General features: G+C 32.3%; 3 protein-coding genes across 8 annotated transcripts; all 3 read right to left on the minus strand.

The window, feature by feature from the left end:
- Positions 1 to 4,770: 4,770 nt before the first annotated feature.
- On the minus strand, positions 4,771 to 13,182 carry LOC126736463 (uncharacterized). Of its 5 annotated transcripts, none has more exons than XM_050440836.1 (8): positions 12,941 to 13,179; positions 7,360 to 7,539; positions 7,042 to 7,306; positions 6,729 to 6,985; positions 6,582 to 6,673; positions 6,275 to 6,523; positions 6,050 to 6,216; positions 4,771 to 5,136 (listed from the first exon to the last, which is right to left on the minus strand). In XM_050440836.1, the coding sequence occupies exons 2-8, from the start codon at positions 7,531 to 7,533 to the stop codon at positions 4,880 to 4,882; spliced, it is 1,461 nt and encodes a 486-aa protein (XP_050296793.1). In that variant the 5' UTR covers positions 7,534 to 7,539; positions 12,941 to 13,179; the 3' UTR covers positions 4,771 to 4,879. The 5 variants fall into 5 exon arrangements, with proteins under 5 accessions (XP_050296793.1, XP_050296792.1, XP_050296795.1 ...); XM_050440835.1 differs by having other exon boundaries at positions 6,723 to 6,985; XM_050440837.1 differs by lacking the exon at positions 4,771 to 5,136 and having other exon boundaries at positions 6,094 to 6,233; positions 6,723 to 6,985; positions 12,941 to 13,181.
- A 9,197-nt stretch (positions 13,183 to 22,379) lies between these two features.
- LOC126736470 (neuroplastin) lies at positions 22,380 to 55,846 on the minus strand. 2 transcript variants are annotated; one of them, XM_050440849.1, is made up of 8 exons: positions 55,560 to 55,846; positions 49,222 to 49,278; positions 46,256 to 46,382; positions 46,000 to 46,181; positions 45,666 to 45,886; positions 41,061 to 41,157; positions 40,863 to 40,998; positions 22,380 to 23,330 (listed from the first exon to the last, which is right to left on the minus strand). In XM_050440849.1, the coding sequence occupies exons 1-8, from the start codon at positions 55,618 to 55,620 to the stop codon at positions 23,279 to 23,281; spliced, it is 933 nt and encodes a 310-aa protein (XP_050296806.1). In that variant the 5' UTR covers positions 55,621 to 55,846; the 3' UTR covers positions 22,380 to 23,278. The 2 variants fall into 2 exon arrangements, with proteins under 2 accessions (XP_050296806.1, XP_050296807.1); XM_050440850.1 differs by lacking the exon at positions 49,222 to 49,278 and having other exon boundaries at positions 55,560 to 55,845.
- Positions 55,847 to 61,323: 5,477 nt separating this feature from the next.
- Positions 61,324 to 71,634, minus strand: LOC126736478 (60S ribosomal protein L12). The gene is made up of 5 exons (XM_050440861.1): positions 71,467 to 71,634; positions 71,306 to 71,379; positions 71,025 to 71,205; positions 70,861 to 70,968; positions 61,324 to 61,459 (listed from the first exon to the last, which is right to left on the minus strand). Exons 1-5 carry the CDS (start codon positions 71,501 to 71,503, stop codon positions 61,362 to 61,364), a joined length of 498 nt encoding a protein of 165 aa, XP_050296818.1. The 5' UTR covers positions 71,504 to 71,634; the 3' UTR covers positions 61,324 to 61,361.
- Between the last annotated feature and the right edge of the window lie 455 nt (positions 71,635 to 72,089).

Raw genomic sequence — 72,089 nt, forward strand, 5'->3', positions numbered from 1 at the left:
ATGAAATTATTAAAAATTCTTATATCTTTTTATGGTTTATATAAACTCCTGGACAAAATTATCGCACCACTTGATTTTTAGAGATTTTTAAAATAATAAAAATTATTAAAATTATTAAAATGATAAAAAAAAATGAAGAGTAAGCATTATTAACCCTATGCATTATTTATTAACAAAAAAAAAATTTATTTCTCAAAACGAGATTTAAGTAACTAAATTCAATACACTGAAAAAACATAGATTTTCACTAACTTCAATTTTGATACAAAAATAAAACAATAGACTCAAGAAAAACAATAATGAATTCTTAATGTCGAGAAAATAGAAAGAAGATAATAAAAAAAGCGAGAATACCCAGAGATATGAAAATATAAGACCTACCTTGATCTCCTTCCCGTCGCTTCTGGAAGTACCTCCTTGCTACCTATTTGCTGCCAACCACCACAGTAGCACTCCTCAATTCCACAATTTTGTTAGATTTATAGATTTTAGGTTGTAAATCGATCGTGTGATTTTAATGGCTCTATGTATTATGCTCAATACTCGACCGGCGACTGTCTTGCCCAAAAATAGCGGGGTCGCGCTGCTTAGTACTTCACTTGCGCGCTGGGCATATACCAGGCGGCCAATGGTAATAAATCTGGGTACCTTTTAACGCTTTATAATAATTAATAAATTAATTATTATAGTTCAATTTGAATTAGTAGTGCCGGAACATACGATTTAATTGAATTTATATATTGATTTAATAATGAACCAAAGGGCTTTCGTTTAACCAAACAAAATAAAGAAATTATTCATATTGTAACTACCAAAATAAAATTTAAAAAAAGAAAAAAAAGATTTCCTTGCCGAACAAACACTTAATATCGTGTATTGCCACTTCCAGCTGCAATGACCGTCTTCGCGGCATTCCTCGTATCAAATTTTTCCTGCGAAATGTTTTCCCACTCCTCATGAGCAGCATGTTTCATGATAGAGCATAAACATAGTTTTTGTCCAGTTCTGCTTTTTGTATGAGAAAAGATATATAACTGTTTTAACTGATATTTATTTTTATTTAAATTCTTGACAAAATAATCAGTGGTGCGATAATTTCGTCCAGGAGCTGATATATTTTATGTTAATTACTATTTAATTAATTATTTGATTATTTAAAAATGCTGACAACTAATTATTGGAATAAGTGGTTTTCAACAAATAAAAATTAATAACGCGTAACGTCACCCTTATCTTGAATATCAGCCTGATATATTGTACTAACTAGGCTTTCACAAAATTCAGGGATAAAACTATCCCATATTCCTTTTTCCCCCGCAATTTCGTACGTAGTTGTGGCAAAGTACGCGTGTAAAGTTTCCAATCCTTTGATCGACATGCAAGCCTACACCATGATGCCCAATGGAAACTTTACAACTCTTTTAAGACAATCCTTACGGAATGCTTGTTTTTTCCCGAATCACACGCTTTTGGTAATCTCTCACACAGACATCAAATTTGCTTTCGTCGCTATAGATAACTTTTTTGAAGATATGTTTGTTTCACGAAAGGTTTGATTTGGCCCAAAATGTAACGATTCCTTTTTTGAATTTCCTTCAACAATGATTTTTCTATGGCCTACTCGAATAAATAAAAAAAATTGAAATTTAGATCGCAAAGAGGAAGCTATCAAACTCACCTTATAAAAACTAAGACCGTTCTTGTAGATATATTTGCGACAGCATTTTCTAGAAACATTCGTCCGTTTCTCTATTTTACCTTAGAACATTGAAAGGCTTTTCAATGTTCTAAGTATTTTACCTTGCAGTTACTTCTCGTAGTGTCTTCTTCCCGACTTACATATTCGAATTAAATGCCTTATAATTCTTTGAAAAACAGCCTGAGTTTATGGCGTAACATCAAAACTGGTATTAAAAAAAATAGTCCCACAATATTTCTTAATTCTATTAAACATAGTAGTTATTGCCACAGTTAATTCAATGAAAATTTTACCCATGGTTTTCGCACTATACCTCGCACTTTTGGATGAGTAGGTTTCTTGCGTGCCATTATTGTATTCTACTCGTAACTGACGGTTGTTAATCATTAATATTTAATTGACGTGTGACAATTATTATTAATAATTGTCACACGTCAATGTTCATTGTAAATGAACTTATTCGTATATTTCATTTCAAAACCTTCTTCGCGCCAGTCTACTAAAACCTAAGAAACCTGAGAAAAAGCAAAACATGTTCCAATATTTAGTTGTCAGCATTTTTCAATTATCAAACTATTAATAAAATAGTAATAATTAAACCGTAAAAATAATTCCATACATTAACCATGATATAAAATGTTGTTAATTTCACATTTACAAAATATAAAAAATTAGAATAAAAGAATTTCGATAAACTGGAATTTTATTTGTGAAATAACTGCTTATTCCAACATATAGTTGTTTGGGCTCGTAATATCATTAAAACATGTCACTTATTTTGACAGGCACAAAATAATACTATTGTTCCTCTTTAATAAAATATGATAGATACTCTATAAAGAAGTCAATATTCAAAATGAATGTAGATAACATATATGAGTGAAACGGACAACATCGCAACGCTACTTGAACTCATTGTTGATTCCATCTTTACCAGTGACGTCGTCAAAAAATATTGACATGATAAATATTTATTAATAATAGGTTATGCTTTAAATTATAAATATTACTGTTTATGAACTGTTTATACGTTTTTTTAACGTACTTCATTTGAGTAAAGGTACGTAATCTAATAAAAAGCATTTTTATGGATTTTTTTTTTTTATAATTATAATAAAATTCCAGAAAGTTCAAGGTATGACTGCAGCCGATTACCTAGAGTTCAATTTTATCGATGGCTTCTGGATCACATCATTGCACAACCAAATTTTTTACGATATGTTTTGTGGACCGATGAAGCATCTTTCACAAGAGACGGTATTTTTAATAGTAGGAATAGCCATGTTTGGGACGAAGAAAATCCTTATGCAATTTTTCCAAGAAAACATCAGAATCGTTGGTCTGTCAACGTATGGGCAGGCATTGTTGATGATTATTTAATTGGCCCATACCTTCTACCGGAACGGTTAACGGGACCTATTTATCTGCGTTTCTTGGAGGAAGTTCTCCCGGAACTCCATGAAAATGTTCCACTAAACGTTAGACAGCAAATGTGGTTTCAGCATGATGGAGCGCCGGCACACTTTGCTGTACAAGTACGCAAGTATTTGGCTCAGCGGTTTGGGAACCGTTGGATTGCCAGAGGTGGAGCAGTTTTAACGTCGCTCGATTTTTTCTTGTGGGGACATGTAAAGTCTTTAGTCTACGAAACTCCAATAGAATCAGAGATAGACTTAATTGGACGAATAACAGCAGCATTTGAAATCATTCAAAACAAGGATCAAATTTTTAGTGTAGTCCGCCGAAATCATGTGCGGCGTTTAAATCGGTGTATTGAGGTTGGAGGAAGACATTTTGAACAATTGTTGTGATGGTATCATATACAAAAGGTAAAAATAAATCCATCAGATCCTATTTACGTAATTAATATTTTTTTTAAATTTAAACGCGTCTTAGGGCCGTAGTGATACATTTCCGGACATGGGTTCCTATACTCTACTAAATGGATTCTACTGTTGCAGTGAACAACCCCTAGAAGTTTGATCTCATAGTCCTGAAACACCCTGTATCTATTTCTACTTTTATATTTAATCCAAAATCTAACATCTAAGTTAAATTAGCATAAAAAAAACAATATTACACGTGTTGATATATCGCTAAAAATTTTCTTCTTTTGAAAATGTGTGTAAACTTGACAACAGAGAATCGATGCTTACGTTAGTGTTTCAATGTTCTAAGACGTATACTCTCCTCCTTATTATTTTCGACTTTTTGTTAAACTGATTTTTCATTAATTGAACTATTGAATTTTCTAATGAATTTATTTATTTCATTTTTACGTGACATTAAGATAAATATTTAGTAAAGCGTTAAAGCATCTATGAGGCTAAGTTAATCTTTTTATTTAGTAAAACTAACAGGAACATGTCTCATCCCTGGTATGAACTAGGTTCAAAATTCTTGTTGTGCAATCATATGACTTTTACGATAATATGACCTTAAACAATATCGACAAATATCCCTTATTTTACAGTCATTCTTCTTCATTAATTTTGCCAAATCCTTTTTAACAACTTTGTTTATGCATCTATCAAGTACCAAACATAATATAACTCATAAATCTTCCGTGATAACCTAGCTGTTGCCTGTTGAATTTTGAATATTTAGAAATGTCACATGTGTCTATTTAAATAAACTTTGTAACTAGTACTTATGAGCTTCTTAACAGATATTAAATTACAGTCGCTCTTTTTAATAATAAAATAATTTTTTTTTTAATTTAGCTCCAATAATCAATCATCTCTACTGAATTCAATTAATCCTTTTAAAATTTACCAAAAAGACAAATTAAAAAAAAAATGTTTTTTCACTTTTCCGCACTAGCGACGGCCAAGTTGACCTAAAGCGCTGTTAATTAGAAAAAGTCTCTTTATTAAAAGTTTTAAAATAATTATTAAAATTTTAATAGTCTTATGTTACGCCGTTACACTTAGCCATTCTCAATTATATCTTAATATTTTTTTATTTAATATGAAAATAAACGTAAATTACTTCTTTCTGCCTGGAAGTATTGATTTCATCAATAATATTTCCTATAAATTAAAATACTCAAATAAATTAAAACTATAATGTATGTTTTATATAATTGTTATAATATGTATAAAAATAAAACACATTTAGGAAACATAAATAATAACATAACATATAATGGCTAACTTCAAGATGACTTCAATTTCTTATTTAATTCCCCGGAGCTTCTGATTCTTTGCGAGTCATTTGTTCAATAAATGACTTGAATGTTTCTATGTGTCCCTCTGAAGTCACTATCCTTAGATTGTCAGCGCAAACAAGAGGGTTAATGTGTGGGTTATGCAGCTCTGTTATTTGGGTGGATGAAGCTGCAGCCGAGTCTCCACTTTTATCCAATTTGTTGTCCCACCATTCATTACCGGGTAAAGCGTTACCGTCCCATGCATAGGACACTACTAGAAGTTTATCTAAAGCATTAATAAAAAACCCAATGTATATGTCTTAGCGTCTTTTTAACAAAAAGTTTTGGTGCAAAGCAACAATGAGTTATATTACGGAAGAACAGCAGTAACTTACGAAAGGCGCTTCCAGAGGGAAGCACGGAGAAGAGTATTTCTAACATGTACGTCTTTATGTTCGAATTAAAGTTAAATTAAAGTCACACTGAGAAATTACCTAAAGGATTTTTTTTATATTTTATAGTTATTTACTGATGAAGTACATCGTTTGTTACGTAGTTGACATAATAATTCCCTGATAGTCGAATCTCTTGTTTTGCAATTTTTAATTTCTTTTTTCTTGTGTTTCCTCCGCCCGTCTGCTCCTTATAGTAAGTAATTCTTATAGTAAGAATAATATATTTATTTATTTACGAAAAAAAAACTTTTTTTGTCTCTGTATGAATGTATGGTAAAAATGCAAAAACTATAAAGAAATTAAAAATTTTGAACAGAGGCCTAATTTGTGGTCCAGTCTATTTGTGTATTTTCGTTTCATTAGATACATTATTATTAAAATATATTATAATTAGTGCCATAAATTATAACTTTTATGTTGTGTTTAATAATTGGATTATGTATTTGTAAAAATTTCAGGAAGAGACCTCTTAAGAGCCTTCATACACTTGAAAAAATAAAGGAAAAAGAGGTCCAGCAGGTCAGGTCAAAGTCGGACAGGACGAATGAGAATAAAAAATTACTTATAATTAACTTAACTTATTACTTAAAAATTAACTGAATGTGTTCACCTCCACTTTCTTCTTCGGATGTATTTGAACATTTCTTTATCCATGTGCTAAAAACCTAACTACTAAATACCCGGTAAGTAATACTTAGCATTTTTAAATGGTTCTGTGTATAAAGACAATTCATTCATTCATACCAGGATCATCCAATTTTTCGTGAGGCTGCCTCCTATAAATATGAATATAAATTCCTCCTAGCGGGTGTCTATCAATTTTTATCAAACTGCCATTTTCTAACCCAGCACAGTCTCCAAAGTATGAGAAACATACATCACTGATGTTTTGAAGCTTCGAAGACAAATTTCTAAAATTAATTACAAACTATTATACAATAGCATAATATACAGATAGATTAGCTATACTGAAGTCTTTGGTAAAACCAATTAACGTATATTTTCTCCTGATGGCTTGATATCTTCCACACTCCTAATCCCAAACCAACCACGTGAAGATAGGCCATTTTGCCACACTGTTGTGCTCTATAATTGGCTTCTACTAGCATCGTATCGAAAACAATTGTAAGGCGTTTTTTATATATTTCGTTATCGAAAATTGCTCCTTTTGGAAACGGTAATTTTACGTAGCGGCCTGGGAAGGTATTTTTGGACATCCTTAAGGACAATAAGATTTTATTGTAAGTAAATGTTTTCTAATAACGCAATAAATTACCTTTCTTGAGCAGTTTCATAATTGTAAGAGTATTCTTGATAAAATTCACAAAATAATTTTTGAATTGATGGTTCGTTGGTACCACAACCGTCCTACAATCCATATATAAAATTTTAAAATCAATTTAAAGAATAAATATACATTTGCGATGTTCTGCTTAGGGGTTAGAACAATCTCCTGAAAATCCATTACAAAAAATTTTTTTAGACGGGGTCCAATCATACCCATTATAATTCCATCATCCTGAATTAAACTCCTATCATCTGCATACACTGCCCTATTTTTCCTTTCACCTTTATTAATAAAGTGAGTGTATGAGCTCACATAGAGGAGCGCGGATAACTTTATCTCATCATAGCTTAAGCAATTTTCTAGGATTAGTGGTGGAAATTCCCTTGCTGTACCTTGTGTATAATATTAAAATTGATTTTATAAAACTCTGCTGTACTTTAGCACATACCACAAAACTCCCATTTTCTAGCGCCCCTTTCTCCAGAAAGCAAAATGTAGTAATCAGCTTTGCCCATGAACATAACTGCCCTATTTTTTAACAGCCTATTAATAAATGATTTTAACTGCATATTTTTATAAAACTTCTGCTCTACAGAGCTCCCATAATTCTGTTTCAGTTCAATAAACTGTATACATAGTTGTAACGCAGATTCGTGCATAAAAGGATATACTGAATTTATACTTTTCGTTAGAAAATCTTTGGTGACATTTTTCTGAGGTAATAAAGAGTTATTAATGTTAAACTTATATTTTATAACTGACTTACCTTATTTTTTAGACTCTTAAGTCTAACGGCATCAACAGGAAAATTAATAGGAAATTTTTCACTATTATCTAGAATATCTTGCAAAGTATAAGTTTTTAACTCATCAAGCTTTGTATTTTTCAACAGTTTAAACTCGCTATAGCCCAAATCTTTAAGCTTAGGTGACCATTCCATTTTAACCTGAAATTAATATGATCATTAAGATACATCATATAACAATGATTTCGGTAACTAAGTGATGAAAAGGCTTAAATGGAAAACAATCCATACTCGACTCGTCAATTTCTCTCTTAGGACGAAAATACAAGAGAAAATGATAGCCAATGCCTTAAGCTAAAAAGCGAACAACAATAGTTCACAAATTGTTACAGATGAAAAACGTTTAATGGAGCATAGTGGTACCTATTTGCGGTTTCTTCGGCGTCTTAGAATATTATAACAAAAAAAAACGTGGCGTGAAAATAGGTTAAAAATTGATTGATGTATTTTTTGATTCTGCTCACATCTCCTATTTTTTTTTGGCAATCCATTACAACTTTTTGTGGCTAAATAGTCCCTACTATCGACAGCTGTTTAAACTGACTTTCTTCTTGGTCAGGACAGTCAAATGGTTGCCGGATTTACGGCTAACAACTATTTACAGTTTATTAAATTTAAAGATAACCTGATCGAATATCAAAAAACAAAATAGGAGGTGTGAGCGGAATATATGCGAGAATGTGTGTGGTAAATTTCAAACAACTCTAATAAAGGTTTTTTTAATCCTGTATTTTTTATGCTTTTATTGTTTTACAGTCTTTGCGCTCTTCGACTCTGACGTAGATTCCTGCATTTCGTACGTTCAAGCAGTTTTTGAAGAATGGCGTCCAATATAAATCCTAATAGATTAGATATTTTTGGTTGATTTTGTTTATTCAATTAATTACTTTGCAATTTGTAAAATTTCAATTTACTAACTGAAACTATCATATAATCGTTTAAGACTTTCTAATCAAAAAATATATTTAAACAGCCATGATGGTGAATTTTTATGGAAAATATGGATTAAAACTTGTTTATTTTTTAAAAGCCAATATTTGCTACTTGTGAAAAAACTGGTAAAACAAAGGATCTGGGTAAAGAGAAGAAAGATACAAACTTAAATGTGTCAACTTTATTGCTGTTATTTATACTTCAGGATTCCAAACCAATTTTTGATACAAGTCCACATTACAGTTAAAGGTAAGTATCCTATAGTATCGTTACCGCCCCAGGAATGATAAAACTAAGCAGCAAACGATGAAACACAATCTACTTAATATTGGATATTAATTTAAATAATCAAATTAGAAAATACTAATCTCATATGCTAGGTAATTGAAGTATGTACTAATTAGAATGAAATATAAAAGAACAATAATATATATATATAATAATAATAAACGTCTTTTATTTAACAAATAAATAATTTACAGTTGTGGGTATCATACATACATTTCTATAGGGATATAAGAGAGGCGAAGTCTAGCTGTGTGGCTACTCATCAATCATGCAACTTATTAGCGAATAGCTCTTTAAATGTACGCACACATTGTAGAAAAAGAAAGTTACTTAAAGAATTATTATACACAACGACAAACTGTGCGATACAAAAGACCGTAATATAACAGCTTTATCCAGTAGCAGGTAGAGAATATTAAAAAAAAATCTTCACTATATTTGCTCATTTATTCTTCCCTGTTATTTAAATTTTAAAATGGCCATGAAAAATGCTTTATTAACTCATTTTGGTTTAATTGGGCGTCTTTTTTAAATTTAATGACCTTCAATACTTAAGTATCTAAATCTTAGGTTAACCTAAGATTTAGAAAGACATTACAGAAAAATATGCTGCATACTTTTTCGTCATCTTTCACCCAGTCAACACGTGATCGTTCTTGGTGCTTTCCTCTCTTCCAAGATCTCTTTCCAAGACCTTGCCAGTGATGTCGGATGCATCGTGGGAAAAACGTCACCGTGCATTTCAGAATTAAGAATTGTGAAGGATTTCTGCGAGTAATGACCCCAAACCACTTATTATGCTAAATCTGTAGACTTAGCAATTAAGTCAAGCAATTAAACTAAGCAATTATTTATTATATTATAACCACTTATTATGCTAAATCTGTAGACTTAGCAATTAAACTAAGCAATTATTTATTATATAGAGTCAAAGGTGCTACTGTTATTTGTTCACCCTAATTTTGACCGTTTTTTTAAACGTTAAGTTGTGTTCTAAGAATATAACTGGCGCTGCAAACAGTTTAACGCAATTCGACACTTTATCGATTTTTCATTGTCCGGAAGTGACTCTTAAGTAACTGCGTTATCCCGACCTCAAGAGCTCGAAACATCATTGCATCTTCAAGAGTTATTCACCATCTTCTACGAACAAGATAAAATAAGGAGAGAATCAGAGAAGCTGTAAAGTGGCACTTCATCTACCGTATTATCAGAGAGACTGCTTTCAACCCAGTTCCTGCTCCATACCAGCATGCGAACCATAAAGGCTTTAGTTTGACCACGCTTTTATAGAAACCTCTTTGGTCGTGATTCTTACCAAAACCCGAACCAACAAATTTTTAAAAAACGTTCTACTTAAAAATAGTAATTCTTTAAGTTTAAATACTGAATCTTTAAACGTTGAAAGTGATTTGATAGGTTTATTAAGTAACTTAAATTTAGATAGTAGTAATTTAGATACAAACGAAAAATGGAAAATATTAGATTTCATACTAGCCTTTAACCAACTTTCTCTGGTAGTATAGTTCTTAAAAGTTTTATAAATTCTATAGATGAATTTTTACAACTTTATTGCAATACCTCAGAAAATTGTTTTAGATGCAAATGTCAAAAAAAAAATACTTATTTTAACTGAAAATAGCCCACAAACCTTAAAGTGATTCTCGTGTTACAGTGTCCAAACTCTTTAGATGAAGCTTTAGAATATACACTTAATTTCTTATTACAGAGTAATAACAACAATGCTAATATTTTTAATAAAAATGTTTTATCAAAATGCTTCCTTTAAACCTCCCCAACAATATACACCTCCACAAATGTTTCCTTTATAACAAGAAAAGAGATTCCGTAATCAACTTATTCGAATTAAACCTTACCCTGTTCAAAAGCCCTACCCTACAAATTACCAAGTATTCGGCAAACCCAAAAATATTGTCGCCCCTCAAAATAAGCCTATCCTCCTGTCTCCGTGTCAATTTCTACAGCTGGAACATACAGAAACTTATCCCCAAAACTCTGACTACAATTTACAATCGCCAAATTATACTGTCAAAAGCAAATAACTATACTTATAGATTCAGGTGCCTCCGATTCAATAATTTTTGAACCTTTTGAAGTTACGGTATGTAAAAAGACTTATAAAAGAAATAAAAATTGAAGAATCTTACTTTTAGATGAATTAGGAATAAATTATGAATTTAAAATGAGAATTCTAAACTGGCATAATGAAAATTCGACGAATTAATTGGTAAAAGGAACTTTAAAAACTTAAATGCTGTTATCAACTATGAAAACAAGACAATAAGGTTACAAAATATTAAAATAACTTTTTCTCTACTATACAATAAACCACTTACAGCACCTATTCAAAATTATAATATTAATTCACTGACGATACCTGTTAATCATGAAAATAGCTTAGCTATTTTACCTTTTTTACGATTAACGAACAGACGGTCTAATCGAAGTAAATAATCGGTTTTGTATGAGTCCTAATGCTACCCCTCACGTAAATATCAATTTCCGCTAAAGAATAAAAGTCATCCCAGAGGACCAACTTGAAATGTTAAATCCATCTCCCTCTATTCCAATAAATTTTGACTCAGATTTAGAGTTGAGGTTAACACACATAACCCCACTAGAAAAATTAAAAATTCTTTCATATATTCGTATAGCAAATAACCATCCCATTTCTGTAAAATCCTACAGGCATCCTCCCGCAATAAATCAAGAAATCTAAACTGAAAGCCAAAAATTGTTAGACAAAAAAACATTCGATCTTTTATTTCTCTCTATTTTGCCCCTGTATGGATAGTTCCCAAAAAAGCCTATGCTTCCGGCAAAAAGAAATTTCGTATGGTTATAGATTACGGTCGCTTAAAGAAGCAGACAATTAGAAGAAAAAGCTCCTGAACTCGAACCCGACCAAACTGTATATACAAAAAATACATTAAGAAATAAAATGAACTCCCAGTATATATACCAACAAAAAATACCACAGTAAAAAAAATTAAGTAGTAGGGGTGTCTAAGAAATAATAATAATAATAATTATTATTATTATAATAAGCTTTATTTCCAACAGGTCACAAATACCCAGTTACAGGAAAATCAATTAAATATATAAATGTACGAATGCATGAACATTATTAGATCCATGCAACTAAACTATAAAAGAATTGCTATATAATAAAAAAAAAGTAGTAAATTTGAGACGATAAATAATAAAAAATCAACACATAAAATAGGATAAGAATCAAGAATTAATTTAAATCAAAAGAGCAGAAAAAAAATTTAAATAAATGTATTCAAACTAAAAACTAAATAACCTAGCCTCCCTCACCGACCATACGCAGGTGACTCAAAATAAGTGCCAGATTGTTATGGCAAATATCACAAGAATCAGCAATAGTGTTAAAGATTTGACACATAAAGTGAATAGGACTTTGGTACCGAATGTTGGACCTGGCTGTGTCCAAGTTAAAAGCTGGACACTGTCTAGATCCTGGGCGTGATATATGAAAGCAAATCCTTTGCAAAAGGGATGGACAGTCAATTTTATGGTTAAGTAAATTAAATAAGAATTTCACCGAATGCATTTCTCTCCTCTTCGCAAGTGACCGTTCAGTATATCTAGAGAGCAGCAGGTTAGACTGCTCTATTATCCAACCCCTCAAATGCTTTTTAATATAGAGAGAGACTACACCTTTTTTACCATTGCTCCATGAATAAAATACAATCATTTAGTTTATATAAATATGCATCATCTAAAACCATGTTGCAATTAAACGCATTCATTCCTAATTCTACAGCCTCAATGGTCTTTGTCTAGTAGGAACTTTTGTCTTATACTCTGTATATCTGTAGTATGCAGCTAGTTGCTGCATAAGATTGAACAGTTAATTCAATCTTACACTGCAATTTTATAACCAATAGTTTGGTATTCTTATTTTCAAAATATATTTTTAGTGGGTAAGTTATCAATTTCTTTTTTCATAATTTTTGTGAATAGAATAATTAATAGTGTTATAATGATCTGCAATTCACAAATGCAACAGCAACAAATATAAGACTAGATACTTACTAGATAATTGAAAATTAAAATAAAACTGTTTAGGACTAGTTTAATCAATTGCCTAGTATCGAACCTATTTAAAAATTATTATCTGGATTTATGTGAACTCTTTAATCTCAGATTAATTAAGAGTATTGGGTTAGTGAAACTAAACAAGCTAGAATTCACCTTTTAATATTTAATAATATTATTATTCTTAATAAAAACATTATTTATTTTATTTATGTTAATAAAAAATTAAACTCACCTTAAAATTGTTACTTTGAAAATTTGTACTTTAATGTTGTGTAAAGCTGATGAACATTCGAATCAAACTGATTTGCAGCATGTTGCACAACATGACAATGAAATATTAAACCGGAAAATCCATATCCCTTATAATAAAATACAATTAATAAAAAAAGTGAGCAGTAAATACTATGTATCACAGAACACAAATATAGTTAACACCGTTAACACTGTTAACAGTGTTAACAGTTTTTAAAAGTTTAAGTCAACCAAAACATATTTATATAGGAATGGGCAATAATTATTTTAGATACGCATTCGATATCGATATTTGTTTTTTCTATATTCGTTCATAGAACAATAGGTTGAAACTAATCACCAAGAACATTTGCGTCTATTGCACCGACTCAGAAAAGAATATTAAAAAAGTTCTGCTAAAGGAATTATCGGTCTTTCCTTTCAATATCTTATTTAAAAAAATAATTTTGAAAATTTTAATAACCTCTTAGGGAGGATTTACACTAGGCGCAGGCGGGGCAAGTGCCCAGGGCGGATATTTGAACCGCGACAAATTTCACGAAATATAATGGAAATGTTTCCCAACGCTACAGTAAATCATTGTGCAGTGGATCAAATGGTCATATTTTCAATATTTTTCGTCAGGATCGAAGTTACTGTGTCAAGGAGAAGTTACCTTGGCACTTACCTTGGATTGTTCGTAAATATTTAAGAGTCATGTTATCAACAGACCAGTGACTTTTTTTTTTTATGGTAAACACAAGCACAAGAGGAAAGTCCTATGTCACTCTTGGAGTGGTACTTGCGCGAAGATATTTGTGGGCATTTATCTTGAATCGCTTGGGGTAGGCAGGTGGACTCGATGTTGATGAGCCGCAACTGCTAGACGCGTCCTTCTTGTCGGAACAGCCCTGCGTGGAATCAGGCCTGCCAGCTCAGAGGAGCACTTACCGTGATAATAACGGTAGAATAAACAGAGATCAGCCACCTTTCTCCTGTGCTCCAGACTATCCAGACTCCTTGTCAGTTCTGGTTCGATGGTCGATAAGACGAATAGCTCTCTTCTGTATAGAATCCAGCAGGTTTAAACTATGCTTGGGTGCAGAGCTCCAGACATGCGAGCAATACTCGAGGGAAGGGCGTATTTGAGCCTTATAAAGAGTCAGCAGCTGTTCTGGTGTATACAGTTTTTTCGTTTTGAAAAGCACTCCGAGTTTTTTGGAAGCCGCCCTGGCGACCTCGGCAACGTGGTCATGCCAGGACACAAAGTTGGTGACCTCGACTCCTAGAAGATGTAAAGATGATTTCATTGTCAATGTTTTCCCTGCCATAACCAGTTCCGAGCCACCAAGGTTAGTCTTCATCGTAAATACTGCAGCCTATTTTTTTAGCGTTAAAACTGACCAGATTGTTACCGCCCCACTCCAAGATTGCTCTAATATCGTTGTTGGTTGAAGCTACTTGTTGCTGCCTAAGATTCTGAGAACTTGCGGCTGTCGTTGGTTTGGCGGACTTAAATGTGGAAATAAGTGTGCTATCGTCCGCAAAGCTGTAGATTGGATTGATAGTGGTTCCTAGCAAATCGTTGATATATATCAAGAAAAGGGTAGGGGATAGAATGCATCCTTGAGGGACTCCAGCGTTAATGTTAAATTTGTCGCAAAGGTATCCATCGACGGCTACTTGTTCGTTGTTCAAGAAAACTTTTGATCCAATTCAATAATGAGTTTTGTATGCAGATTGAGGAGAGCTTGGTTAGTAGTCCCTCATGCCACACTCTGTCAAATGCCTTGGAAATGTCAAGAGCGCCTGAGCGGGACTCGCTGTGCTTCTCCATGGCCTCTGTCCACAAGTGTGTGACGTAAGCCAGAAGATCGCCGGTGGATCTAAGCTTCCGGAAGCCGTATTGATGCTCGCTGATTAGTCCAGATGATTCCAGATATCTTAACAGTTGTTGGTTGACTGCTTTCTCCATAATCTTCGATATTACTGGAACTAGTGCAATCGGGCGGTAATTGGAGGGCATCGTCTTCTTACCCTTTTTGGGTACAGCTTGCACTCGAGCAGTTTTCCAGCTTGTTGGAAATTGGCCCTGCTTATACGATGCCGTGAACAGTCTACATAAGGGAAGAGTCAATTCGTCTGCATAACGTTTTAGTATTAGGGCTGGAATTCCATCGGGTCCAGAAGCGTTGTTGGTGTCTACGCTTTTAAGAATTTTATTTATAATTCGTTGGGGAAACGAAATTTTTCCCATCGATGAATTCACCCTTGGCAAATATGGCGATGTTTTGCCTTGCGAGTGCAGAGTAGAATTGGACGCGAAGAGTTTACGTTAGCGAAGTTGGCTTTTTCCCTTGCTGTTACCGCGATAGAACCATCATCTGCTGTTAGGGGTGGCAAGGTCGACTTAGCAAATCCTTGACTAACGGCTTTCGATACCGACCAGAAAGATCTTGTTCCATTTGGGCAGTTTAGCAGTTTGTTTTTGATCCTGTTGTTGTGACTCTCTTTGCATTCATCAATAATTCGCTTGCAGCTATTTCTGGAGGCTAAAAAGTTCCTCCGATTTTCGATGGAAGGATGTTGACGCCATTTGCGGTATGCTGCGTTTTTGATTCAACCCTGTCTTTGTGTTTGGATCATGCGCTGAGAAGAATATCATTTTTGGCGCTGTCTACATCCCTCTTGCTTCTCCTTGGTCAGCTTACAATGAATTTTTCCCTTCATCGATGAATCTTGCGAGTGTTCATACTAGTTGTGTGGTGATTTTAACCTGCCACATGCAATATGGATGGTTGAGTCTATATCGTCTGCAAATGTTGTATGTAGTTGTTGTAACTACCTTTATCTTAAGCAGGTGAATAACTTGCGAAATTTGTTTGGTACAATTCTTGATTTGTTTTCTCAAGTTGGTCTGATATTGAAATCATATATGCCCTTTAAAAAACACAACATTTAAATCATAAGTATAATGTTTATTATTATAATTATGTAAAGTGTAATTTTGTTGTTATTAATAATTACCTTGCTAGCAGGAATAGGAATATTACTTTTGATCAGCAAGATAATAATAAATGCATTGATGATTTTTACAATACTTTCTATTTTGCTATTGAAATGTTTGTTCCAATTAAATATTTTAAATCAGATAATTTTCCCGCTTGATTTAGTAGAAAATTATAGAATCTTGTTGTTCAAAAAAACATTGTTCACACAAAATTTAAAAATTGTAAGGACATGAATTATGTTAATTTTTGGACTTTGAGAAATTAACGTAAAACTTTGCATCACCTTTTCCGAAAATTTTCTGATTATTCGAAAGTACAGCGATAGAACTGATGTTTTCTGTTTGACAAGAATTTTCGTGGCACTGTTTGCGCAATTTCTTAGTGATCAACATGGTTTTTCTCAGGGTAGAAACTTGTTGAATTACCAGTATCCTTTAAACGGTAGTTTTGAATAGTCTGCATATGTTGATACTGTGTATACAGACTTCTTAACGGGCCTTTAATAGGGTTGATCATGATCACCTGGTTAGGAAGTTTGGGGGTAAGTATGAGACTTTTGTTGAATTTTTTCATAGTTTTTTGACTGATCGCACACACGGTTAGGATAAATAATTATATTTCTAATAGTAAAAGTGAAGTATAGGAGAATTGTAGAATTTAAGTGTGCTTCTGGTTCGCATATTTCTCCTGTCTTTTGTAACTTGTTCATAAGAGACTTGAATGATAAAATTGTTCATACAAAGCAGCAAAAAAGCAAAACTCTTTGTTGATGATTTTAGACTATATAAATCCATTAAATCATATGTTGAAGTTGAGCTACTTCAATTGGATTTAAATGATATTGCTGAGTGGTGTAATGGTAATACTCTGAAACGGAATGTAAAGAAGTGTAATTATTTCATTAGGTCATTCTAATAAAATTATTAATTATCAATACACAATCAACGAAAATGACCGTCAAAAGAACAAAGAAACACCACCGGAAAGGATAAACAAGCGGCTGGTAAGACAGCCGAAGGCTGTGGCAAGTCTCGCCTGGAAAGGGGAAACGGCCCAGGTCGGCTATCCACGAAAAATCCCGCAACGCGAATATCCGGCAGCCACAATTCCGCTGCATCAAGGGCGGACCTGAAGGTTGCGATCAGGTTAGACAGGGGGAGGGTACTGTTACTGTGGAGGAGGCGGAGGAGATAAGAATGCACCTCATCTCAGAAATGAGAACGGTTATTTATTGGCCAGGCGGGGATACGGAGATGTCTCTTCGCTGTAGGAACTCCGATAGAACAGAGGCGGGGTTTTTCCTGGTAAAAAACGAGGACGAACAGTCAAGGAATTGGCTGCTAAATGGTTGCCGCCCGCTAGTGAGAGGAGGTCAGAAGTTTGGGGCGACCCGGGCAGCAGACCTTCCCTGGCCGGTGGAGATAGCCTTCGTCCTCAGGAGCCAGGAAAAGCCTTTAAGAGACCGTAGAATTTCTCTACGGTCAAAACATTATACAAGTTAAAGTCAAAAAATGCTTTATTATCATAGAACATTATAATTATTTTGACAAAGCTATACTAAAGATTAAGTCAAATAAATAAATAAAAATATTTTAAGTAACAAGGTATTTAAATATAAGCTAAAATCCATAATCCGCTTTTAAAACAAATTAAAAGATAATTACAAAACAAAAAATAAATAATCGGACATTAAAAGGACACTAAAAGGCACACAAGTGTAAAAAAAAATAAGATCTTTAATCTAGTATTAGTTAATATATTTAGGCAAGCAGGAAAGAAAAACCAATGTGTCGAGGGATTAAATTATGTCTTGCAAAAATTCGCTCACGGTATAGTAGGATTTGCTTAAGAGAACATTTTTAAGTTTACTCTTAAAAATTTTAAAACAGTTGGATTCCTTCAACTTTTTTCGGCAGATAATTATAGATCTTCCTGACATTACGTATAAAATGTAATTTTTGATAAGCATTATGTGAGGAATGGGTGTTAGTAAACAGCCTCTCTGCCTTGTATTGTTTAGAGTATTAGATGAATGGACTTTTTGTATAATAAACTGAATGTTTCGAGAACAAAAAGAGAAGGTAAATTCAGCAACTTGTGTTTTAGAAGATTGCCTTGGATCTACACCACATATTCTTCTGATAGCTCTCTTTTGCAACACAAACACGGAGTGAAATAAGCCCTGATAGGCACATCCCCAAAAAACTATACCATACCGCAAGTGAGACTCGATTAAAGCAAAGTAAGCCATGCGAGCGGTCTATTATTCAAGTCAATTATTTAAGGCGTCAGTCTATTAACGTCAGAGGGTGGCAACACCTTCAGAGAATTGGGCGGCTGAACTATCAGCTTTCGGATCAGCCGGGCCGAGATGGATAAGCTGCAGCAGGCTGGGTGGCAAGTCTTTTACGAGCTGATTACCCTAAAAGTATTCAGGGTGTGAGGTAGAAGGGAGCCGTCCCGGCCAGTTGCAGTACAGTCAAGTTCCGGTGAGTCTGGCCGGCCCAAACAATAATAGGCGCTAAGGCTCCCCCACTCCAGTAAGACCTTGAGATGGAGCAGATACGGGTAAGTCAAGTGAACTTACAACACAGCCACGCCGCTACCGCTGAACTGGTTAGTGTCGTGGTTGGCCAGAAACGAGAACTTATACTAATCCTACCTTACTGCTTTAGGGAACAAATCAGAGAAATAGGCTCTCTAAAGGTAGGAGACAACAAGTACTAAAGAGGGACTTTAAAACACTCCTTAAGGCTCATTTTCCAGGAGAGGGCGATACGGTTACGGCTCCGGTCGAGAACCATCAGGAGTCTGATTGGGGATTGGCTGGAGAAATAGTGATCGATAGCCCTATCAAATGGGCAGTGAGTGAATTCTGTCCATACAAGGCAGCTGGGCCAGATAGAATAATCCCAAAGATGGTCTAGCTTTAATCCTTCCTCAATTGAAGGATATTTTTCGGGCTAGCGTAGTAATGGAATATGTACCGAAGGCATGGAGGGCAGCAAATGTGGTCTTTATCCCCAAAGCGGGCAAAAAGGACTACAGCATCGCCAAGACTTTTAGGCCCATCAATTTAACGTCCTTGAAATAACGAACATTTTTGAAAGCATGGTCGATAAACATTTAACTGAGGTAATTCTGAAGGCAAATAAACTGCATAAAAAACAACACGCGTACACAAAAAGGCGGTCTACTGAAACTGCTCTACACGCCGTAGTTGAAAAAGCAGAGAGAGCCATCAATAATAAGAAGGTTGCATTAGACGTTGAAGGAGTCTTCGATAAGGTAAAGACCAATCAGATTTGTCAGACTCTACAGACCACGAGCATACCGGCTTCATTGGTCCATTGGGTCAGATCAGCGCTGCGACAGAGGACTGCTAGCTCAGCTCTGGTAAATCACCGATCGAGGTGAATGGTGGGTGCCCGCAATTGTCTATCGTCAAATCTTTGGTGGTCTCCTGAGGCAGCTTGAGCAGGAAGGGTTCTATGCGAGAGCCTATGCTGATAACAGACTGGTTATAGTTACAGGCAAATTCATTGAGGTAGTGTGATCGCATGCAGGATCATCCAAAGGTGGTGCGTGAAAGCGAGCATCTCTGTCAATCCTGACAAAACAGAACTCATACTTTTCACAAAAAGGAGAAATCTTGCAGGACTAAGGCTGCCATTAATGTATCAGATACCTCTGCACATCAGGCAAGAGGTCAAGTACTTAGGCGTGTATCTGGACAGCAAGCTAATATGGAGTAAGAAAGTGTCACCGAGGCAGTCAACAAAGGAATCGCCATCTTGTGGTCAACTTCAAGTGTAGTTGGCATTAAATAGGGTATGAGGCCCAACATCCTGCACTGGATCTACTACTGTAATCAGAACTAGAATAGTGTACGGCTCGGTGGTCTGGTGGACGGCAACAAATAGGTCTTCAAATGCTCAAAAACTAGCTAGACTGCAAAAGCTGGCCGGTCTCAGCATTACAGGAGCGATGAGAACCATAACAGGTGTAGCGCTTAACATCCTTCTGGACTTGCCGGAACTCCCGCTGTAGATTCAGATGGACCCGCTAGCAACATATGTAAGGATGAAGGGTTGCGCCACATAGCAGTATCGACCCGGCATCGGATCGCACCCGGATACATCTATCACCAAACTGGTAGTGGTAGAGAAGGAAATACCAATTCTACCGCCCCTTAACGCAAACTCAGAGGCCACTGCGTGGTTAGGAGATTCGTTTGAGGTCGACATAGCAAGCAGGGAAGAGTAGCCTAATATAGAGGTTTGAACTCAATCGATTTGCAAATATGGTACACAGACGGTTTAGGAATGGCCCACACAGGGCTATCAGGAGCTGGAATGTATCGTAGCAATACCGATCAAGGACAAGCTTTCTCGCTTGGAAGACATTCGTCAGTCTTTCAAGCCGAAGTGTTCGCCACTCACAAAGTGGCCACCAGGAAAAAAGTCAAAGAGACTGAAATAACACAGACATAATATAATAACATCAAATGACCTAGCGGAGTGGAGAGCAATGCGCGGGCGCACGAGTTCGCGAGGCTCGGATCAGCTCTCCCACCAATTCGCTCCGAACTCTACCTTGGACTAAGTAAAAGATATTTCCATGTCCTAGACAACTGGGCATGGGAAAAGACCAGGAAAAGGAATAGCGGTTGTTGACCGGCCAAAGAACTGCTATCAAATTCAACTAAAGCTAGAATAGCGTGGCTGCTGCCCCGGCACAGGGGGATTATAGCAGACCGAACCGGAGTCCTAACAGGTCACTGCACTCAACCGACATCTGCATATCTTAGGCGTGGTGCCGAGCCCGCTGTGCCATAGTTGTGGCCTAGCGGTGGAAACGGCATATCATTTTATAGGATGGGCTAAGTTTAGGAGAGAATCATGGGTGCAGCATTTCTGCCACGAGAAAAACCAAAGGACCTTAACTGGGAAGGCCTGCTCTCCTTTATTAGGATGGGTCGCCTGCTTAGATGACAGCGGTGATGACGAGATTCCAGGGGTTGGCGGAAAAGGACGCTGGATACTGTGGCCCCACCATTACTACTACTACTACTATTCCGACACTCAACAAAACACAAAAAACAGCGTGTCAGGGTATAGCAGGAACGATATCAACGAGACCGACTAGAAAAATATCAGGAGCAAAAAGGCTACTTACTAATTACTACCAAATGTCGCACCAATCATAACGAAGGTTTGACATAATGCCCTAATTCGACAAGACAGGGGACCTTGAGCGTACGGCACTAAAAACGAACAAAACCAAGGTCACACAGCTAGACAAGCCCTTTGTAATTGAGGAAAGGGACCGCTGGGAACAAAGGTTACCCCTAAAACAGAAGTTACACTGCGGCCATACCCTCGAAGATCAGGGTAGCAGTGATCGTAACTAGAGGATAGACAACAGGGCAGGCAACTCACGCTGAACCTAGACGCAATAGACAGACATACAGGCAAACATAATAGGAATCGAGACTTTTGTCCACTTGATGACGGAAGAGGCGCCAAGGAGCCGAACCTTCCCAATCAGTAGATGAGGCCAGGCTGCAACAAACGTGTTAGGACAGCTCGAGACTAGTTCAAAGACAAAACTGCTGGGAAGATCTCGCCGACCTAGCCAAAGACCAAAATATGGTGCTGCAGGAAGGGCAATCTAACTTGCAATGAAAGTGGCCAGCAACAGACTCATAGCCCCGGCCATAAACCACATTCTGCGTCAGCGATGAAACCTGGAAAAGGGATATCAGACGTTGGTTGGAACTTGAAAATAAAAACTACTAGAAGCAACTGCTGCAGGCTGCTCACAGGTCATGTACTCTGCAGGATTTGGAAAAGTAGATGCACGCTATCTAGAGGTTGTGAAGGACGATAGTCCTGAGCGAAGCTAAACCCTCACCAGAGAGGATAAGAGCTACACTACTGGTTTTTCTAAAAGTTGTTAAAGAATTACGGGTGTTCATGATGAATTTGTTCGCCGAAAAAAAAAATTTGAGAAATATTTCTGCACAAGGTGTCCATCTTTTAACCATTTGTACTACTTTGTGTATTTATTTATATTAACTCTACACTGGTCCCCAAAAACTCTCCGTTTATTTATTATTTGGATAGTATGTGCACAACTATTTCAGAGATTAAATACAAAATTTAGAACAAAATAGAAATTCGTTGATTAATCTTTCAATCATTTTTTTGCAATAACAAAATGAAGACTTTTCAGAATAGGAGAATTTCCAAGACATCTATACCCCAAAGTTGTCGGGTTGTAGATTGCATATACTCTTGGCATAAACCTCATATGTTTAAAAACAATAACTCATTTTTTCGAACCTAATAAATAATTAATAATAATATAATCTAATAGGTATTCTTTTAACACCGGATGGGAAATATATGAAAATAACAAGAAAAATTAATAGGATTCCGAATTTATTTATTTAAGACAAAAAAGGACTAACAATACGAATAAACATCCTAACATTAATATTTGTTTAATTTTAACATACCAACAATGGAAATAAGCACCAAACTCTGTTAAGTTTAAAATTAAATTAACTTTTAAAAATGAAAGCCTCAAGTGTTCTCTTTGGTTAAATACCATTTTCGTGTTAACAAAACAAAAATGAATATTTCTGACCAATATGGGTGTTTTGAAAAAACTTCCCCTATTGAATAACTGTCCTACCGCCTAGCAGTAATATAATTTTTAATCTAGTATCTATGTACATCAAAAATGGAAACCACTTTTCACCTACGGTCATGGCAGTTTTAATTTAAAGTTTAAGTACGCAGAAACATCGCAGCCTGTCTAAAAAATATTTGGATAATTTCTTTGGTGAAAGTGGCTTCTAACAACAAAAGAATAACGTATATGACTATAAGGGTTAGGAAGGCGATGTATTTGTATTAATTTTTCATTTCGAACAATCTCTTAAGGAGAATGCTGTTAGATAAAGGCATACATGTCTAAATCTATTATAATGAATTTTATTTTAATTTAAAATCTTAGTTTTAAAAGTAAATCGATTACAGTTTTAATCGTAAAACACGACGCATATAAGGCTACTTTAGGACTCCTAAACAATCGAATTCTGCATAAGTGAACAATGTTTGAACATAGATTGATAATATTTCTAAAATTATAAATATTTCTAAAAATATGAAAAAAGACTCCAAGAAATTGTTATCGTTTGAATAGTAACAATGCGTGAAAATGAAACTGGCAACTATAATTTCAATAAGGTCAGGTACGTTCGGAATAAAACTGATGGCTTTTCTCTGAAGGTACCACTTTTAAGTTTTTTTATTAGTTTATTGCCTGTGTCTTAAGTTTGCTTCTTTTCCATGGTCTGGGGTGTTTTTCCTGAAAAAAAAAATGGTTAGAATAAAAATTGGTGCAAAAAGATAATCAAAACACTAAAGAAAAACACAAGGCCTCAGCTTAAGACATTTTAAAAATAGCGGCAAATTTGAATTTTAAGACTATTAGTATTTATTACGATGTTGAAAAATATATTTTAGGAGCATTTTGATCTAATACTAATTGCATAAACTTAACTTTTCGCTATGCGTATTAATAGCACAGAATCTAAATTCAATTCGACTAAAAAATAATTATTTCAGCTTGCAGAACTTTAGAACAACGCATTTACTTTAACAAGTTTTATTTAAATTGTTTATTGGAAATATAAGAATTTTAATCAATAATAAGTTATTGAATGATATAAGTTATTATTACTTGAAAATAAAGCCAGACCTTTGTTTACATACAGTGTTTTAAATCATTCATTTGGCCAGAATATTACTAAACTATAACACCCTGTACCTATGTATGAATGTGAAATTGCCAACTAGTTCGAAAAAAAAGTTAACTTAACGATAAAGGGCGATATGTTAAAGGGTTGATTAAAAGGAAGCTGGAAGAAGAATTAGGACCATTAAATAATAATCAATCATTCTCAATTCCAGCTGCAACATCAATAAAATATTTAGCCATTCATACTGACCAACATATAATAAAGAGAGATTTGCAACTAAAAGCGCTGACAAATGAAATAAGGGGTTCCGTCTCCACATTTAAATATTTAAAAACATATTTAAACATCAAACATCTTAAAAACTTTTATTACCATTTAGTTCAATCCCATTTAAATTATGGCTTGGTGGGCTAGGGTGGAATCTGTGACTGCCATTTGCAACAGTTAAATGTGGTACAACAGCAGATACTAGCGTTCTCAATAAAAAAATACTTTATAGTAAAACTGAAGTTATGGATGTAAGAAAACTGTATTCGTTTAATTTAAGACAGTTATTCGTCAGTTTGGAAACTGGAACTCTAATTGTTATGAGCTTACTATTTTCCATAAGCACTCGCAATTTTTTACAAAAAGATGAAAGTTTTCTTTACAAAAGCCAACTTAAATATGTTTTTTCTAACGCAAGAAAAAAAGAAAATATTCTTGAATTATGCTGAATTATGATTTCAAGATTAACGTCTTTAGGAATGATCGTAAATCGACCATAACAGGGAAGGCCAGGTGGTGGTACAATGATGGCGTTGAGAAAGTGTATTAAGGCTCGTATTTGTGCAAACAAAGAAACCACAGATAATTATCTGGGCTTACTCTGCAACTATGCTAACATGTCACAAATAAATAGTATTCCTAACTGATACAGGAACTTTTAGATCCTGTTTTTACAAACATTGTGTGTAGAAGTTTCAATTGTGTTCAAAGCACTTACGAATGATAAACAGCATCACCTTATGAATGAATAGCAGCTTATAAATTATTACTTCCTTTACATAACATGAGTAATCTCAAATATGATTATTTTTATTTAGATTTTCAAACCTGTGATTACTATTCTATGAATGACTTTTTTGCCTCTATTTCTTGGAAACAGGAATTTGATACAATTGTTTCAGTTAAGCATTATAAATCATCTAAATTTCCTCCCTGGTTCAGTCAAAAATTAATCATAGAGAAAAAAAAAAGAGCACATAAAAAATATAAAACTTCCAAACTTGAAGTGGATTACATAGTATTTTCATTTTAAAAACTAGGTGCAAGGTTATAGGTGATAATTGCGATGTAACCCAAAATTGAAGTAACTTTTGGAAACATGTAAATAACGTACGAAGACCAAACTCTTATCCCAATAGTATGCAGCTAAATGGCAGATTTGCTGAAGGACGTCAGGATATAATTAATTTTTTTGTCCGTCATTTTTCAGCAACTTACAAAAAGCTTGAAGGTACAGTTCTCAATTATAATAGTATCATACCATCAGTCTTATTAAACAATTGTGTGTTCCCTAACCAAACCCCTACATTATCTGTTTTGGCATTCGATATACAGTGCGGCTCTCAGATGCCCCCTTCCTCCTATCTTTTAAATACGATTATATAAAAATTTTAAATTTGGCACACATCATTAGCAACGTAAATACTACTTTTTGGTCCGTAGCTCATTTTGCGAAACTTCAAAATGGCAGTGGGACGCCATTTTGAAAAATAAAATTAAATAGAAAGGGGGTCATGCGATACATCGTTTGATAGCTAATTAAGTCATTACTTCTACCCATAGCAAAATGGCAGTCTCTCAAAACCTTATTTTTCGCATTTTTATTTTCTTTCCTACACCTGTTCAGGTGTAATTTATTTGTAGGTTTGTTCCTGTCAAATAAACTGATCGAGGGAGTTTTTAGTCTGAGTGAGAAAAACAGCTGAACGTCGGCCCTGGGTGTGCCGATTCTTACTATATTAAATAGTAAGAATCATCATATTCATATTTCATAAAAATACTTATGAAAATATTACTATTAGCTTTTGCTAAAATCCGATAGGGGGCGTTGACTTGGAATGTACTCTATTCATATATTTTTATGCTGTTAAAAGCAGGGAACAAAGCTAAACAGGTTGATAAAAACCGCATTCAGATATTACTACTCAAACTAAAGTTATTAACAAATATGTAACCATTACAAAATAAAAATTACAAAAATCGTCGTAAATTTTCAATACCTTAGTCGAATTAAGAAAACTTACTTTTACATCAATATTTATTTAAAGCAAGAAACTAAAAATACTAGTTTTTCGAAAATCCGCGAGGCGGCGCAAAAAGTTGTAATACGTTGTAGTCCGGTAATGCCGGAGGTAGATATCAACTTATATACTATTTAATTTTTAGATTCCGTATGAAATACCAAAATAATTTAGAATAAAAGATGATACTTTATTCGCACGGTTAAAGCCATTTTGTCTACTTGTAGTGGTTTTGTCCAGTCAATTTTTTTTTGTATGTTAAACATGTTTATAGTTTAGATGTAACTAAAAATATATGCAGCAAATAGATTTAAAAAAGTCAATATAGGAATGAAAAAATAATAGCATTCTATATCTGATAAATAGTGTTGACTTTAACATAGTAAATCTTAATTGTTTTTGGATCAGTTTTGAAGTATTAATCGGAAATCATTGATCACATCATTCACCGTAACGATTTTTAAATTTTACGAATTCTTTTAAAAGAAATTCTTTCAAAAACAATTCTTAATACTTCTATAGTGTCTTAAAACATTCCTGCTATTTGAATGACCTTATATTAGGTTGCGTATAAAGCAGGCTTTGAAAACATGCTGGGTGCAAGAAGTTCAGCATCAAGGACGCTGGAGTATAAATGTATGGTGTGGTATAATCGGTGGCACAATTATAAAACCATATTTCTTTGACGAGGCACTAATTGGTAACGTGTTCTTACAGTTCATCAGAAACACATTGTCGATCTTATTGGGAGATGTAAACTTAGGCGCAATATGTTGCTGCAACTTGATGGTTGTCCAGCGCATTTTGCAATGTAAAACACCTAAATGCAGCATACTCAGATTAATTAATAAGAAGAGGAAGCCTGTTTCCATGGCCAGCCAGGTCACCCAACTTTACCGTTTTAGATTTTTACCTCTGTGGAAGAGTAAAAGATCTGGTTTTTCGATCTAGGCCTACAACCAGGGAAAATATGATCCTCAGAATTCAAAATGCGATTCAGGACTTGCCTAGAGAGGAAATTGAATATGCAACATGAATTGATTATGCACATCAGTTCAAACGTGCCTCAATGTTTATTTTCATATTAGCCATCAAACATATTGCTAATGTTTACTCTATATATAGTAATTTCTTGTTAAAATGTCTGAGATTTTTAAGTTAGTAGGCAATTTGCTATAAAATGAAATTGCCCATACTTCTGAATTAAATTGAAAAATAAAAGTCAAAACATCGCTAGAAAAAATTGACAGATATAATGTTTCTCTAGATTCCAAACTGCTTAATCTTACGCATGCCTGTGAATGAAAATTTGCATTTGATACCAGAATCCTAATTCAAATTAAAGTTAGGGAGAGGAGAAAGCATCTTTAAACATTTGTATAAGAGTCCGGGAACCCTTCGTTACCCCACTGGTAATACTGGAAGTAAAAACCACTCATAATAATAAACCTCCTGCTCGTGTAACATACGGAAGTTTGATCAATAACATGTCCAATTTTCAGCATGCTAATTGGATGTTTGTCCTTAACTCTCTGTAGTAGGTACCAATGTAAGTACCTTTTATTCAAATTCGGTTATTATTTCTATTCCAGTATCGTGTATGTTGTTTTTAACCTTTAGGAAATTAACTTTTTATACCAAGGATACTTTGCCACGTAGCGTTCTGTACTTCATGAGTTGCCGTACAGTGACTTGTATTGCAATTAGTTCTTCCATATCTGCCGTACAAAGAATACAAGTGGCTTACTGCGTTTAACTTAAATCCGAGAAAATCGAGTTTTAATATTTCTATTTGTATTGATTCTCTCATGCATAGTAAACTCTGCATCGATATTATTAACAAATAATACTTGTTTCTGTAAAATGAAATAAATAGTGACATATAGAAAAAACTAAATTTTGACAAAAATGTCAGGTAACCGCTTTTATGCTTTGGACTGCAGATATGCCAGATGTATAATCCGCTTCCTTCATTGCGGTGCGTTTGTTCTTCATCTTTTTCATAAGAACTGATTACTTTCGCAAACATGTGAAGAGAAATCAACGCGCATATGCATTAAACAATTTGGGAACCTGTGGCCAAAGAAGTGTTTTCTGTTTTGGCTAAAGAGATATGATTAATAGTAAAAAGTACGTAATTGCTATCGTTTCAAAGCAGTCGCATATAGCAACAAATGTGCAGTTTTTAAGCGTCTCATTGCAATAACACATTATAACTTTTATATGAACTTAATTAGGGTAGTGCAAAATAGGCTTTTTACGAAACTGTGTCCGTAAAAAATCTGAATCTAGATAGATACTCTATCGATTATTCCGCTATTAGATGCTTACCGTAACTTGTTCAATGGCCATAAATACACGTGCATTCACGCCCAACAAGAAGTACTATGTTTTCTAGATAACATATATCTTAGATTTTCATAAATCAAAAAAAAAAAAGTTAGATACTTAGGAGACACTTTCGGACATGGGTTCCTATACTAATGTCTACACTTAAGGTCACAAGTAACCACCAGATGTTTTATTCCATAGTTTTAAAAACAGATTTTCATCCAAAATATATATACCGGGTGTTCCCTTTCAAATGGTCAAAAATGCAATAGTATATACAGGAACCATAAAAAATTAGTTTTTGAGATAAGATCATCCATCGATGGTCGGCGGTGCCTCGTTTCCAAAATACAGGGTGGTAAAATTAAAAAAAAAAAAAAACGTTCTTTTTCCTCTGAATTAAAAACGCTTTAAGCGATTTAAATGAATTTTTTTGGGTTTTAAATAATAGGTGGTGATGATAGCTACTTTTTGAGGAATTTCAGTTGTCCAGAGCCGGACTTGCAGCACATGTATAGGTCCCGTCAGTAGAAAGTTTCAAGCCATTCTGTGAGAACGAATTCGCGCGGCGCGTCGAGATGCACGCCTTGCTTTTCCGGCTGACTTCTCCCCATTAAACGGCCCTAACGCTTTTAGAATAAATTAATTTTTGTGGTAGGCGAATTTTAACGTCCAAAATATCGCTCTATGTTTTTAAACAGAGTTATCACGATTTAATAGTGCAACATATAAAATAATGCTATTATGTCTTATGTCAATAATAATGGAACATTTTATATCTTTGTGAAACACAACACATAAATCGAATCAGTTGAACACCTCAAAATGATATACTATACTGGGTGACAATAAAACTACTGTCTTCCAAGTAATTCCAAATGCTATGTAATAGAAAAATTAAACTTGTGAGAAATAAAGAGTGGGGTTTAACCGAAAGCGTTATTTTCCTAATTTTAAATTTAATATATTCGTTTTATGTTAATAACACCTATATTTTTACGACATGAAATTACTTTAGAATCCGATACCCACTACCTAGAATTATATACTGAAAGTTTTTGCATTTAATTTATTGTCTTTATCTAGATTAACAAAATAAGCCAACTTATACCTTACTTTATAAAGTAAAGACATTTTTAGAAAAAAAAAATTATGTAAGAACTGAATATTTAATAAATGTTTTGATATTTTAAAAGCAGACTGGCAAAAGCTATATCTTTTAAAAAAATTTTTGAATTTTTTAGGTTTAATTCAAATTCAAAAAATACTAACGGATATGAAAAATATTAAAAAAACAGAATGGACATGTTTAGGGCGAGATTTTATCACAAAATACCAATGTCTACTGGACTATAGTAATTGGACCATGATGGTAAAAAGCAGAAGAGGCGATATTTTCATACCAATTTTAAATAGTCCGGAGGAAGATGTTTTAATAATACCACCTAGGTGCGAAGTGGTAAGAAAACTAAACTCGCTAAAAAATCTTAAAACCGACGCAGTCATTGTAAATAAAGAGATCGCTTCAGGAGTTTTTGTCGCCGGATCTATAGTGTCCAGTCAGAGCCCATTTATAAGGATTTTAAATACAAATTTTGATAGTGTAACCTTAAAAAACCCCAAAATAAGTCATTCAGATTTAACCAACTACAACATTCTTTGTGTTCAAAACAAAAATATTACAACTCAGCAAAACAGAAACGATCTATTATTAAGAGAATTAAATACACAAGGTATAGCGGAATATTTACAAAATGATGTGATTAATTTATGCCAAGAGTACTGTGATATTTTTGCACTAGAATCAGATTTACTGACAACTAATAATTTTTACGAACAAAAACTAAGACTTACTGATGACTCCCCAGTTTACATAAAAAATTACAGGACACCGTACTCACAGACAGACGAAGTTAATGCGCAGGTAAATAAAATGCTTAAAGACAATATTATTGAGCCATCGTATGCCGAATATAATAGCCCAATATTATTGGTTCCTAAAAAATCCAAAGACGGTGAGAAAAAATGGCGTCTAATAGTCGATTTTCGCCAGATTAACAGAAAACTTTGTGCTGATAAATTTCCGATTAAGTCAATTTCTGAAATTTTAGATCAATTGGGAAGAGCCAAATATTTTTCTACATTAGATCTTAAATCGGGATTTCATCAAATACCCTTGGAAGAAAATTCCAGAGATATAACAACTTTTAGCACAAATCAAGGTTCTTATAGATTTACTAGGCTGCCATTCGGTTTGAAAGTTAGTCCAAATAGTTTTCAGCGAATGATGAGTATCGCTTTTGCGGGAATAACCCCCGAAAAGGCATTTTTATATATGGATCACCTAATTGTTATTGGATGCTCAGTAGGTCACCACCTTGAAAATCTAAAAAGTGTGTTTAGTACCTGTCGTAAATTTAATCTAAAATTAAACCCAAACAAATGTGCATTTTTCCAAAACAATTGTTGTTACGTTGGTCATCAAATACGCGCGGATGGTATTTTACCTGACGAATCGAAATATGAGGCAATTCGTAAATATCCAATTCCAACAAACGGCGATGACGTTAGGCGGTTTACTAGTTTCTGTAATTATTATAGAAGGTTTATACGAAATTTCGCAGAAATTGCTAAACCACTAACTAAGCTAACAAAAAAAAATGCACCATTTGTATGGACCAAAGAATGCCAAGATTCGTTTAACAGGCTGAAGCATATGCTTATTGATCCGCAAATATTACAACACCCAGATTTTTCAAAGCCTTTTATCTTGACAACCGACGCGTCAAAAGAGGCTTGCGGTGCAGTTCTATCTCAAAAATCAAATGGTCAAGATCTGCCTATAGCATATGCGTCAAGAAGTTTCACAAAAGGAGAAACTAATAAATCTGTCATAGAAAAGGAATTAGCAGCCATACATTGGGGCATTAATCACTTTAGACCTTATTTATATGGCACACATTTTTTAGTTAAATCAGATCATAGACCCCTAGTTTATCTCTTTGCAATGAAAAATCCTTCTTCAAAGCTAATGCGCATGAGATTAGATTTAGAGGAATATGATTTTGAAATCGAATACATAAAAGGTAAGGATAACGTCGTAGCTGACGCGTTATCTAGAATTAATATGCAAGATCTTAAGAATATGACGTCAGAGTCTAAGCAAATTTTGGCAATAACTAGGTCTATGTCTAGAAAACAACAGGGAACATTCGTGTCCCAAAATAATTCAAAAACGCGTTCTCTCGAATCAGGTAAAGACTTAAAAATAATACAAACAAATGATAACTACGATTTAATTAAAATTCCTAGTATAAAATTTATTATTAAGCCAGATTATTTACGAATAATTTTGGAAAATCACGGTAAAAATAAAATCAGCGCTGAAAGCAAAATGAATTTCACTAATGGCAATTTTTCTTTAGGGAAAATATTGTCTCAGCTTCGAATAATGGCTAGTGAAAACAATTTGCAAAAATTAAAATTAAGATTAAATGATGAAATATTTAGTACGTGCACGTTTGAAGATTTTAAATTACTAAGACAAGACTATTTACACAATTTAAAAATATTTTTATACCACGACCCAAAACTTATAATAGACAAGGATGAAAAACAAAAACTTATTCAGAAGTATCATGATGACCCAATTTGCGGCGGTCACTGCGGTCAAAAGAGACTTTTGAAAAAACTAAGAACCAAATTTCGTTGGAAAAAGATGTCACGTGATGTTGCAAACTATGTAAAAACTTGTAAAAAATGCCAGGTAAACAAAAGCAAAATTAATCATCAGGAACCCATGGTCATTACGCCAACACCGCAACGAGCTTTCGATATTGTATGCATAGACACTATTGGCCCGTTTACAAAAAGCGATAACAATAATGTTTATGCCGTAACCATGCAATGCGAATTAACGAAATATCTTATCATCGCGCCTATACAAAATAAAGAAGCATTAACAGTAGCCAAGGCAATAGTAGATAACTTTATTTTGGTATATGGACCGATGAAAGAGATTCGTACTGACCTAGGGACTGAATTTAAGAATGAGGTTTTAGAAAAAGTGACCAATCTACTACAAATAAATCACAAATTTTCGACAGCCTACCACCACCAAAGCATCGGAGGTTGTGAGCGAAATCATAGAATTTTAAATGACTATTTAAGGTCGTACATTAATGATTCTTGGACAGATTGGGACAAGTATATTAAATATTTTTCATTTTGCTTTAATACAACCCCAGGAGTTTTGCATGATTATACGCCTTTTGAGCTAGTTTTTGGAAGAAATCCTGAGTTTACTTCTGACTTGACAAACAATATTGACCCAATTTACAATATTGATGCCTTTTATCAAGAAGTTCGTCATAAACTTCAAATTTCTTTACAGCGAGCGAGAGATTTTGTAATCAGAGCGAAAGATAAGCGCAAGTTAGAGTACGATAGAACTTCTCAAAGCCTTAGTCTGCACCCAGGTGACTTTGTAGTCATTAAAAAAGAAAATCGGACGAAGTTTGATCCTTGGTTTAACGGCCCTTTTGTAGTTATAAGTACAAGTGGGGTAAATTGTACAGTGAAAAGTGAAAAAGGGAAAGTAATTACTGTGCATAAAAACAGAGTACACAAATACTGTGCTAGTGAAAATTGACGTATTATGTATGTATATAAATCTAATGTCGCGACAAATTAAACAGAATTAGTATAGTAATATTATATGTTGACATATACTCACACATTGTAAATAACTTATTCGCAAACATTATTTTATAAAAGTATTTATCGTAGTAGTGTGACGTATAAGTGTAAGGATAATTATGGTAATAGTGATAATAATTTGTAAATATTTTAAGAGTAAGTCTTTATAGTAAAAAAAAAAAAAAAAAGGGGTAGGATAGACTAATAATTACGGTATTTCACAAAGCAACACAGCTTTCTCAAAATACGGGCAAATATTTTATTTAAAACGAATGTCTTTTATCTTTGCCCAAAATAAAAGCCATTCTTTTAAAAGGGGAAAGATGTGGTGCTACCTTTATGTAAACTATTTAGTATCAACAACCCAACGTCAAATCTAGGTCGCAACACTGATGTAGGTTAATAGATCAAGACCAATTAATATTATTGTTAACGAAATGTATATGTATTTTCTATCTGATCAATATAGTCGATTCTAAACCTGAGACGAGTCTACTTTCTTACACATGGACAGTGGCATAAAATGTCTAGTGGTTTGTTCAGTTACATCTGCATATTTTCTTGTCGCCCAATCGATTCCCTGATAACACGTGAGATATGAATTGGTGACTTGTCGTGAATTATTTTAAAGCCATTGGGATAGATGACGTCAACGGACGGCAGCAACATATTTTCGAGAATGGTCGATAATGATCTCCTGTCAGATTGCCCTCTATTTGCCAAAATACTCCAGGACCATTCAAAGACATCCAACCACAAGCACCTGAGAATCTTCCACTTCAGGGTCTCTTACAAACATATTTAGGATCGTATCGGGTATTATAGGGATGATAAACTTTTACTTAGCCCGAAATTGTCGATTGCCAAGTCTTTTCGTCCATAAAAATAACATCGTTCTAGAATTCTCAGATATAAAAAAATGTCAGAAATATCGAATAATCTATTAAAAACTCGCGTGTCGAATATACGGGTTTGCGCATCGAAAACTTCCCTCAAGGCATTACAGGAAGGAAAAGAACTTTTCTTCCAAACATACGTCAAGTTTGTGTGGGCGGGTGATGCTTCTGACATCAATTTTTGATGTCAGAAGCATAACAAAATCTTAAATTCATTAAAAGGAAGCGTCATCCCCAAATTTTTTCCCTGGAAATGGGCTCAATAACTCATTAGAAAGGGCTTTTAATTTCATATGCATCGTTGCTTAATTTTTGAAACCCGAAGTTTTAAGGAAAATGACGTCTTAAAACTAACGTTTTTAACATTTTAAAGCGTGTAACGTCAAAACGGTTCAAGTTAAAGCAAAACGGCATTTACATTCCTTGAAATAATTATTATGTTTGTCCAATACTATGTATAATTCGTAGCTGAAGGACCACACTGTTAGCTAAGTTAACCATCAGTTAAGGTGTGCGACTTAACGCACACAGAAGCGAGGATAGGTCTTGATATACTAAGGTAGAAATGTAAAGTCGTTTTGCTTTAACTTAAACCATTTTGACGTTACAGGACTTCACGTTAGAAATTTTATACCTCGTTTTCTCGACACTTAAAATTTAATTTTCCTACTTCAGGCTAAAATATCTGTTAAGTAGGCGGTGCCTGACAAGATAAAGTATTATAAATGTCATTTTCACTGTATGTTTTTGTCAGTTACATGAGTGGTTATGAAAAATCAAAAACAAACGATTAGTAACATGATTTATTACCTTTTATTGCATTCTTATTGTTATAGTTCTGTCGGTCATTGTTATTTATTATTACTTATTGCGTATCACGTGAAAGTCGAAGATCTTGGCCCGCATGAACTCCAGACTTTAACCCATTGGATTTTCGCATATGGGGATAGATGAAATTAATGGTAAAAATATTAACTTCCGCTGAGCCATTTCGAAATGAGCAATTTTTTCCTAAAATTCCACGATCTTTCAGTAGAAGAATTTTAAAATGTATGGAGATCATATCGATCATTTACTGGCAAATATTTGTATTATTCAGTCGAAGTGTAATAAAGCAATTTTAATAGTTTATGAATGTCGTTTTTGTTGAGTGAATTAAAAACTTTAAATGTGAATATGTCGAAAAGAGTTAATCGTAGTGAGATTTTTGAAGTATACCTTTTTAAAGCAAAACTGTTTACACAATATATATTTTAAATAATAAATTAAATTATTCCAAGCCTAAAAAAGTTACGCAATTAAAAAAAAAATATATATATCAAAATGTTGCTGGTGGCACCCTCTATGACGTAATTTAAAAAAAGATTTATTTTAAGATTTGCCATATAAAAACAAAACCCTATTCCAAATTTTGTTATAAAAACCAACAATACATGCTAAATCTATGGCCGTATCTTGCTTGTGTTTGACTTTTGGACTAGGAAAATTTAATTTAACCACTTTTTTTTTCAAAAGGAATCTGCTATTAAAATATTTACCATTATTTTTGTGACATCCTGTATAGAGTTACTAGATGATATGCTAATGTGTGATTTGTCAAGTCATTTTATAAGTTTGCAGTAGCTTCATTCTTTTGCTACAGGGTGTTTAAGTTTAAATTAAAAAACTTTAGTCATTATTAGCATATGAAGATAATCCTAATTTCTACTTAATATTAGATTCAATTTAAGTTGCGTCTCAGAGGGAAACTTGATATTTGTAATAAAAATCATTGGACGCTGCTCATTTTTGCAAGTAACTTATTAAGTAAAAAGTTTATCAAATCAAATACGAGTAGTTATGATTTTTTAAATAGGATTGAAGGATAATATTTTTCCTCCAACCTCATTAAAAAAAAACTTTAACAAATAATAGGTTTTAAAATAAAAATAGAAAAACCTACTTGTAAATGTCGCCTTATAGCCGGTTTTTTCATTACTAAAAAAACATTATTCAAAATAGTTACGATTTTTGTCGATAGAACTAAAGGAGAATATTTTTCTTACAAACTCATAAAAAACTTCAAGCAAATAAGAGATTTTAAAATCAAAATAGAAAAATCTAATTGCAATTCTGGCATTTCAGTTTTTTTATTTATTAAAAAAATATTCAAATAGTTTCAATTAATTTTTTAATAATTAATTAGAATTACCTATAAGAATCTTTACTTCTTAAAATAATATAATATCTACACCACAAAATACAAACTGTTGTCTGGTGGGGTGGGAATGTGCTTTTCAAAGATAAGAATTTCAATCACATGGATGAAACTTGTATGGTGAAAATCGGAATCGTATATCGGCCATCTTGCTTGGCAAAATTGACAGGGAGCTGACAGACAGTTGTTGACATTGACTGATAGAACATCATTTGTCATTGTCATACCATTTGAGTTTGTTTTTCATTTCAATCAATGCCAGCGTGGGTTGAGTTTGTTATTTGTTTTAAGGATGTTATTTTAAATTTATGACTTTTTTTCTAAAAAGTTCTGTTTTAATATTGGGAGCAGTGTTTTAATTAGTTTGCGGCAAGCAATTCCAGGTTTCTGGTAAGAAAATCTGATTTTATTTATTAGTATTATGTTTTTGTATTGTCAATCTTTAGTCTTTAATAAAATCAAATTGAGTTGATTTCAATGAAGAAGTTTCACTTTTCAAGTATTTAATTTTTAACTTGATTATTATAAATACATATTACAAAATGTCTGGCCTCTCATTTTCTATTCAACAATTAAAAATTGATTGAAATTTTCCTGACCTTGATGTAAGAGTATGTATATTTTAAATGTTTCTGAGAAACAGTAATAAAAGATTTTTTAAATTTCCTTCAGTTCATATTTAAACATTTATTTTGTCTTTTTTTTTACATGAATCATTTAGTAAATTGATTTATAAGGTTTGCACTGTCTATTTTTTTATTTTATTTCCTGCTCGTATCATACCACTTCCTGTGTTCACTGAGACAAGACATAGGTATAGCGGCTAAGAGACCTGAGCACCCGGAATGGATCAGAATTAATGTTTTTCTTACAACATGTTTTTTTAAGAGTTTCTTTTTATTTTATGTAAACATCTATCCTTGAATTAAGTTTTTAGTAATATTATAGTTCCAAGATATGTTGTTAGTATTATAAGAGACCAACAAATATATTCTATGTAAGTGATATATGTTTATACTAAAAAGTTGTTTTCATTTTGAAGGAGTTTATTTTGTTTTGTCGATGGATATATTGTTTCTTTCGATAATACTCTGTTATAGAATTTTTAATTAATTTTAAAAATTAATATTTAGATTATAATTTAAATAATTTTAAAATCTGTTTAATTTTTCTTTAGGAAACAGATACAAGTACATATTAAATAAGAATAATTCATCCTCTATTGTTTCTATGTGTTAATCAAATGAGGATATTATTAACCTAATGGGAATGCCTTTAGATGTATTATGAGAAAATAGCACAAAAATGTTGACAACCTTTTCTAATCTGTATAAAATTAGGGTAGTTCAGTGCTAACAAAATAATTTTAAACATTTTTAGATTAATTCTAATTTATATAATGTCTGTTATAATGAATTATTGAATATGATGTATATCATTTTAAGTAATTTTTTTTTCCAGGAAAATTAAATAATAAATGTATTAAAGCAAAAAAAAACATTGTTTTATTTCCATTTGTCCAATTGATATGTCGTATAGGTAGAAAAGTTTATAAAGAACCGGCTGCTCAATATGCGCACAAACTCATTTTTCAACACAAAATCGATAGAAAACCGGTGGCAGACAGAAAAGACGACCGCAATATATTTTCTCTCGCTTCTTATTAAAGAAACCGCCAGAAGAAAGCAGCCGCCGTACTTCGTTTCTGTCTACCTGCCGGGGATTTAAAGCCTATGACGTAGCCTGAAGGCCTACTCAGTGTTGTCTCGTACGGGAAGTGAGTTAATGGTGTTATAAGGCATTTAAAATCTGTTGTGTGTTTTTTTTTAAAGTATAATAGTAAATTAGACTATAGTTTTTTTAGTTAGACTATCCGATTTTTATTGTAAAAGGTAAGTAAAATTAGTTTGAATTATTCAATTGTCTAATAATTTAAAAAAAGAAATGAAAATTAATTACTGTTAAAAATTATATTATTTAAAATATACTTTGATTTTAAGTGACAAAATAATAGGTATTTGACTTGAGGTATATATGTCAGCCTAGAGTGTGCATGTGTATATTAATTTTTTTACTTTCTAATTTTTTTTTAGATGTCACCTAAGAAAGTAGGCAAACAAGGACAAATAATTCACAGCCAAGGGGGAGAGATTATTTCAGTTAATTCCAAACTTACTACCTAATTCCGTCCTAGTATTAGACAATGCAGCTTATCGCAATGTGCCTGTAGTCAAGAATGTTACATCTGGAAGTAAAAAGCAGGAAATAGTTGACTGGCTCAAGGAACTTAATTTTACATTTGATGCAAAACTCACCAAAACAGAGTTATATGAAACAGTGTCTGAAAATAAAAAAAAAGTATCCCGTAAAAACCAAGTTGGACGACCTAATGGAAAAGCATGGACACATTGTGTTACGTTTGCCTCCATACCACCCAGAACTTAATCCGATAGAAAAAATTTGGGCAACAATTCTTAACAATTGGGTGGCAAGCAGAAATTCCACTTTTAAATTGGCGGATGTCGAAACTTTGACAAGGCAGAAATTTGCGGAAATTTCGAATGATGAGTGGATAAATATTTGCAACCATATAGACAACATAGAAAAACAATATTTCGAAAGTCATAACTTTTTCGATGAAGCATTGGATTCTTTAAAATTTACAGTAAATACAGGCTCATTTGATGAAGAGATCGAATGGTCTTCATCGGATGAATCTGATTTAGGTTGTAATACACTATCTGATAGTGAATAAAAATATATAATATGTAAAATAATGAAATAAAACTTTAAGCTTATACCAATTTGTTTCTTTACACAAGTCGTTTAAAATACCTAATCCTTAAAAAAATGCGAATAAAGAATAATTTTCAGAAGAACCTATTTGAAGTCCTATTTTAAAAATAATTAGCGAACTGCATCCTCCTGTAAGTAAAACTATTTTTTATTAGATTTTTTATGGGCACATCACAATGCTAAAAAATATAATTTTAATTTATCTACATTTTTTTAAACGAATCTCGGAGCAATTAAATTCAAATATATGCATTCTTAGTTGGTATTTCATACTAAATCAAACACACTTATAATATCGCTAGCTACACCTACTAAAAATTTAGGGCTATTTAAACTCTAGTACAAATAAATATTAATAATTTCAAAGTGTGCCGCCTCCACTGTCTTCAGACCTCGACATACTATATACAACTATATACTATTGTTAGTACACTTTCGTAGATTATTGCAGTAAATTAACCTATTTAGATATGTAAAATAAAGCTGAAAAGTTTTTCTTCAGATCAATATCTGATGCTAACACCTAAAACAAAAAGGCTCTTTTCTCTATGAGTAACCTTTTTGATTAGGCGTTTGCTTTAGATATTACGATTAAATGATAAGATTGTCAGATTAAATAAAATGTGATTTCCCGCCTTAATTTGGCCACGCCTTTCTACCATTTCGATTGGTCCAATTAGACACGTCAAACTGTTAGTTACAACAGTTTCCGCTGCCAAGCGAGAGGCCGCTAGCTGATTAGTCAGAATAATTTCTTTCAGTTTGTATGCAACCACCACTTCTCTATATATTTGTGTTCTGTGGTTTTAATAGACAAACGGGTCGCGTTGTTGCCCTCTTGTACGCGAGGTCCTTGTCTCTCAGATCTTCGTGACATTTTCCACTGTCGGGAGCTGTACATACAATTTTTGTAAAAAAACAGGTACGGCACTGTTTTTTGAAGAATTTTTTTTTCTGAATGTTTTGCTTATTTCGTCCAAAACACACCACACAATTTTTGCTCTCCGTCGAACCGTTTCGGAGAAAAAAAAATCCATATAAGGATTCTTCAAAACTTTTTTGTCACAACAAAAAGTTTAATTAGAATAAAAAAATAAATAATTTAACTAAACAATAAAAAAAAATGTAAACAACCTATCATTTAAAATCTAAAAATTTCATTCAAATCGCTATAAGCATTTTTAATACAGAGGAAAAAATCGAATTGAAAAAAAATTTCCAAAATTTCAACCCCCTGTATTTTTGAAACGGGCACTTCCGACCATCGGTGTTCTATCTTAAACTACTTCTTTATGGCTCCTGTATATATATATTTTATCATTTTTGACCATTTGAAAGGGGACATCCTGTAACGATCCTACGATAACGATGTTTTACGACAAAAGTGAAAAACGCATATTGTTTATAATTGGTTGATAATTCATACAAAATCATAATTTTTTCTTAAGTCACAGGCGTAGTTCTTTTTTATATAATTATATTGGCAATTAATCATAGTGTAGCTACGCCACTACAGTTGCTAGGAAAAAACTAAATGAAAATCTAAAAGTGTTTCTTTATCCATAATATCCTGTGTGGGCTCAATACATCAAACCTTCACCATTCTTCAAATAATATCTTAAAATCCAAAAATAAAATGAGAAACGTAATGCTCCTAAAAACCGCGCATTTTAGAGCCCAATGTTATATGAACCTTTCAACTTAAAAAGTACCACCCTTTATAATATACCAAACATTACTTATAAGGAAAAAATACATTAAATTTAATCTTAGTCGTCACTAAGATTGAAAAGTTACTAAAACTTAATATAAATAGTTTAATTACGTAAACACAACAATCAAATTACTCAGTTTTGAAGAATATGATTCTTTTAGATTAATTTACGTTACTATAACTCTCGGTTACCAAGATCCCAATAATGATGTACTTACTGGTCAGGACTCTGGTCAGTGTCACTTTCTTCCAATTCAGACTTATTACGTTTCTTTTCATAAATGATAATAATTGCGCAAAGCACAATCACTTCAATGCAGATACCGATAAATGGCCACAAAGCGGCGTATTGGTCTAAAAACAATAATAGTAAAGTATTATTAATATTGAAAGCTAAAAATTAATAAATGACTCACCCTTTACTCTGATGATACTTTCCGTTTCATCCCTTTGAGTATCGAGATAGACATTAGTCCCTATGCAGAAGTAGTGACCCCTATCAGTTTTATTTACCTAAAACAGTTTTATATAGATAGAGATTTTATGGTCAAATAATGTATAATAAACTTAATTTATTTTACTCTTACACTAGTAAAAAAAACTTTATCCTAAAAAAGAAAAATTACAACAAAACTTATTATTAACACAATAGAGATAAAATATTCACATATAAAATGACGCAATATTAACAGAGCAAAACCAATGGCACAACAGAACACACAAGGCAAAGACCAATCAGCCTACATATCAGTAAAATTGGACCAGAGGTATTCCTCAGGAGAGTAAAAGGCATGTTTGATTAGGTAGTCCCTAATCTTGACCCTGAATGCAGCAAGGGACAGTTCCGAAACAGAAACAGGCAGCACATTAAGAAAACTGTATACCATAATAATATGTACCGATTCGGGATCTTCGATACAGCTGCACCAAGGATCTGTGGTTTCTAGTTGGGTGAGAACAAATATCAGCATGTGTCATAGGCCCACGAAGGCACATGGTAAGGTAAGAATACCCAGTTTCTTGAGTTCCAACCTACTTCATTGCCTCTAGCCCAGACCAGAAATTACCCTTACGCATTTTCGTTGTAATGCATATATTTTTAAAGTATGAGCAGAATAGCCCCAGTTAAACAAGCAGTAGGTCATTAGAGAGTGGAAATATCTAAAACAAGCGCTTCTCAGTACACAAGTTGAAACTGAGGTGGCTGAGTTTCTTAACAGAAATAAATATATATGTATATATATATATATATTGATATATATATATATAGCAGAATAGCCCCAGTTAAACAAGCAGTAGGCCATTAGAGAGTGGAAATATCTAAAATAAGCGCTTCAGAGTGCACAAGTTGAAACTGAGGTGGCTAAGTTTCTTAACAGAAATAAATATATATGTATATTTAGAAGATTATATATATATTATATATAAGATTATAATATATATATATATAATCTTATATAATCTATCTAATCTTATATATAATATATATATAATCTTCTAAATATACATATATATTTATTTCTGTTAAGAAACTTAGCCACCTCAGTTTCAAATTTATATATATATATTTACATATAAAATAACGCAATATTAACAGAGCAAAACCAATGGCACAACAATATATATATATATATATATATCTATTACTTGATAAGTTGGAGTTGAGTTTCTCAATATCTGACTTGTTAAAGTTAAACCTGTATCCAATGTCATACCAAGGAAAGGCACTGTTTCATCTACAGTTTGAAGACAGAGACCAGTCTTGAGGAAAAAAAATATATTCTAGGTCTTGGTTTCATTTGATTTTTGGAAATATGTAAAAAAAAATATTTAAAAAAAACTTAAAAATCATAGGACAGTATGACCTTTTAATTCAAATTCAAAAAGTGCTTTATTGTCATAAAATATAAATTTTGTTGACAAAGCATAATATGATAAAAACCTAAGCACCACATAGATAAATACTCAGACCACATACATAAATACATTGTAAAATAAATTAAAATTTAATATACAAAACATATCTAAATTAAATCATACACTTAATGATACAAGCATTCAATGTTTAGATATTAGAGCTTATCCTGATAGAATTCATCCACAGTCGTTTTGACAACTTTTAAAAAGAAAAAGTTGTTCATAAATTGATTGGTAAATGACTAAAAATTTTTCAACCCTCATAAATCAGAAAGTTTTTTACCAGAGAAGTTTTGCAAATTGGTAAAGGAAGAAAGTGAATTTGACGTATTTCGTGTTGAGGAATAGGCGGATTCTCTTGGTATTATATTGATAATAAAGCGGACTGCTTTTTTTTGAAGAACAAAAACTAAGTTTAGTAAGCCCTAATTAGCAACACCCCAGAATGGTATACCATACCTAAGGTGAGACTCAAATAATGAGAAGTAACCGTGTCGACCCAATTCTTCCCTTACCATTCGCACAGCAAAACATCCTGATGAGAGCTTTCTTTCTAATGATAATATATGATTTTTAAAGCGTAATTCCTGGTCAATTAGTACACCCAAAAACTTGGATACTGTAGTTTCTGCCAATGCATGACCATCTAAGAGAAGACCATTTACGACACATTTAAACCTAATAATGTGAGTGTAACTCAGGTTCAGACAAAAACGGTTGGATGTGAACCAGTCCTTAATAATCTTAAGATCATTAGCTATAAGTTCAATCATTAGTTACAATTTCTTTCACTTTCCACAGGATAGATGTGGATGGTTGAGGACAAAGAAATAAATGGTAATTCTAACATAGCCCAAACATTTGCAGGTTATTTTTAAAATGTATACTGTAACCAGCCGGCTTAATATAGCATTTCCGAAAATAATAAATTTTCAAACACAATCTTAAATTTAAATGAGATTAGTTAAAACGATATTTTGGAAGCAATTTTTAAATTAAAACCTAAAAGATCATGCGGACCTGATAACATTCCGCCGTATGTATATAAAGCATGTAAGGAGTTTTTGGCGAGGCCTCTAGAAATCATTTTTAACGTAATATTAAATACTCAAACTTATTGAGATTCTTGGAAAATATCAAAGACATGGCCAATACTAAAGAGTAGAAAACATAATGATATAAAAGAATACCGACTTGTGGCATTGATATGTACTGCCAGTAAAATATTTGAATCAATACTTCACAACTAGAACTTAGAATCATGTCAGGGCGGCTATTGCAGAGGAGCAGCATGGTTTCACAAAAAAACGATCGATGGTTACAAATTTGGCTTATTTTACACAGCATGTTAATTCTGCCTTAGATATAACATTCAGATTGACGTGTATACAGATTTTGCTAAAGCCTTCGATCGGGTGAACCATGATGTTCTTCTCCAAAAGCTTTCCTGGTTTGGACTTTTAGAAGAAGCTCTTAATTTATTAACTTCATACCTAAGCAATCGAAAACAGTACGTGGTTTACAGGGATGCATCGTCTGAAATCTTTTCAACGTATTCGGGCGTACCGCAGGCTCGAACTTCGGACCTTTGTTTTTTGATGTTCTTATTAATAATATGCCAAAATCTATAAAAAAACTCGTTTGGTCTTCTTTTTGCATAGTTAATTAATAATGGTTCTCATAAATTTGTGATTTAAATTAAATTAATTTTTTAATTAATTAATCTCTGTGTTGCATTCATGTAGCTAGAGGATTATCTAAGCAGCCTTGAGACATATATAATAACTCAATCTTGCAATAAAAAGATAGACCAGCGGGTCGAAACGCAACACTGCCTTTTACGTCTTTTCAGTATTTTAAATATTCTTGTTGAGATATCTTAGTGTTGCATAGAATTAAGGTTGTTGTTGACTTGCATTTAACATAGTTAGCTTTAAATCTTAATTCGCATTTTGCTAAAGCGCATTAACAGTTGTGTGTAAACATGGTAAATGAGTTTAAATTTATTACACTTGAAAAAAGAAGAAAAATGGCAGAAGCACTATTTTTGTATAAATTAATTTGGCATCAAACAGATTATCCCTATCTTGTTAAACTTTGTAAAAAAATCTTGTTAATTAGTTAAACTTTGGTGTTCCGTGCACCATTGCACCTTCGAGGTTCCCAGACCACAAACTAATAGTTTCCAAAATAGCTTGTTGTACAGAATGTGTTTTTTGGTTAATAATGAGTTAAGAGAAACAGATATATTTTAAATGGTTTTAAACAAATTTTGCTCAAAAGTTTTAACTAAGACTTTTGTTATTATGTACATTTATTAATAATTGTAATCTATTATTGGGCAAAAGCCTGTTGATTGTTTAGTAAATAAATAAAGCATAACCGATTTGATATGGCCCATTCTTTCAGACCAGTGCATGACTGTTCAGCCATGGTGCTCAGACTGCATAGGCTACTGTCAGTAATCAAAGATATTGCGTTATCACCATATACATAAAATACCGACTCAAGATAACAGCTGGGCAGATCATTGATATACACCAGAAATAAAATAGGCCTAATAATTAATTCCTGTGGTACACACACCATTTGTCAACAATAAACTCTGAGACCTACCACCCTGAAAATGGACATATTAATGGACTCCTGTTAATCAAGTAAGACTAGAACATTTAACTCAGATCGTCAAATCTATAGTAAGCGATCTTCTTAGGATACGATGCTCCACACAATCGAAAACCCTCGACAAGTCGGAAACAGTGGCATGAGAGAACACACCTCTTTTAAAACCTTCTAGAATTTTATCACACAGGTTCCTGACTGCTGAACTGGTGGAGTGTTGATGTCTAAAACCATGTTGCTTTATATGGAACAGGACGCTACTTTCAAAAGTAGTCCTTAATTTGGTCTTTCAACAAGACCAAACTTTCTTCCAACTTTCCAATTGGATGATAATTCTCAGGATCTGACTTCAAACCTTTCTTATGTGACTTTTGAAATTGTGAGACAATTAGGAACAACATTCAAATTTCATTCAAAATTCAAAAATTTCTTCAAAATTATTCAAATTTTTGACATGTACACAGAACAAATGTAAATCTTACCGGATCAATAATTAATGCTCCATTTACGACGTTTTGGTTAGACTCATCCCTGTAATCTTGAATCTTGACTCGGCTGTCAAAGTCGCTGCCATTGAAATTTTCAGATTCAATTCTCCAGTTAATCACTGGTTGAGGGTTACCTAAGATGCTGCACTCTATACGCAATTTGTCATTTTCCACTACATTAATATTATCGCTCTTGATTTTGACATGGATAAGTGCTAAAATTTGGATTGACGTTAACAAATATTTTAACATAAGTTTTTTTTAACACTACTAACTTTTATACAAATCTCTAGATTAAGCCAAAACTGTTTAAGACCAATATACTTACTTGCAGTTCTAATCAAGCCTTCTGCAGTCTCCTGATTATTGACTAAAGCCGTACAGGTATAGTTGCCTGCATCTCCATATTCAGCTTTAGTTAAGTTAAAATAATATGAATTTCCAATATTGTCAATCTTGAATCGATTCTCTAAGCTTTTAATTTCAGATACTTGCGTTCCCTCTTTTTTCCTAAGGTGATGCAAATAAGACTTATTCTTATTTAACTAATATACAAACTATACTCTACTTGATGCTGAACTTACCAGATGACAGTTATTGCTCCCGGAGCATAGCCATTAGCAATAAGTTTGCATTGCAGTTTTAAGTCATCCTTGTTTTTAAATATGACAGCCTGGCTTTCAGGTGGATTATAAACTGGCTCGATTGAAACTGAAAATAAATGTATATTTGAAGATTGCTTTATGACACAGAAATAATTGAAGCCCCAACATTGTTATAAATGGTGTAAGGAAGACATTTACACAGTTATCAGCATTTATTATGTTTCACCACCCTGTGCAAACCATAAGATTTAAATAAAGCATGCTAATACCAGCGCCTAATCAAATCAGTGAAAACATGAAATTTGTATTTTTTTCAATATTGGAAAGTCTAGAACGAAGTTAATTATTTATTAATAGCATACTAACTATATTTTAAATACAATTATACTTGTTCATATAAATAATCATATGCAAATTTGTAACTTTGAAAATAACATACAATTGTTGATGAAGATGCCAGATGAAATAAAATGCCAGATAAAACAATAACTATTAATAGTCTAAAACAATGAATATTTCTATATAATTGGAAACCTACTCTCCTTCTAGGTTTTTAAAGTTTTCCACCGCTATACACTGGACAAATCAAATCTACTTGCAATATTCCATTAGTGAATGTTCTAGTACATTCAATATTCTGGTCATCTAAAAAGGTCTGTAAGTTTGAAAAATTCATGAACCAAAGTCATTGTTTTTGTCAGTTGTTGCTTGAAAACGAAAATTTGTATCTTCCCCTTACTGATATTCATAGAATTTCTGCATCTGCACCAGTACAGGAAGACAACAGTTAAAGATAATTACATGCTCTACAATTTACCTCTTGGGAGTGAAGCTGTAAAACCATTGGAAAAAAAAAGGTTGTTTTGTTAAATTGCTGTGAATTTTAAAATGTAGTAAATGATTTTTTGAAATTTTAACTTTTTTTGTAACGTTAATGCTTTCCGATCCTGTCTTTCTTCTTGATTGATTGTACTATTTGTATGAATGATATAATTTTTTAAATGTTATTAGAAAATTGAATCACAAAGAAGTATGAGTTCTAAAACTAAATAAAATCTATTATTCTTTAGAAGCAGTATTGTCCACAGCAGTGGGTAGAGCTATAAACACACTTCAGCCTTTAATGAATTTTTGAACAGACAAGCTCAATGAAGAAAACTGTCCAAGGAGCTATTAAAAAAATTAAAGATGGCAATTCCTATACAAAAAAAGACCTAATATTAATATTTATTATGTTTACAGAAAGGTCAGTTATACCCAGTTCTGCATATTTATTCATATCTGTAAGTGTATTCTAGTCTAATTGCAAGCAATAAAAAATTCACCATGCTTCCATTTATTAAGCCGCATTTGCAATAATGTATTTACATATTCCAGCTCAGCATTATAACACTTTATAGAATAGGTAAATATTAAATAAAATGCTGCTATATCTCTAATCTATTCCATATCCAAATTCAAAAATATTCAAGTAGAATAAACACTAAATGTATTGATACAGGTTAATACAACGAAAATGAAACAGGCAATTATCTTTTTTGTAGGGACTTGTAGATGTGTCTCCTACAACTTTAATTTTCTAATTCGTATGATATTAATTGCAAGATTTTTATATTTATAGCTTGGGGAATATGAGAAGAATAAGAAGACCTGTAAAACGTTATATATACTTTTTTAACTCTCTTGCGGATAAAAGGATTAAGTTATACCTTATTTTTAAAACTGACACTGTAATATCGAAGATAATCACAAAAAGCCATATTCAATAATTTAAATGTGATCTTTAAAAAATGATACCCATCACTTAACTTCCCTTTTTCATAAATTTAAAGGTGGTGTTGCAAAGGGCGAATAAAAGATTTCATTCTAAAAAAATTAAGTCTAAAGTCACAAAAAACGTGAAATATCTAAAAATGTCTCTGTTTCATATTGGTTATACAACCTTATATGCTATACTGGGTGTATCACAGTAGGTGGTAGATTAAACATTTATGGAAAATGGGACAGTGAACTTGAACTAAAGATTTAAAATATTTTTACCGATTTAGCGTTGCCGCTTATACCGAAACGTACCATCACGAAAATACACCACTAATTAAATATTTTTTAATACTTTATCTACATTTCTAAATAACTGAAATTCTGGATGTAGCATCTAAAGCTTTCTCTGTATTGGTTTTGTTAAGTGGAATTTTAAGTGATCCTTCATAATTCATAACAAAATCAATACCGAGGATCTTGAGACACTACACCCAGAATTTCAATTTCTTACAAATGCAGATAGAGTATTAAAAATTATTGAATTAGAGGCATGTTTTAACCAAAAAATAATGGAAAATAATTAATAACCTGAAAAACCATTAGATATATATGCAACAATATTAGGAAAAAATATTCAAAAAGTAATTACCAATCCAAAAATGCCCACATATACAGGCTGTTCTATTTGAAATATCCAAGATGATTTACATGACTACTTTTTGGTATAAGCAGCAACACTGTATTCAAAAAAATGGATGTCCCATTATCCTTTAATGTCTAACCTATCATTGACCCCGATACACCCGGTGTAATATGATGTGTATAAAGAAAACACTTATCAACTATATAAACACTTATAGAAATAATCAATAAAATAAATTCAAGATCAAATACCATTCCTAGTTGTGGCTTCTTATGTCAATCTTGAGTATATAATGTAAGCAATGTCAAACCATTAAAGATTTCTGTTAAACTCTACAGAATAAAATGACCTCTTACAACAGTTCTAAAGTACAACTGTAATCTTGTTCCAATCTGTTCCAAACAAGACATATTCATGCCATAAAATATTTGATGGATGATACCTAAATGGGTGATATTAAAAACATACCAACAATGTTAGTAACAAGCATAAAAGGCTTATTTTATTTGGGTTAATATCAAGCAAGTGTAAAAATATTGACCTGGATTATCCGAGACTATTGTGGCTTCCACAACACTAGAACTTGTAGTTGTACCAACTGTAAAAAAGAAGTTATTGAAGAAAGATGTTAAGTTGTATTAGCTGAAGTAAATTAAGTCAAATTAGCTAAGTTTTAACTTCTCTTAGAGGCTACTAGTGGATTTGGTCATAACTATAAAAATACTCTAAGATTACATATTTTGTTAGTATGTACCATGCTAAAGATAACAAGCAGTATGGGAATAATATTAATATTTGCTGATACAAAATTTATTATATTGAAAAAGTTGTTTAATTTAATGCTTAAAAAATACTGTTTCCAATTTTAAAAAACTAGCTGGTTTAAGTTAAAGGACAAATTATTTTAAGCATAAAGACCATTTGATGGGCAATCTGTAAATTATAGTCATATTTTTCTCCTCTTTTAGTGTAACATACATAGGCAATTTTAAATTTAAAAATTATTAAATTAAAATGGCCCTTTCAGAATAATTTAGGTTTCAATTTTAGTGGTCAGAATCTCCTCCTCTTCTCTTTTGCTTAAATCCAATATGTGGTCTCTAACTACAAGCCATTCTATTCTTCATTAGGGCCTAAATCCTCTTGGATGCAGACCTAGCCATTACAGCTTAATAGCCTACATTTTTAATCCTCAATTCTAATTATCACCTTTTTTAGTATTGACATCATCAAGCCATGCTAATTAAGATTTATGTTAATAATGTTTGTATAACATTTAACAATATAATGTAACTTTTGTGGTTAAACCATAAAATAAATAATTCAAAGTATACATTAAAGTTTTGTTCAAATCTCTCTTTAGAAATATTATTACTAATCTTATAGATAAAGGTAGGTATATAAGATAAAGAATGAATTAACACAGAGAAAAACCACTTATAAGAATATTTACTTAAGATAAACGGATAATAAAATTATATTATCTACTTTACAACATTATGATTATGTCATTCCATGCTTTTCATTTTTACAATCTCTTATCCTAATTTAAATCAGATATTTTCAAAGGGTTATAAGTTTTATTACCTATTTGTCCACATTGATGCAGAATGAGTGGACCTGTCTGATAAATAAAACAACATCATTTTCTGCTGTTCAAATTCTCATATTTTTCATATAAAAATTTTGAGTGAAAAGTTTGTAATTACATTTAATTTTATGCACTTTCAATGACTACTAACTGGGTGGAAATTATTATTCAGTATTCTTAAATGCTCTCCTCTGTTCTTTTTTTGATAAAATTTTGTCAAATAATATTAAAAATCAAATTTGTGTGATTAAAAAGATTACATATGCCAAAAAGATGCCAAATGCAATATATAAAACAGTATTTTCAAAAAATTTCTCATAATTAGGAAAAAAAAATTGAACAATTCTAAAAACAAAGTAAAAACTAAAAAAAAAAAAATAATTATTTCAAACAAAACTTTTACAAAAAAAAAAATTCCATTTATCAATCAAAAAATAATACGTCATGATAGTATTTTACAACTCTCTTTTAATCCATACAATTTCTCAGATTTCCCAAATACTTTACATTTAAGTTCATCTTAAATGACATAACACCTATTTGTATGCACAGTCCATTATGTGTTCGTTAAAAATGAAGAAAAAAAAAAAGAAAATTGATTTAATAGACATTTATATACTATAGATTTTGACATTTGCCAAAGAAAAATATACACTAACATCTTATCAAAAAGAATATTGTAGGAAAAATGCTTTCCGGTATACAGGGTGGTCCAGTTTAAATGTCATTAATTTTAATATGTGATAGAGAACAGGGTGTTTAAAGTTAAGAATAATTATTTGCTTACTTTTAATAACTTTTAAACTACCAGTTCAATTTTAATTAAATTGCACATGCAGGTTATTGTAGTCAATTGTCAATTACTGATGAAGCCAATTTTTACAAAAATTGGTACTGGCATAACATACAGAGGCACTTGGTGCTTTTTGGCCTCAAATCTGAGAGGTGATGAAATATTTTTTTATAAGAAGTCAACCATTATATTCTCCATTTAATTTGGGAAAAAAATGTTACTCTTGCAAAGTTATGATTTAAGGCACTGTTTTTAAAATATCTTAATTTAATTGTTGTGCAGAAATGCAAAAATTTATAAAAGAAAAGGAAATCGGGCTTTGATTTATAAAAAAGTTGAATATAAAAGATGATCAAAAGCTACCTTAAGTCATTATTTCATTTGACAGGTTTAATTTAAGATTCAGGCCTAATTTTCTTTTTTTCAAAGTTTTTGCAGCAATTTAATTGGTGTTTCCGTACAATTAAACTAAGATATTTTAAAAACAGTGTCTTGAATCAAAATTTTGCAGGAGAAACTTTTTTTTCCAAATTAAATAGAGAATCTAACAGTTGACTTCTTATTAAAAAATGTTTATTGCCTCACAGATTTGAGGCAAAAAGCCCCTCTGTATCTTATGCCACTGGCAACTTTTTAAAAAATTGGCTTCAGCAGTAATTGACAATTCACAACAGTAAGTAGAAATTGAGCTAGTAGTTTAGAAGTTATCATAAGTAAACAAATAAATATTCTTAACTTTACCACCCTGTATCTTTGTTTTTAAACATTTCTGAGAAAAATTTTATAATGAAAGTCTATTTTTTTTTAATTCTCTATCATGTGTTAAAATTAATGACATTTAAACTGGACCACCTTGTATACTTTAATAGGACTTTAAGTAGATTTTGATAATTCAACAACCACAATTAGTTTGATGGAACCTTTAGTGCAGAAACCTAAACAACCCTTTCATTAAATGCAAAACTTGCACCCATGGCAGATTGTGAATGTTACATTTGTGTGAAAAATATTTGGGATTAGTATTTTTTTTATTAATTTATTTTCTTAAGCTGGCTATATAATGTTATTAGGAGATTTATAATTTGAAGGAACTTGTAAATCTAAAACAAAATTATCAAGTGTGGATCTTGTTGACTTTAAGTATCTCGGATTTTAAAATATTTTAAAATTTGAGCAGAAAGAGATTTTGAAGATTAGGAGAAAAAATTTACAGATCATTCACATAGGATGCTAAAAAATAATATTTATTCCTTGCAAATATGCTAAAATAGAGGGTCTACTCTAGTATATTTGATGATTAAAACTCAACGACATATGCTACTGATTGTCAAACTTTGATTTGTTCATATGTCAAAACCTGACATATGAACTTGCAGCCCTTGCAGGTGCCAAATTGTGCATATTTTCTATAATAAATATAATTATTAGGCTAAAGCTGAATGTAAGTAATAAGAAACAAACATGTCTAAAAAGGTTATCCAATATAAGAAGAGAAAACATGGAAGGCATCTAAATCTATCTGCCAAAATGATAGCAGTGTTTTCATATTATACTAGTGAACTAGTTTTGATCAACAAATAGACTAGACTAGACCCTTATTTCAGCATATTTTAAAGTCAAAAGTCAAAGTCAAAAATAGCTTTATTGTTATGTAACATCATCTGTTGTTAACAAAGCATTATATAAAATCTTAAAGATAGTTGACAACATAATCTTTTACAAAAATATAAAAATTTTAACAATTCTTACATACATAGAATATAGAACACACATAAGAATTCACATTACGCTGCGCAAAACTCTTCACTGTCAAAAAATTGTATTTAAAAACTCGTCTACAGAATAAAATGCTTTGGCAAGCAAGAGTTTCTTTATATTTTTCCTAAAACGTTTTTCACAATTTATTAGCCTTATATAAAGGGGTAGGTGGTTAAAAAGCCTTCTGCCCCCGTACACAAAAGAGGACTTAATCTGCTCACTTTTTGGGATAGGCAGAGGTAAAGAGAAGGTTGTTCGGAGATTGTAACCCGAGGAGGGTGGGCCAAGCTGATGGCGATATTTTTTGTGGATAAGACAAACAGTCTCTAAAATAAAAAGGCATGGCAATGTCAGGACAGAGTGTTTTAAAAATAATGGCCTACAGGGGCTACAAAAGGGAGCTGCACACATAAAGCATATGGCTCTTTTTTGCAAAATAAATAGAGAGCTGAACAAATACTGAGAGCACACACCCCAAAACACAATACCGTATCTCAGATAAGACTCTATAAGAGCATGGTAGGCAATTTTGGCCACATCAAGTCCCAGAGAATGTGTTATTACTTTAATAGCATAACAGTTGGATGATAACTTCCCTAATAATACTTCCCTAATAATTCTCACCTTACCAAGCGCCTTCATACTTCTGTGCCTTGTATTCATTAGGGAAAACCTACCCAGGTTTGCGACTCATGCTAGCACTCACAGTCATGACACCAGAAATAGCGGCTCCTTGGTGGCACCATTTAGGAGACTCGAGCGTACCCGTAATGGCGTGTCTTATTATGGAATTAAGTTCTTTAATGTCCTGCCGGTCTCCGTTAAGGATTTGCCTCTTAATGCTTATAAGACAAAGGTAAAACATTTTTTAGTCACCAATGCTTTTTATTCATTTGAGGAATTCCTGAGCTCAAATTTCAGTGCTATTGCATAGGCTGGGTCTCTTGACTTTTAGTGTTAAGTGTTTTTAAGCATTACTTTTTAGGCTTATATGTGTTTTATTTTTGTTCTTAGGTAAAACGAATTTTACAGTTTAATACTTTTATTTGGAGTTATATTTTTGACTGACTTGTGTAAAAGCTTTGTACTTTTTGGCATGAATAAATAAATAAATAAATAAATAAATAATAAAGAGGAGATATGATTTTCAAATTTTAATTGCTTATCAATTGTCAGGCCCAAAAATTTGCATGTTTCAGAAGGACTTCGTTTGTTTTGTTTCATTTTGCAAAGTGACAGTTCCAAGGTTACATTTAAAAGTTAAAATATTAGTTTTAGAAATATTAAAAGTTAATCTATTAGATTCACACCATGACTTTACAAGAATTAAATCTTCATCAACGATATTCCTTAATCTCTTGGTGTCAGTGTCATGCCAAAGTAATGTTGTATCATCTGCAAAGATAGTAAATTTGCCCCTAATTGGAATTTGAGAGATATCATTGACATATAGCAGGAACAATATTGGTCCAAGAACAGAACCCTGGGGTACACCAGCGTCCATATCCAGACGGGATGACATATCATTGTCAAAGAATACCCTTTGTGTTCTTCCAGATAGGTAAGAACGAAACCAGTCGAGAGCAACTCCTCTGAATCCATAGGTTTCTAGCTTCTGTAGCAGTAAGGGTATTAAATATTATTTTTTAGGGTCCTATGTGAATAATCTGACTTTTTTTTCTCTTAATCTATTCTTTTCAAAGTACCCTGTCTGCTCAAATTTTAAAATATTGCAGAATCAGAGAAACTGAAAGTCAACAAGACCCAGGGACTTGGTTACAAGAAAAGGTAAAATTGCTTCCTAGCTCACTTTCATTAACAGTAAGCCATAAAGTGCTTACAGAGAATTTTTGAAAATGAGTTTATATCATACATAGGTACACATTGTCATGATTTTTTTTCTTTTCTTATTATTTTATAAAAGAAAATATTCATCCAATTCTTTTTACTTAAAATAGTCCAAAGATGATTAGGTTACTATTTTATATTCAAAGATATTAAAAATTGGAGATACCTAAAGTCGACTAGGACCATCAAGTGCTATTAATTAGTTGGTACTCAGACATATTCAGTGCATTTTAATTATCTAGATTTATAGGTTCTACTAAACATCTTCTAGGGTTATAGTAAGTTTTTTTTAATTCTTGATACATTTACATGTCTTGCTTGTAATGTTATTTTGTGATAAAGAGATAAATTAATTTCCGACAAAAAAAACATACATATAGGATACCTTGGATAACAAACCCTAAAAAATGTATCTTCCTATTACCTATATAAACCATTACACCTCTACTGACTGACCTTTTATTTATTATTTGGAGCTTAAATAAGCTTAGTTAAATTGATGTATTATCATCATAAAGAGGTTTTTAATAACCCATAAAAACTATTTTTAGATCATTTACAATGCCTTTGTGATGAGAATAGAGAATGTTTTACGTTTTTGCCAAATGAAATGTATTGTAATAAGTAATACAGATATAAAGTTGTTTTTGTTTGAAAAGATTGACTTCTCACAAGACAAAAGACCTAAAAATAGTAAATAGAAAATAGTAAATTATAGCATTAGAAAAAATGTATGAATTTAAAACCTTGACACCATTAGTCATATTGACAACGAAAAGTAAGGTTAAGGACCTCACATCCCCTGTCTTCAGTGATTTTAAATCGATTTTTCCATAAAAATCTTAAATCCGTTAAACCAAAAACCTTGAAACTATAGAACTAAACTTACCGACTTGGCAGGATACCAATTTCAGCACCGAAATAAAACCGAGGAAAGTGTAAATGTTCATTTTAAAGGCGTAGTCCTCTAGCAAAACGAAAGGAGCTATGGAATGCGGCAAATTAGGTGGGGTTTGAGCGCGCTACCGTCTACAACACATAAAGACGATACGAGCGAACTAAAATAAAAATTTTCAAAACTCTCCAGAAATACATAAAAACTAAAACAGTCACGAGACAAGGAATTAAGAATCTTCGATTTACGCATGAATATTTACGTAATTTACAGAGAATATGGCGTCATCGTTTTTGACGTTTGTAATGCCACTAATGGTGCTCAATAGAGATGTGCGGATAGTATCTACTCGATACTTTAATATCTGATACATGCGAAGATTCGAATCCTTCGACCCCAACTACTCGTTACTCGAATACTTTTTTAAATCCCAAATTTCCATGTCACCGGTGGCTGCTTATGCGTACTAAATATATTTTATAAGTAAAATATGGCAATATTGTTAATAAAATGAAATAAACCGCCGCCGATCGGCCCAACAATAATTAATCAATAATACCTATTTATATTTACCCGGCGTTATCGCCAGTCGCCACGCACTTGCTTGATACTTCGATACCTTGTTCTAGGTAAAAGTATTTGAATTCGTCCGTCGTGCCCGATTACTTGATTACTTTTTATTAGCATAAGTATTAAAGTATCATTTTGTAATATCTTACTAAAACTTGATAACCCTCTATTATACCCAACAAATATAACAAACGCCAAATCAAGCCCTAAAATTAATATAGGTATTCATATAAAATCTTAATATTCGGCTGTATATTCACTAACAACTAACAAGTAGACACGTAATCATTGCTTTGTAACGAATACAAAGTATCTGATACTTTGATATAAAGTATCAGTACTACTAGATACTTATAAAAGTAATCGTTGCGCATCACTAGTGCTCAAGTCAATTCTACTCTTTGTTGCTACACGTAGCAACATTCTCGTTATCTATCTCTCTCGATAGAAATGAAAAAAAATTGTAAACACACTCTTATACTTCTTTTATCTTTGACTTTTGAATTCATAACTATAACCGATGCCAAGCGATCTATCGGTTTTAACCGCGGTTAAGCCCTTGGTTTGTTTCTTTCTTTGTTTTTAAATATAACCCCAGACGCCAGTAATATTATATGTAATTAGTTCTTAAACATAAATATCAAAAAAGAACTTATTAGCCATAATAAATTTTGTGTCATTTTTAAAAAGGAAATAATTTGTTGTCTGTTTTTATTTTTTCCCGCACTTATTTCAATATCTTTGACATTTGACGTTTAGAAAACAGCTCCGGACGTAGGTAATTCCTATTCCAAATTGATGACGTATAAAGGGCTAATTGGTGACGTCACGTATCTCAAGCGGTTATAACTATAACCGCTTGGACGTGTTTGATTAATACCATTTAGGAACGGTAATTACCGATAGACCGCTTGGAATCGGTTTATATTTATATATTCTGTTGACGAACCATCTAACTAATCAGATTTGAGAGAAAGCGTGGTCAAATGTGGCGCCAAATTTGAATTTAATTAACCCAAGGAAATTTGACAACTAAAAGTCTAATCTGAAAAATAGAAATAATTATTTTAATCTAAATAATCCACTATAAGCATCATAAAATGTTGATTTTATACTTGATACCAAGTAGTCAAGGCATCCCAGTATACAGGGTGTTACTTAAAGGTATGTCATAATTTAAAAGGGACATTCCTGGACCGATTTTAAGTCGAAAAGTTCATATAAACATGGGTCCTAAAATACTTAGTTTTTAAGATACAGGGTGTTAAAGTTTTATTTTTTTTTTCGTTTTTAATAAATTTTTCAAATACGGTTTAAAATATTGAACTGAATTTTGGCACAGGATATTATGGCATAAAAACACATTTTGTAGTTGTTCACCTACTTTTTTTAGCAACCAGTGGCGTAGCTATGATGAATTTTTAATACAATTTTACAAAAAAAATACTACGCCATTGACTTACGAAAAAAATTATGATTTTGTCTTAATTATCAATCAATTATAAACAAAAAATTCCTCCATGACTTTTGCCGTAAATCTTACCGTTTGGGTGTAATCGTTAATTGAAAAAACGTCTTTTATGCATAAAATGCATCTTTAAAAATTACGGTCAAGTTAGCTTTGCTCGTTGCCAGAAATTGTTTTTTGTTGTTTTAAACATTATGACACTTGCGTTAGTGATTATTCTTGACAGTTTGTTTTTAGTACCCTTTGGATCTTAAAACGTGAATTGTACTAGTTAAAAAATGGTAGATTATTCTAATTTGGAAATGACGCAAATGCATTTCCTTTATGGACTTGCCAATGGTAATGCTATGGAGGCGCGGCGTTTGTATCTCAAGAAAGGTATCCTAATCGCGCTGTCCCAGATAGAAGAATATTTATAAACATTCATCGTCGTCTGGCTGAATCCGGGAGTTTTAAGGCTAATTCTGCCGAGTGAAGGCCCCGTACAGTTAGGACACCGGCAGTTGAAGAGGCTGTCCTACATGCAGTTGAAAAGGATCCGACCACAAGTTCACGAAAAATTGGTATGGTATTGAACATCTGCTACAAGACGGTATGGGAAATTTTAAGGGATTCTTTGTTATATCCTTTTCACATACAAAGGGTTCAGGCATTGCTTCTTAGAGATTATGAACCGCGTACGCAATTTCGTAGATGGTATCTCCAAAAAGTAACACAAAATCCTCAATTTGGTGCGAACATCTTGTTTACGGACGAAGCTAATTTCTCAAGAAATGCAATAATCAATTTCCATAACAATCATTACTGGGCTCAAGAAAACCCTCATGCGATTACAGAGACACATTTTCAGGAACAATTTTCAATAAACGTTTGGATCGCTATCGTATCCGATCATTTAATTGGACCATCTTTTTTTCCAGGACGCCTTAACGGACAGAATTATTGTAATTTTCTCCAAAATGATTTGCCTTTGCTTCTCGAAGATGTTCCTCTTCAGTTACGGCAACAACTTTGGCTTATGCATGATGGTGCTCCAGCCCACTTTAGCATATTGACTCGTGAGCATTTAAATAGAGTCTACCGAAATAAATGGATAGGCCGTGGAGGACCACAGTTTTGGCCACCTAGATCACCTGACTTAAATAGCCTAGATTTTTTTTTGTTGGGAGACCTAAAAACATTGGTTTATCACACACCAATTGTGACATTAGAAGAACTAAGAAATAGAATTATTAGCGGATGTGAAACTATACGAAACACGCCTGGAATTTTCGAAAGAGTTCGTGATTCTATGAGAAGATGAGCAGAAGCCTGCATAGAGGCAAGAGGTGGTCATTTTCAACATTTGTTGTAAATTATGTATGTACAGTATTTAATTGTTGTTGCTTTTTGTTCACCAGTTTGTAAAAAATAGCTTGAAAATACATATTTGAAAAATGTACCTAATAAAAACTGAAAATCAAACTTAACACAATTAAAAATAATCATTAATGTCAGTGTCATAATGTTTACAACAACAAAAAAACAGTTGCTGGCAACGAGCAAAGCTAAGTTTATTTCCATAATTTTTAAAGATGCATTTTATGCATAAAAGACGTTTTTTTAATTAACGATTACACCCAAACGGTAAGATTTACAGCAAAAGTCATAGAGGAATTTTTTGTTTATAATTGATTGATAATTAATATAAAATCATAATTTTTTGTTTCAAGTCAATGGCGTAGTATTTTTTTTGTAAAATTGTATTAAAAATTCATCATAGCTACGCCAATGGTTGCTAAAAAAAAAGTAGGTGAACATCTAAAAATGTCTTTATGCCATAATATCCTGTGCCAAAATTCAGTTCAATATTTTAAACCGTATTTGAAAAATTTATTAAAAACGAAAAAAAAATAAAACTTTAACACCCTGTATCTTAAAAACTAATCATTTTAGGACCCATGTTTATATGAACTTTTTGACTTAAAATCGGTCCAGGAATGTCCCTTTTAAATTATGACATACCTTTAAGTAACACCCTGTATAAACTCAATCAATAATATAATAATATAACTGACGTAACAGTCTGCTTAAAAGGAATATATAGTCTAAAAATTAACAATTGTCGTACAGAAGGCTTTGGAAGCTTAAAAATAAGAATGAATATAATAAAGATGCAAATAAAAAAACTAATAATTGAATATTATAATTTCATTACATTTTTCTTGTTGCATTTGCAAAATTCTCGTGACATACCCATACATACAATGATCGTTTTTTTTCAAACCAGATTATATGTTTGTAAATATCTCTATTTTTAATATTTGTAGGAACAAATTCCTGGTCTTTTGTATATAAAAAAAATATTTTGTAAATACCACCATGGCTTTTCACACAATATACTAACTTCATTATTAATAATACTGTTTTTGGGAACATCTCTTGAAACTCAAACGTTAATATGCTTTTAATCCTAAAAAAAGCCGAAAAGCTCTATTAGCGGTTGGATTTTAATTCCAAGCACATGGCTGTGTTGCCATTGAAAAAAAATCGACCAGGAAATATTGATTTATCCTGTTTGTTATGATAAATCATCTTTTCAAAATACTGCTCTAGATGATGCTCATCATTTGTTTAAATACTGCTATCAGAATAAGGAGCCTTCATTTGTAAATTTTCGTTTTCTTTCTTAAATTAGTCTACCTTTCTTGAAAATTGCATAAACTAATTTATTTTGCTCTCTAGAACCGCACATATAAACAGGTGCTTGCGGTTTAGAGCATTGAATCTGCTGTATCAGTGACTATTTCTTTGGCAACAAAATCTTTGCTTACGCAAGTTTTTATCCTATTTTAAAAATAAAAAAACATGACATTTTTTAGAAGGACTAGGATTCATGTCATTTTTGGCAGTGCTCTGATTTACTGTTGATGAACATTTGTCTATTCTATTATATAAATTTTTCTTGTAACGCTAAAATGAATTTTATGTTTAGTGCCTGCTAACATATTATTCCTAATGTTTTTGAAAATATGTATGAAATATTTATTGCAAATGATGGCTTTCATCCTATTTTATGCAGGGTTTTTTACATGTCATTAGAATTTTTACGTTTTCCCTGAATCGAGGCCTATGGGAAAAAATGCGTCAAAGCACATTTGCACAAATAGCACTAAGTCGTCAAAAATTTTGTACTGACTACCTTTATTATATCAATTTTTTTTATTGCACTCTTAGACTTTTTTTATATTGAATGCTACTAATATATAACATTATTCTTTTCCTGCCAATTTTTTCTCAAATATATTCTTATGTACCGTAATAAATAGTTATAGCTAGAATGTCTTTCATTTCCAATATCTTTCCTTGGTATTAAATGAACATCAGAAAACAGTGACTTCTGGGATTACCTAATGAAGAGGAACAGTATCTTGCTCCAGTCTTTTCGCTCAGAATTTTGTAGCTTACTAATTGCCACTATTGTAAATAATAACCATCTCTTTATAATTAAGGTTTAATTTTTTACCTGAGGTAACCACATGCTCCTAGATGCTGCTAGTAAACAATATCTTTGAAAAAAAATAAATTTAACAATTCTAATCTTCTACATAGAACATAACTGTTCAAAATTTACCTTGTCAGATTATGTATCAGAGTTATATAATTTTTTTTTTATATAGGAAGAAATACTGTATTGTTCCCTTAGAGAAGGCAAATAGAATTCATAACAAAAACAACAGATTATAAACTTAAAAATAGTCATTTATTAAAAAGTAGGTTTATTCTTCTGGTACTTCAACACTACCATCATTAACTTCATCAATGACGTCATGGGGAGCTTTACCGTCAATTGTGCAACCTACACTTTGGGCAGTGCCTAAAATAAAAAATAGTTGATGAGCAAATTGTTTCATAAAATTTAAGTCACGAACTTGTAAGCAAGAGTAGACAACATGTTTACATAAAACGAAATCATATATTATATATACAGGGTGTAACATGACTTGGTAAGTGAAGGGGTGATTCCTTGTCATTTTTTAAGTAAAAAAGTTCATATAAACATATGTCCGGAAACGCTTTGTTTTCGAGATACAGGGTGTTAAACTTTTTTTTTAAATCGATTTTTTATTAATATCTTATAAACGCATTTACCGAATTTGTTGAAATCTTTACATTTTGTTAGTCACTTTATAAGGTACTTTTTGGAATTTCTCACATCTGGCCTAGAAATTTCAGGGGCGTGCCCACGGGCTAAGTCGGATGATGTTTTTGTAAAGAAAATATCGCCCGGTACATTTTTTGTAAGTATGATATTTTTTTAAGCATCTAAAAATGAAACTTTTTTGTCTCTTAATTTTTTTTCGTATCTTGCTTCTTTAGAAATAAATTTTAAAAACCATATTTTAGCACGTCTCGGGCCTCCATAAAAAAAACATAAAATGCTTCAAATTTGATTTTATTGGGAATACTACATATTTATGCAGGTATGTATAAAAATTTCTCTGATAAGAAGTGTTTCTCTGATAAGTACTGTTAGTTGAATGTGTTTTACTGTGCAGATAACTATGAATAACGCCGAATTAGCTCAAATGCATTTAATTTATGGCCTTGCAGATGGAAATGGTGCAGAAGCCCGTCGAATTTACCATAAACGCTTTCCCGATAGACCAATTCCAGCAGAAAGACCTTTCATAATACTCCTGTCTGTGTGAGACTGGATCTGTCAATGCTCATGCTGAGCGCGTAGGTAGACCGAGGGTAATAATGACGCCACAACTAGAGGAAGCAATTCTGCAAGCAGTGGAAGATGCAGTGGCGAAGCGTACGAGTAGACAAGGTAGACACTGTCTACCCAAAATTATCCAGTTATTTGTCATTAATTTATTACGTAATTATTTCATGTAATTGTTGAATTACAATTAAAAAAAAAATTAACACAGAACGTAGTCGCTCCTTACTATTATTATATAGTATCTAAACGGCTATATTATCTATCTATTTATAATCTAAGGCGCGCCCCGCCTGACGCACCAATTAAAATAAAAATGCAGGGTTGACACCCAATTATTGTATACGAGCCCCAGAAAGACACATTGATATTTTGTCTTCCGAAATTTAGAGCAATTAATCGAACCATATACGCATCAAGCAGGTGGCAGAGATCCGGCCGCATCAGCATTCAGCCTATTACATATGCAAAATTTACTCGCGGGAAAGACATTCAAGCATTTGTCTATCGAAGTCGACCAGCTATTTTATTATACTGTTGAGGGTTATTGTTTATGCTTGATCTGGTCGGCCGCAATACATCTTACAGGTTTTTTTAGTGGTTATTTATGAACGACTGTTCGATATTGGCAATTGTATTTTAGTTGTGTTTTTATTTGTCTTTAATTAATTTTAAAATAATGGATATTATGGGATTTATAAGTTATAGTTATACCTATGTTGTGTTTTTTTGTAAGTAGTATTTATTTTTATTTATCTATCTTTTTATGCTAGTTATTTTTTTCTTTTATATATCACTACATAATTTTTCTCTTTGAGTTAATATTTCATGCGCTTTCATTCTCTATTTCATTAAAATGAATAATATTGAATACACATTTTTTTCTAATTAACGATTTTTATTGTTTGTCTACCCGAAAAAAAAGTTCACGCTTCGCCACTGGGAAGATGATCCGTCAACTAGCACGCGAAGATTATCGTTACAGTTTAACATCAGCCACGAAAGTGTTTGGAGGGTTTTGCATACAAATTTACTTTAACCATTCCACATTCAGCTGGTGCAAACACTGTTGCCAACAGATTTTCCTGCACGATTAGAGTTTGGCCAGTGGTTTCTTCAAAAAACTGCCCAGAATCCAGATTTTACGGCTAAAATTCTTTCACAGATGAGGCCTGTTTTTCACGGGAAGCCATCAGAAACTTCCACAATAACCATCTTTGGGACTTTGAAAATCCCCATGCCATTGGAGAAGGTGGATTTCAACAGCAGTGAATGTTTGAGCCGGAATTATCGGTGATCATCTTATCGGCCCGCACTTTCTCCCTCCAGGCTGAATGGTAATATTTACAGACAATTTTTAGAAGAAAAATTTCCAGATTTATTAGAAGACGTACCACTAGCAACAAGAAATACCATGTGGTTTATGCACGACGGTGCACCTGCTCATTTTAGTCTTGTCGCTCGAAACTATCTAAATGATACTTTTGCTCAGCAATAGATAGGTCGGGGGGGACCTCAGCTATGGCCAGCACGATCTCCAGACCTGAATCCTCTGGACTATTTCTTTTGGGGATATCTGAAATCGCTTGTTTATGCGACGCCAGTTGTGGATGAAAACGATTTGAGAAACCGGATTGTAAACTCTTCTAATGTCATACGCAACACACCAAGAATTTTGGAACGTGTGCGCCAGTCGATGGGAAGAAGATTGCGTGCTTGTATTGACAGTCGTGGTTCTTTTTATTATTTTTCACAAAAATTAAGCGATCGTATTTTTAATTGCTTAAATTTGTACAAATATCTCGCACCAAAAAAATGGTGGCGTACACAAACAACAAATAAATTTTAAATAGGTAACCATTTGCGACGCCATTGCATTAAAATTTAAACATCAAAAATAGCATCTTATTAATTTTTGTTTTCGGTCAAGTATGCGTTTTGAAAAAAAAATTATTTAAGGTTTTTTCTTAGTTGTTAAATAATAAACATGCTGGTAATTTGTCAGTTAATTTTAAAACACTTTATTTTTTTTTATGATATGATTTTTAATTATTTATTTCTAAACGAAACAAAAAATTCTATGTTATACGCAAAAAATTTAAGAGACAAAAAAGTCTCATTTTTAGATGATTTATTTAAAAGAAATATCATATTTACAAAAAATGTACCCGGCGATATTTTTTTTACAAAAAAATCATCCGACTTAGCCCGTGGGCACGCCCCTGACATTTCTAGGCCAGATGTGAGAATTCCAAAAGGTACCTTATAAAGTGACTAACAAAATGTAAAGATTTCAACAAATTCGGTAAATGCGTTTATGAGATATTAATCAAAAATTGATTAAAAAAAAAGTTTAACACCCTGTATCTCGAAAACGAAGCATTTCCGGACATATGTTTATATGAACTTTTTTACTTAAAATATGACAAGGAATCACCCCTTAAAATTAAAGTAATCACTTATGTTACACCCTGTATAATATTTATAAAGTTTACAAAAAATTTGGCCACTATGCACAGAAGATTCACAATGAAATTTGACCCACCAAGTGGAATTCGGTAAACGAGCCAGAAAGCAGCCGACAACAACCCAGATGTTTACATCATAAAGTTTCTACTTCTAATTCATTCATTTCTTGACTGCGACGTTGCAGCGAGACATTATTGCGTGTTTTTTCAGTGTTTTATATTATGATTTTTGTATTTTTCAAAAACTTTAATATGTATAATGTTAAGTATTCTGTGTGCCAAAAGATCAGTATTTCGAACAAAAATGTGTCTTTTCACATCTAAGAAAGTATGATTATCTCAAACGTCAAAAAACAGGGTGTTTAAGGCAGTGGCGTGGTCCGACGATCCAATTTCGATTTGTTTTTATCAGGTTATTAAATAAATAATACACATTTTTTATTAACTAAAATTAAATACAATTATTATGATGAAATTTGAAAAAGAATAGAAAAGATCTTTAAACTACGTACAGGGTGTCCGAAAAGTTAACGATAATACGTAAGGGGCTGATGGAGCAACTCATAAGCACCCAGAAAAACATAAAATGACCTTAGTAAAAAATCGATGGTTTTCGAGATATTGGCACTTTAGTGGAAATCACCAAAATCCTACTCTTGGATCAGATTTTCGATTGTCACGCCTTAAAAATAGATGTTTTTTAGAATCTCTTTTTAGCTATGCAACACTGAATAGTCATTTTACTGATCAAAGACAAATATTAAACTAAACGGCCAAAAAATTTAATAAGAAGTCTATTCTAAAATAAAGTATTACTTATTTTTTAAACTTTGAATTTGACCGCTTATACTGGACCAAAAAAATTGTACGGCAACCTGGCTAATACCTTAAAAACTTTGCTCATTTAATCTACTTTTTAAAATTACCTAAATGTTTTTTTAACAGTTTACTATTATTGTGTTATAGTAAAAAATAATCCTAATTCACCTTATGATATCATTGTAAAAAAATTAAACAACTTTTTAAGTTATGTTTAAAATGTTTTAATTTTACTTAAAAATTAAAAAAATCAAGAGCGAAGGTAATTCTTATCACCATAGCAATAAACAACAAACATTTTTGGAATTTAGTTTGTTTACAGTATTCCGTGAACTAACTACTTTTTTGCTTGTATCCTAACGTTTCTGTTACCTTTCGCTTTGGATTTGTTTTTGAGTTCATTTTCCTGTGGACTGTGTTCTTTGAGCTGTTTAACAGGGATACCGAAATCGGTAGTAAACGACATCACTAGGCGATTTCAATATCACCCTTATCATGTTCAACGAGTGCAAAGCCTACTGCCTCGAGACTACGAACCACGCCTACAATTTTACCACAGAATGTTGCAAAAAAATCAAGAGGATCCGAATTTTTTAAATAATATACTGTGGTCGGATGAGAGTACATTCAAAAAGGATGGCTTTATGAACATGCACAATTTGCACACTTATGCGTTGGAAAATCCCCACTCTATTCGAGAAGAAAGGTCACAGTACCGATTTAAAGTAAACTTGTGGACCGGTATCTTGAACGGACGTGTAATTGGCCCATTCGAATTACCAGAAAATTTGAACTGGCAGGCAAGGTTATTTAGATTTTTGTCGAAACAATCTACCAATTCTTTTAGAAGATGTTCCTTTGGCCAGTCGCCGAATAATGTGGTTCCAAAATGATGGTTGCCCGGCACATTATGCCCATGAAGTTCGTTGGTATTTAAACCAAACATACCCCAACAGATGGATCGGGCGACTTGGTCCAATTTTATGGCGTCCCAGGTCTCCAGACCTAAACACTCTCGATTTTTATTACTGGGGTTGCATAAAAGAAAAGGTTTATGCAAGACCAATAAATAATATTGCTGAATTACGGCAGTGAATAAATGATGCAGCCCAAGATCTTAACGCTGCCAGGAATGCAAGATGGATCAATAGGTCATTTATTAAAAGATGCCACGCCTGCATTCGCGTTGGTGGTAGACAGTTCGAACATATTATTTGATTTTTAATTTTTTTTTTAAAGTTAAATAAAAATATTTTTTGAACATAACATAATTATAAATTTGTTTTATTTTTTTCATAAGGTAGATTAGTTTTATCTTTCACTCTATCAAAATAACAGTAAAACTTTTTTTAAAACATATTGGGTAATTTTAAAATTAAATTAAATGAGCAAACTTGTTAAGGTATTAGCCGGGTTGCCGTACAATTTTTCAGTTCAGTATGAGCGGTCAGATTCAAAGTTTAAAAAATAAAAATAAGTAATACTTTATTTTAGAATAGATTCCTTATTAAATTTTTTGGCCGTTTAGTTTAATGTTTGACTTTGATCAGTAAAATGGCTATTCAGTGTTGCATAGCTAAAAAGAGATTCTAAAATATATCTATTTTTAAGGCGTGACAATCAAAAATCTGATCCATGAGTAGGATTTTGGTGACTTCCACTAAAGTGCCAATATCTCGAAAACCATCAATTTTTTACTAAGGTCATTTTATATTTTTCTGGCTGCTTGCCCCTTCAGTATTATCGTTGACTTTCTGGACGCCCTGTATAATATTCATTTATTGGATTTTATTTAGAGCACTACATTTGTTATTCTGTAACTTTAGATCTTAAATATTCTACGAAAATTTACTATTGAAATGCTTGTAAAAAATAAATTGATATTTAAACAAATATTTTTAAAATAACATTTAACAGAAAGCTTTCATGATCCTTACCATTTCAATCTCATTTTTTTTAGAATCAAATACCCATTTTGTGTATAATAAAATATACTTTTCTTCAGTAACAACATTTTAAAAGATCTCTAATAGAGGTATCTAAGTACCTAATTAGGTTTGAAGATATGTACATAGCAATTATATATTTCTTTGGAATTCCATCTAATCTTGATGTCAAGAAGAAAAACACTTCTGTACTATTTTGAAAAATTATTAGGTAGTTGTTATATATTGGTAGCTGCTCTCAAATAAAACTGAGGGTTAAGTTTTAGGTAAGGATTAAAAAGATTAAAAGATCTGGCAAACCTTCGTGCAAAGTTTCAAAAAATTTTAATAAGTGAATCTTGAATTATTCAATTAAATGTAATTGCAAGATTACCAAATTTTTAGTTCAGGTAAAACCAGACACCAGCCACCAGCAAACAATTTGTTATAAGGCTTTGTCAAATCTGACATACAGATGAATACAAGAAATGTTTTTTTTTTTCCTTTTATCAATCTCACAACCATACATTTGAAGTAAGACACGTTAACATTACTCCAAGATTCGCTCATTAAAATTTTTTTAAACTTTGCACAAGGGTTTGCCAGATTGGTCTCTTCAAAAAGTTATCTTACATTTTTTCTATAAAATGTACAGGGAAGCCAATAATTGACCCCCTTAAAATTTACGTGGGATTTCCTATGTTCCGCTCGGCAACGCACCACCCGGTATGTTATTCGTTTACTGTTAATAAAATTAATGCAGCAGACAGTTTGGATTTGGATAAATGCAGAAAATTGCTATTAATTTTTATCTTGCATAAATTACTATAATCCATTTGATTCTATATTTGTTTTTTTTTAAGTTGCAAGTTAGTGTGCTAAAAACTTTTCAATATTTTTGTCAATATCAACTTATTATTTTTAAATTGAAAGAACTCGTCCATTATCTCAAAGAGACCTACGTAACTAGAGAAAAAAATTAAAACTCCAAGTATCGGTCTCAAAATGTCTTTTTAATTAATCAGGTGACATGTTTCGCTAATAAAGCATCATCAGACCTTATAGCTAGATGACCTGCTAAGTACTTAATTAATTAAAAAGACATTTTGAGACTGAGACTTGGAGTTTTAATTTTTTTCTCTTATTATTTTTAGTTGACCACCTCAAAGTTCTGTCATTTACTTTAATTAATGAACCTATATTACCTCACGAACCAAAAAAGCAGCAGTGCAATATAGCTAAAAAAGGTGCACCAGCTTAGTTTATTAGCTTTAATAAATATATAATTTTTTTGTGGAGGAGGTATTGTTAATTACATATTTTTAATTATTCATTGACATCTTATGTAACATCTACTAAAGCTATGTGGTTATGGTTCTATTTTATGTTATAATATTTATTTAGAACAATGCCACTTGCTTCATCTTAAAAAACCGCTAGTAAACAGAAAGAGATAAGAACAGAAGAAAAACACATACATATATTGCAAATAACAGTGAGGAGACTAAGGCTTTGCAAACGTATTCACTTTGTTTGAATACTTGAAAGAAGAGACATTTCCAAGAATGCTGAACCTGCCATTAGAGTAAGAATACTTTGGTTCCACACTATTAAAACAAATATTTGTTTCTAATAATTCAATTTGAATATGAATTTAATACAATTTTGTTTGACATCTGAGATGTAGTTTATATTTCTATGTATTAAATACATCTCTATTTATGAATGTAAAAAAATGCAAATTACTTCTCTTAGTAAAAAAACTTAATTTTTTAGTTGTCTGTATCTGGTCCAGCTGTCGGTAGTGTGCTTTGTATCTTCCACTACCCACATTGTCTGTAACAAGAAAATCACTGTCTTCCTGTTAGTATCTGTATATCCTCTATCTTATATGCAATATAATTTACATATTTAAAGAGTTCATGTTAGAGAATGCATGCACTATTCACCGGTTAAGTATTTTGAGATCTTAAACTATATATTATGTACTTTTTAGTGTTTAACTTCTCACTTTTGTTGTGTTTTTTATATTTATTCACCATAATGTTGTTGACTGTTCTACTAATAGATTTGTGTGTATTTTAAAAATGTTGTTGATTCTTTTTATAGCATATATTTAATGTTCATTTTAATTTGTTAATGACATTTTTAATAAACAAAAATGAAGTATATTTTGAGTTCTTTTATGGCATATTTTATTTTTATTGTTCTGTCAAATATACTAACAATGTAAAAAATATAAATTTTTAGTATTTATTATGAATAATTTTTAACAAAAATTTAGATATATCCAATTTTGTTGCCCCACTTTATAAATATTCACTAAAGTTTTTTATTTCAATTCTAATGACTTAAATTGATTGCACCCTTTATCAGAAACTATATCTTTATTTAAAATGCATATTTAAAAAATTTGAATTTCCCAAGCTTTAGTTCAACAATTAAAAATGGAAATATCTAATTAGAAATACTATAAGCCATAAAAATAAACATTTTAAAATTTTAAATACTAGAGGAGTCTTTTCTCCACTAACTCTTGTTTACTAACTTTTCAATGTTACATTGACTCTACTTCAGAATGCACTACTTCCTTAATATTTTGGTTTATGTCTATAAATGAAATATAAAGGTCAACAAATGTGAACCATGTGTAGGATGTTGCCCTTACAAGCAAAATCAGATTTCCTAAATTTAAATGACTGATCATCTTAAAATTCTATTTAGGAATGAGTAGTTTGGTCTATAAGTATATGGTTTGAGTATAAAAATACATTTTTTCTAAGATTTAGATATGTTGATTTTAATGCTTTTAAAATTTATTTTAATTGTAGGTGGCAAATGACAATTGGTAGTTTGTAATTTATAGTTTTAGGTCTATAATTACTATTCACAAACTTATTTGGAAGAGTGATATCTACACTTTTCCACTTAAATCCCAGCTTAGTAGTCCCACTACCTACTATACAAGTTTACCAATCCTAGATTTTTAAAACTGGTGGTTCAATTTGTTGAAATAAAAATAGTCTTGAGTGACATCAGCTTTTGATGGAGAAGACAAGTGCATTTCCTTCATTAAATATAAATTTAAATGCTGAACAATGACCTCACCAATATTTAAAACAAGCAGGTATAAAATAATAGATGTGTTAACATAGTAGCAGAAACAATGTTTATGTGAGTCTCATTTTGTTTAATATACATATCTTGTCATAATCAAAATAGTGCAGTGCAATAGGCCAATGTTTGATGACATTGGTCTTAAACTTCTACAAATTTTACACAAATATATACCACATTTTATCAAATTAAACAATGTAAAATTAGGTACATGACTTACCTAACACTTCTTTGACAGTTCCAGACAAGCTTTTAGCCATGGACCTGGGTCTCATTTGCCTTGCAATGGCAATAACATCATCAAAAGAAATATTTCCACTGTGCTTAACTAAAAAAATAGTTCCCATTTATGATATTCACTTACATCAAATAAAACAGACTTACTGTTTTTTTGCTTCTTTCTGTCCCTTGGAGGCTCCTTCAAAGCTTTAATAATAAGGGAGGCTGCAGAAGGTACAACTGAAATAGTGGCCTGTCTGTTCTGGATTTTCAGCTGAACAGTGATTTTAAGACCTTTCCAGTCGGCTGTGCCTTTGGCGATGTCATCTCCTACTTTTTTAGGTGACTACAAATATACAACATATTAATAACATTTTTAAACAGGCTCTGGGAGGTTATGTTTACATGTTGTTTATTTCTTGATATAGAGGATAAAAGCTACTTACCAAACCTAGTGGACCAATTTTAGGAGCCAGGGATGAAGTGGCACCTACTTCTCCTCCTACACATCTCAAATAAACTGAAAAAAGCGATAGATAGAGTATATTCGTTCCTATTAGGTAGGGTGACAAATAATAGGTGTTTCTTTACAGATTTATCTACATACCAAATTTAACTTCATTGGGATCGAATTTTGGAGGCATGATTTACTCTTTTTAGTAAAGTTTTATTGAAAAAACGGCCTCTAAAAGCCGATGATGATGGATTTTTAAAAAGTTAAACTTTTCGCCAAATATTGACGATCTAAAAGGAGCCTGTCTAAGTTGTCAGTCATTATATGACATAAGCGCCATTCTTCTTCTTATGAAATGTTCTGGGCACAACAATGTAGCAACACAAGCTACTCTGTTAAAACGTTCAAGGAAACTGCAGCCAAATTTGCTTGAAATCAGTTTACTACAATTCAGCAAGAGATGGTTCTAAGCGCCGTTACTTTTTATGGTAAGTTTTAGTGTGTGAGAGGTAAACCGATGCAATCAAAACTATATTTTTGTGTTCTCTGGTTGCAATTTTGTTTTACTTGGTAAAAGAGATATTGTTTGATTTTATAATAATATCGAAAAATGTATGTTTCCTTAACTAACACTGGCAACTTCGGTCCACCTTTTGGTTCCTATGACGTCACACAAAAAATTCTTCCGAAATCATTTGGGAGACAAGATTGGTTAAAGTCGTGAACCCTAGAAATCAGGACGTACAACGCCTATGCTGAGCTGTGTATACAGCGAG

The sequence above is a fragment of the Anthonomus grandis genome, chromosome 5, assembly GCF_022605725.1.
Source record: "Anthonomus grandis grandis chromosome 5, icAntGran1.3, whole genome shotgun sequence".
NCBI lineage: Eukaryota > Metazoa > Arthropoda > Insecta > Coleoptera > Curculionidae > Anthonomus > Anthonomus grandis.

Bases quoted from the DNA above. Each gene is read 5' to 3' on its own strand.
- LOC126736470 (XM_050440849.1), bottom strand. From the start codon at position 55,620: ATGAACATTTACACTTTCCTCGGTTTTATTTCGGTGCTGAAATTGGTA. The intron at 49,279-55,559 runs GTAAGTTTAGTT...TCTTTTTTACAG, and splicing joins ATTGGTATCCTGCCAAGTCG to TTGGTACAACTACAAGTTCT. The intron at 46,383-49,221 runs GTCAATATTTTT...ATTTATTTTCAG, and splicing joins AATAGTCTCGGATAATCCAG to TTTCAATCGAGCCAGTTTAT.
- LOC126736478 (XM_050440861.1), bottom strand. From the start codon at position 71,503: ATGCCTCCAAAATTCGATCCCAATGAAGTTAAATTTG. The intron at 71,380-71,466 runs GTATGTAGATAA...CGCTTTTTTCAG, and splicing joins TCCCAATGAAGTTAAATTTG to TTTATTTGAGATGTGTAGGA. The intron at 71,206-71,305 runs GTAAGTAGCTTT...GTATATTTGTAG, and splicing joins AAATTGGTCCACTAGGTTTG to TCACCTAAAAAAGTAGGAGA.
- LOC126736463 (XM_050440835.1), bottom strand. From the start codon at position 7,533: ATGGAATGGTCACCTAAGCTTAAAGATTTGGGCTATAGCGAGTTTAAA. The intron at 6,674-6,722 runs GTATATTTATTC...TATGGATTGTAG, and splicing joins CTAAGCAGAACATCGCAAAT to GACGGTTGTGGTACCAACGA. The intron at 6,217-6,274 runs GTATAGCTAATC...AATTAATTTTAG, and splicing joins TGGTTTTACCAAAGACTTCA to AAATTTGTCTTCGAAGCTTC.